The sequence below is a fragment of the Bidens hawaiensis genome, unplaced genomic scaffold (assembly GCF_021521415.1).
Source record: "Bidens hawaiensis isolate Kalapana, Puna unplaced genomic scaffold, B.hawaiensis_p1.1 tig00023622_1, whole genome shotgun sequence".
Taxonomy (NCBI): domain Eukaryota; kingdom Viridiplantae; phylum Streptophyta; class Magnoliopsida; order Asterales; family Asteraceae; genus Bidens; species Bidens hawaiensis.
This window is the reverse complement of record NW_027493705.1, coordinates 601-72,689: the sequence shown is the minus strand read 5'-3', so window position 1 is coordinate 72,689 and position 72,089 is coordinate 601. Positions and strand designations below refer to the sequence as shown.

Sequence of the window (72,089 nt, the reverse complement as noted above, 5' to 3'; positions counted from 1 at the left end):
CATATTCCTTCAACTCTTTTTTAAAGATTACAACTTTATATATAAAGATAAGAAGTATATATTTCCCTTGGTACCAAAAAATATAATACATAAGAGAGTGATCCAATTTAACTTTGAAATCAAGAAACCCTAAAAATTTCTGATAAAGTTTTTATACTTATTCACACACACATACACATCTTACAAAATTTAGCCACCTTACAAAAGTTTATACTTATTTAGCCACCTTACAAATAAAATATATTAATCAAGAACCCCAGAAAGTGTAGCCCACCTTACAAAATTTGAAAGAAGTTTTATGTGTAATGCACAAAAATGAAAGAAGAATTGTGATAAGTAGTTTAAGTACTATAGTAATTAGTTATTTAAGATGGCAAAAAATACATAATAAAAGTCTATATATTATATAGCTGCAAGTGTAATTACTTGATAATTTACAAACTAAGCCATTTTAAAAAGAAAATATTTGTAAGAAAATCAGAAGTTGAATAAATTAATACCGGATGAAGAGGAAGAAATGGATGATCATGAGTAGGATAAAGGTGATGTTGCTGATACAAAGCCATTAATTTCTTTCGAAGTTTTTGACGGTCACGAGCTTTATGATTTTGAAACCAATAGAAGACATTTTGCCTTGAATTTTGCCGTAAATTGATAACCTCGATGTGATTTGTTGATCTGAGTTGCAGTTGGTGTTTTAAGGCCACCTCTATACATTCCCTCTAACAACATCACTTGCTCCGGTGTCGGACACCACCTGCTTCCACCGCCACCCACCGCCGCTTGATGTCACTGGAACCGCGACCAATGGTGTCATGTTTTTGGTCTAATTTTTTTGTTGTTATTTTGGTTAGTGGTTTTTTGTTTGTGTGAGAGTTGAGCTATTTATAGAGGAGTTGAACTAGTGATGTGATATTTAAGTGAGTGGATGATGTTTTATTATTATGTACTTTTTGACAAATAAAGAAAAATTAAAAAATGGATGGATCTTTGATTAGATTGATGTAGCCATGCAACCATTGTTTTTAGTTTAGATTCCTGGATTTAACGGCAAGTCGTTAAAGTTGATTGTAAAGATGTTATTCTATCTTTTCTTATACCTTTAGAAAATCAACATAGATATTAATTTTGGTATGCTAACTATTTGTTTTATAAACAAGTTCAGTTTTAGAATGTATATTGTTAAAAGTAGATTAGTTAGATGATACTCGATCGATCGATGTGAGAGGCGCTAGTTATGTAATGTTGGTATATTGTGTTAGTTATGTAATTTATGATATGGAAAAAAAAAGCGTCTTATAAACACATCGGGGGGGGGGGGTCCAATTTTAACTCAAAACGGGTAAATTTACACAAAGTATAAAATTTTTGGGACGAAAACAGGTAAATTTACACTGCTGCGCAAAATAACATGGTTCGCCACTGTATGCAGTATATCATATTATGATACATAGTACTAATATTTTTTGTGTAATATGATGTATTGCATATACGTAATATATAATTATCTAATTCTTTAACGAAAAATGAGTTGTCTTATGTACGATTAGTTACTATTTATAGACGAACTATTAACGGTATCTATGTATTCTTGATTGAATTGTTTTTTCCTTAGTATTTAAATTTCTGAAAAATATTATAATATACAAAATAGTTTTAAAGTTTAGATATAATAGCAATTTAACTTATGATAATACTAACTGTTACTTAAATATAGGTATCCTATGTTGCTTCATGCAGTAAGTAAATATTATATATACATAGAAAAACTTCACATGCTAGCAGTAACTAAAGAAATTCAGAATTGAGATATGGCAAAATAATTAAAAAATGATATAACTGTATTATTTAAAAGTCAATGTCAGAATATTAAAAAAATTCAGAAAAGTTCAACACTTTGATTGATGGATCATAGTCCACTAGCAGGAGAGGTTACTGGAACCTTAATCTAGACCTTTAATTTCTTATTTCACAGTTTCAGCTGGTACATGCTAGTATGCTTACCCAGGTATACTTTTCCTAAAATAACTCTCTTTGTTCTACACATTTTCATTTGCATGTTCTGCTTCTGTACAGAATATAGCGTTTAATTAATATAATATATCGATAACATTTATTATATATACAAGTTTTTTACCCGCGCGCTACGGATATTTGGCGTTCATGTGTGTTTTGTTTAGTGGCAATTAGTACATGTTGTGACATATGAACAGTTGTGACATACTAAAGGTGATTCTCTATTTGGCTCGTCTAGTTTCTTGCTAGTCGTGGTTTTTTCTTTTTCCTTTTATATAATTATGCCTCCTTTCAAAAAAAAAAAAATAGACAGAAGCATAATGCATTTGGCGTTAAATAATATAATAAAGGTCCTAGGACAAATATTTTTACACATTTTTTTCTTAGCATGTAGCATGTTATAAGTTGCCTACTTACAAAAGATACACATATTGCAACTACTGATTAGTTTTTATAGTGGCATTAGAAAAAAAAAGAAAAAAGAGTTAAAGCACAACACAACACAACACAACACTTGTGCAACTAAAGAATAAATGCAAGTAAAGTGCTATTAGGACTTGTAAGAGAAGCATTATTAATTGTATTTTTGATGAATAGTAGAAAATGTGAGTGGTTGATATTTTAGTTTTTAATATATATATAATATTAAATTAGTTAACTCATAAAAAGTTCAATATATATTATAAACATCACACAACATGAAGCTTTGTGAAATACAAATCAATGCCAATCCATGTGTAGAGATAGGGTCCTAGATCGACCCATCCACATTTTCAAAGGGAATTGTGAAGTCATGAACAGAATCCGATGAATAGCCATAGCTATCCGCGAATCTCTTACTGCCACATATAGACCAACTCAATAGAACGTAAGAAGCTCACGGATGCGGCTCCACGAGCACAAGAATTGTCATCCGCGGAGGGGACAAAAAGTACATAACGGCCAGTCTAAGCCAATCATGGTACAAGATTCCTTTATGCGACAACTATTACAAAGAGGACCATAAATGCACGTTGAGCCTATCAGCGGACGCCAACACTGTACCTCCTAGTGACAGTCGTTCTTATCCACCACTTGTCACACCCAATCAGAAACCTTGTACGTGCTGGCCCACGAGAATAAAAGGTTCTATTGATATATAGTGACATCCTGGCCAAACCCTTCTCCACCTCTCCGGCTATAAATACCATACTTCTACCAACGATTGAAGGATCCACATTCTATCACTCTTACAACTATTGTCTCAATACTCATACTGATTGACACGTCGGATTGTGGTTACGAGAAGACTCCCTCTATATTCCCCTTCTCGTAACGAGCTCACGGTTTTCTGTTTTGCAGGTCCGATTGATATCAACTCATTGAGATCCGATTTCTACTAACCCCTCAGTTGAGATATTAGGTTAGCCTCCCAAAGATTGAACTAGTGTTTCTTTATTGGCATCATCCGTGGGACTCGAATCCACAACCACGTGGTTTGGAAAGGGGTGCTTACAATTCGATTTGATTTGGTTATTAAGCTCAACCAAATTAACTAATCAGTTTTCGATTTATTTGGTTAGTTTTTCGGTTTAGTTCGGTTAATTACAAAAATCAAATTTGGGCAAAATTGTACTTGAAGCACATGAAATTGATGCATAAATACATGAAATAAATGTATATTTACATTAAAAGTAGATATAGATGCACGAAATGGTGGTATGACACATTAAATGTAGGTATAAAAGCTAGACATATATGAAAATATGAATGGTTCGGTTTGGTTAATTTAAGCTAAAACGAGGATACAAAAATAACGATTTTTAGTTACTTTTGGTCTGGTTTTATCGGTCGTTGGTTCAGTTATTGCTCAATGCCCATCCCTAGTTTTAGACTAGAATGAATGGGTTGGTAGGAACCACATACACTCCACTCGGGTTAAATACTTCCACATCGCGTTAGTTTATTTGATGAGTGGTAAAAGTTGTTTGATGGAGATATCTAGGTGTAAACATTTGTCATAATAATTTTAAGTCAAAATCCCATCTTCTGGAAGCGAGCGTTATTGGGGAAAAAAAGAAAAGAAAAGCAACTCGTACTAAGACTATATGTTGTTGGCTAACTACAAATTACGTCTTGTCATGTAGACAAACAACTTTAACTAATCCACAATTTAACTATAACGTTGTATATATAATAAATAAATGTGTGTTTACATGTGATCATTGGTGGAAAGCAGTGTACCCCATCCACCCACTCTTGTCATTTAAGAGGCGAAATCTTGTTAAAATGGTTGTGAGGTGGCATGAGAACCACCCCACACGGATAGCCTAAAAGGTGGAACCAGCTAACGTATGTGTTCATTATTACTTGCCTCTACAAAATAGGTTTAGGGCCTTAGCATACCACATCTTTGTTATTTATGAAAATACTTACATTTGAATTAGTAAGTCTCAAGAAGGTTGTAAACAAATTTTCTTTTGTTTTTTTTTGATAAATCGAATTTTTGGTGGTTCATTTATTAACAAATCCTATCCATAGAATTTAACACTAATAAACAATTTTCAAACAGAAAATCAATTTAATTTTTTATAATATATTTTTCAAAATTTTTGGTGAGACCATTAAAAACAGTGAGACAAGAAAGAAAAATAACAAATATGTCTAGTCATAGGGCAGACAGAAATCTTGTTCCAACAACCGAATTAAGCTCTAGGTGATGTCGCTCTTGCATATACATATTAATTTATGATTTTTTTAATGAATTAACTATTTATAATATAATTTGTAATTACGGTTTATTATAAATTTATAATAGAATAACTAATTTATTATATTGCGATAATTTTGTTTGAATTAATTAATTAATGGTTTTGGGTGGAAGAATGATCTAGTGATTGTATTTCAATGATCCTGGGATATGATCAAATGAGATGGAAAAATATTTTGTAGCAATGATGTGAAATGTGAGTGAGATTTAGACACATGTATGTTACATTATTTAATTGATTATTTCAATTCAGTTTCCTCTTTCTAATAAGTTAATATCAAATGTTCACTAATATTAATTTTATAAATAATGTCGTTATATAAAGTAATATGTGATTATAAATGAACCGATGTTCACTTCTTCTTTAATAATTCATCAGAAGTTCGTTACATCAATGAGGGCAAATTTGTTTAGTTAAGTGATCAACGTCTGTTTCAATCATTTACGTTTGTAATTTGTTTGTTAATTAAGGTTTGCATCTATGTCATGTGTTGCTTTACTTTTAACTAAAGAACAAATCACCTAAGTTTCAAAGTTCAAACTATCCCACTAAACTCAATTCAAAAAATTTTGAACTCACTTTTATTATATTGCACACAAGCAAAATTTATTTTTTTAACAAACAAATTTATTATTTATATTTGTTGGGTTGTTTATAGCCTAGTGGGGACATACATTCGAATTTGGTTTGATCGCATGTTATATATGCTCCAACAACCCCAATAAACAAGGCCAGCATTTAACCGTCCAAAGTGGCCCACGTTGTCACCTCTTTCTAAGTCCATTTCACAATATTGAACCCAACTACCAACCTTAATATTCCTTTTCAAACCCCCCCCCCCCCCCCCCCCCCCACACACACACACAAATATTTATTTTTCTATCCTTTTTTTAAAGCGGCATTTCATTAAGTAAACCGGACTAGTAAGAAGCTAGAACAAACAAAACGAAAAGAAAGGAGGGAAACAAATACATAAAAAAGACGAAAAACATCCCGTAAACGAACCTTGCCAAAGTCAAACCTACTTCATTGAATCTCATCCAAAGCTTCACCCTTTGCTCTAGCTTTGGCCCTGCCTAGCCTAGCATCTTAAACCTCCTGAATAATGCAACTAGCTTCCACTTTCTTCTCATCGAAGATAATCTTGTTTCTAGCTTTCCAAATAACCTAACACGGCAAAAGCATAATTGACTGTACCATTCTCCTATAAACTTTTTGAAACCATTAACAAACACATGCAAACTCAAGACGTCCCGAGTCAAGAAAACAAAAGCAGGAGGCAAGTGGCACCACGACGCGACCTAGATTTATGCCGAGAACATACAGGTCGTGAAAATGTGATTGGCCGATTTCGCCTGTTCTTCACAAAATGGACATAACACCGAACTGGTTTGAACAAAGAGCTACCATAGTGGGAATTCGGGCCAAAGCAGCCCTTCACCCGAAGGTGTTCACTTTGTTTGGGAGCCAAGTATTCCAGGAAAAACATCCTAATCCATCGAAGCATCAAACTTTAACAACAGTTTCGTACCAACCGAACTGAATAACAATCCAAGGAATTGTGGCCCAAACCCACCCATGGAAGGCACAAATCAATTTTTAGTAATGCTAAAATCATATGGATACTTATAAATTTACTGCTTCACTTATAAAATGTTGGGTGGCTATAACACCTTTTACTTTCCCGCCATGTTTTCAAGTGGCGAACCCATGATTTCTTTTCGTTGAGGGTGGTCAGGGGACTTAACCAAAATTTTATAGAGGCAATCGAGATTTTCGGGTATAAATAACTTTATTTATTTTATGAGGGCAACTGCCCCCATTATTGTGTTTATAGGGCTGTAAACGAACCGAACGAACACGAACAAGGCCTTGTTCATGTTCGTTCGTTAAGAAAATAATGTGTTCACGAACACTTAACGAACGGGATTTTATGTTCGTGTTTGTTCATTAAGGAAATTAATTTGTTCACGAACGGTTCACGAACACAAATAAAATCGGCAGAGCCTAGAGACTGAGACCGATGTATTCATCAATGTGAATAATGAAATCCTGTAAACAAATTGAATGAACAGGAACAAGGGCATGTTCGTGTTCGTTAATTTAACTTTAAAAGAACACGGACAATCAATCAAACAAATATTTATGTTCATGTTCGTTTATTTAAAAAGGGACATTTGTGTTCGTTTTTTTAAAATCTAAATGAACATAACTGAACAAAGATAAACGAACATACATGAACAAATGTAAATAAACACAAAAAAACATAAATGAACTTAAATAAAAACACTTAAATGAACACAAATTAACAAATATAAAACCTTTAAGCAAATGACCTATGTAGATAATATTTAATTATTTTCTATTAACACGTAAACAAACATAAATAAACCGACATAAACGAACGTTCATGAACATAAATGAACGAACGGAACAAGTGTTCATGTTCGTTCGTTTTATTAAACGAACACAAACTTTTTGTTCATGTTCGTTCATTTATTAAATAAACGGACATAAACGAATTTCCCGCCGAACGGTTCACGATAGTTCACCGAACGTTTGGTTCATTTACAGGCCTATGTGTTTAGGTATGCCCCTGAATCCCTGATGTCTTTAAAATGTTGTATAAAAATGTTCATGCCTTAATTTGTAACGGTCATGTTCCTAAATTTGATTTTGTGATATAACATACAATGGGTTTTACTTGATGTTTCGCAAAATTAAAACGAGTCTTCTGAAGCAACTAAAATAAGATGTTGGAACAATGGAACTCGTGTTTATGGTACAAATGTAATTTCTTAGGGTGTGTGAGTTGTACCGACCATGCATATATGCTCTTCTAAAATAGGTCTCATTATCTCAAGGATTACTCTAAATATATAAAAATATTATTACAAAGATACCTAATAAAAGACAGTGTATAAAAGAACTTGATATTATGACAAAAATTTTAGATGCTTTGATTAACTAATATAGAATTCGTTGAAGATAGATTGCATCTTAAAAGTGTTTGATCAAACAAATGTTTTACTTAAAGACTAGGCTTAACAATATTAAGAGTGTGTAAATTAATGTTTTCCTTATTACCTATTTACGTTTTAGTAGTTGCATTCAATCAATTTGGATAACACAAGTCTCTAACGTGTACTGGAACCCAATGTCCAGATGACATGGAGGAGACCCGAGCAAGAGGAGAGGGACTTGCTTGCATGCGTTGTAGAGCTCAAGTCCGTGAATTTGGTGTTGTGGAAAAAATGAAGGTTTTTTAGGGAGTTTTGAAATCTGATTTGACATGCTAAAGTGAACGCTTTGCATGTTTTAGCGAGGAGATAAATGCTCCAAGTTTAAAGTCATGTTGTGCCCATTAACATATAGATATATAGATTTATATAATATTTCGATACACAAGTGTAAACGGTGAACTTATTATGACCCAAACCAAAGATAAATAATACTTGGTTCATGGCAAAGAGAAATTATTTTATTTTTTTATAAACATAAGTTTCTAGATTAACTGAAAGGAAAAAAACTAAATGTTTCTAAGAAAGAATGTTATGATAATTAAATGGGAAAATTTCCATAATATCCATTTTAAATAATGGTTTCCAAATTTGTCCACCATTTATAAAGAATTCCCAAAATGTCTATCACTAAAATAGCGAGACGACCTTTTAATCATTCAAGACGACTAGTTCGTAAAGCCAATAAAAAACAAACATGTGTCCATAAAGCTGACACGATGACTGGTTCGTGTAGATAATCTAAACACCAACAAAGCAGTCAGCCTGACGACTGCATTCATGTCTATGTCAGGCCGACTAGATCATGAACATGCCGACTAGATCGTGAAAATGCCGACTAGATCACAACCAATTAGATCTCGTTATTAAAAACCCGGTCCGATTAGTAAATTATGTGGGATGAGTAGATCGTGAACATGAAGATTTCAAAAAACGTTATAAAAAATAGGGCCAACTAGATCGTGAAAATGCCGAGTAGATAGTGAACAAATGCTGACTACATCACGTTATTAAAAAAACTGGTCCGACTAGATTATCATAAACGCCCGACTAGAATGTTAAATCACAACTGTCTCGACTAATTTGTAAATACTAACATTTTATACTATAAATAGGCAAGAATCCCGAATAGCTAATATGAACCATCAAGATATACCCAAACACTTGCCCAATACCCTTGCAAAACGCCTTCCAGATTTGTAAAAAAACAAAACTATGTCCAGATCCAAAATCAACATATATTAGTATGGCCTGTCTCCATTGCTAGAATAGGTGGCCACGGAATTAGGACGTGAGCAATAAGTGTGGAAGTGGGGGTGTACTCCATATCACACTACTCCTGCTACCATCGCCTTCGCTCCATCTGCCATATTTTGCTGGGAATGTTTTGTTAGGGGGTCATGTTGTATACTTAAAGAGACGACCCAACCGAAACCTTGAACACCCGACATTATGATGTGTATGCCGTCAAAGGCAAGGATGTAAAGAAAGCGATACATCTATTAAATATCATGTATTTTGTTTTTAAAAATAAATTCAATGATATTAATCATATAACTTTGTTTGTTACTTTTTTGTGAATTTAATATTAAAACATAAACATAGCTATAAAATTCGTTCAATATCTCCTTCAAACTGCAATTTGCTAACCAACCATCCGAACCTACATTTTGCATTTGCCAACATGTCTGTTGCAGATAGTTGACGTTATTGGGGAATACAAAACTCTTATAATTTAAATTGATCCAATTATGAATTGTGTATGTATCCACTTAAATAATACACAATAGTTGTTAAAACATTTTTTAAAACTTCACGATCTAGTCGGCGTTTTCACGATCTATTTAGTGTTTTTACGATCTAGTCATCATTTCACGATCTATTTGGACCGTTATTGTTTTTAACAATTAAGTTAGCATTTTCACGATCTGGTCGGCTTTTTCATGATCTAGTCGGCCCTATTTTTTGATAACGTTTTTGAAATCTTCATGTTCACAATCTACTCGTCCCACATAATTTACCAGTCGGCCCGAGTTTTTAATAACGTGATCTAGTCAGCATTTACACGATCTAGTCAGCCCGACATACACATGAATGCAGTCATCGGGCCGACTGCTTGTTGGCGTTTAGATTATCTACACGAACCAGTCGCCACGTCAGCTTTATGTACACATGTTGAATTTTTGTAATTCTAGGTGGTTTGAGAGACCCCTTTGTATTTATAGGTGGTTTATTTTATTTTTTGTAAAACTAGATAACTCGCAAGGGGGGCTGCGAGTTTAACCACAAATTATAAACTCGCAATGGGGGGGCAACAAGTTTAAAGAGAATATGACAAAACTTTTAAACTCGCAAGGGGGGGCAGCGATGTTTGAATACTTCAAATCACTTTCAGAATTACCCATATTTTTATCCATGTATATGTTTTAATACAGCATATGTTTGATATATTGGATCTTTCTCAACAACAATTCCTGTAACATCCGGCCCTCGTGTAACATTCGTTACTTTTCAAACCCGAAAATCCGAACCGTTTCGAATTTTTTGGATTTTTGTTTTCAAAAATTTATATTTATATATACGTAAAGATGTATTATTAAATTCCCAAGATTCGTTTATAACATCCCAAGATTATCGATAAACGAACTTCACGGGTTAAACGCGTAAATATTTCAAAATCAAAATTATTTAAATTATAACACCTCAAAGTTCAGGGTTAAAAATGAAATTATAAGTATTCAATTCCAATTTAAAGGTTCTTGATACTTCAGGGGATTTTTGTGTAAAATATTTAAAATATATTAATTTAATATAAACCCAGCCAACTCCCCCCTGACCCCCCGTTTTTCCGACGAACCACCGGCGGTGGCGGCAGCGACTTTCCGGCAAGGCTTAAAACAAGCCGTAATCCCCGTGTTGACTCGTTTAAATCACTTAACGATCTTAGACCCTTGTTTTACGGACGAATCAATATAGTAATTGCATATTACCAACAATTAATCCGCGATATTCGCCGGATTTTCAGTCAATCACATTAAACGATAATACGCTCCTATAACTAGTATAAATACACCACTAACCTATGACAAAACTCATTCAATCACATAATTAAGCTAACCATCACTCATTAAACCCAGATTGTCCTTCCTGAAGTCCGGCTCCGGAGAGGAAGTCTTTTTCGTCAAATAGGCTCGTCACTAGGTAATTAATTATATGTTTGTGATCATAGTTAGCCGATAAGCAAAATCCATATCACAATTAAATCAAACAGAACTTGATTTAATCAATTGATAATTTAGGGTTTATCTACGAAGAAGATGAATCTGGAAATTATATTTATATATCACTATTTTCGTACTCAACTGTCACACCCCGAATCTGGGCCTATGCGTGTGACCAATAGTTGGTACCTGTTTTGTAAATACATCAGAGTTGCGGGTTATTAGCGGAAGTCTTTAATTATAATAAAATAATAATTTAGTATGAAAATCTCTTGGATAATAAATATCCAAGTATTTGGTTTACAAACCTTGTTTATTCTTGTTTACAATATTTTATTTATTTAAAACCGAGCCATCTCCATCTGTGAGCATCTAACTCCATAAATGACTCTTATACCTTGCTATCTGTACTATGCTTGCTTTCCTGTAATGTGGGGAAAAATACGTCAGCGATATGCTGGTGAATCGTTGACTCTAAAAGCATTTTAAATAACAATCATAATACAAATACAGATTTCTTAACATATCTCAGCAATTATATTGCTATACCTGGTATTTGTAACACTGCCCTACACACATATAAGTCTCCGAGCCACGTAGCCCATTCCGGAGGACAAGATATGACCGTTAGCCCGCGGCCACGTAGCCTTTGATTGTTTAGGCTGAACAGTTATGTTTGGATCCAGACACATGTGTATTTGGTCTGAGTTGTTCTTACTATTTAATTTGTATTATAACGTTTTAGAGATCACGTAACCTCATGTAAACATTTGACTGACTCTATAAGACAAATAACCTGTCTATCTTATAGAGTATAGATATGTTTTGACTGATTTATAAAGGTTTAACGTATTCACCTGTGATAGTGATTGTGATTGCTTGTCTGAATGATGTGGTGACCTCGTTTGAAAACCTTTATGAATGAATGATGATTGACCTATCATAAAATAGGTTTATATAAATATCTGGACCGTCTCTTGATCCAGCTACATATCTTTAGTCTGGTTTTAATAGCCTTAAACCTTGACTGATCATTTGTTTGAATAAAATATTAGACCCGTAGTCTTTGCATTTGTTTACAAATCATGTGTTGAGTTTCTTTTTCAAGAAGAAACATTGAATGATTATAATCCTGGTATGTAAAATCTTACGTTTCTTAGTCACGAAGAAACATAAATTTTAACTATATCTTTTGCATATAATGTTTCTTAATTGTGAAGAAACTATTTCTGACTTATATCTTCTTGTATGTAAAAGCTTATGTTTCTTAATCATGAAGAAACATTATCTTAACTATAACCGGTGAATGTTATATTTCTTAATTATAAAATATTATTTTTGACTATATCCTTTGTATGTGAATGCTTACGTTTCTTAAGCATGAAGAAACATTTATTCGATCAAGGTTTTGGGCTATACCCCTGACTATGGTCTAAGCCATATAATATAATAATAAAATAATATTTAGGCAGAACCCCTACCTTACACGGGTATTTGGAGTTTATATGCCTAAGCTGGTATGGGCAGTACTTCTACTCTCTTTCGCGTATTGAGGCTTAAACCGTCAGAACCTTGAGGCTTGGCACGTACTAAGAGGTCGGCACGCAAAACGAGACTAAGTGTGTGAAAAAGTGTGTTTTGGAGGTGTGATTTGAATGTGCCATGAACCTCCCTTTTATAGTCGATATTGGGTCGCGTCGCGTAGCGCGACGGCCCTTAAACATAGGGCATCGCGTAGCGCGATGTCAGAAAAATGACGTGTAGCTGCTGACTCAGCCCTAGCGTCTGCCACGTGTCCCCTGGTCGCGACACGTGTTGCTGTGTCATCATAGGCCGTCATGTAGCGCGATGGCCTTGAGTTTGGGCTCATCGCGTAGCGCGATGGGTTCCAAAACTCAGATTTCCATTTTTAGTCCCTCGTCTTTGATAACTTGCCACTTCTTGATCATACTTTCATTTTCCAAAAATATTAAAGCGGCTCTTGGCGATGCGAGTGTGCGAAGTGCAAAGTGCGCCATCAAAACGCCACATTACGCCCATCGCCCGAGTCCGTGTCCGTGTCAGAGTCTGTGCGCGTCGGGTGCTTCGCACCCTCCGCTAGGACTTTGGAGATTGATTAGCCACTTTAAAACATCATTATGGAAACTTGCTTCCTTATAAAGAGCTTCCATTTCTTTCTTTGTTTCCATATGGGATGAAAATTATCTTCCTTATTTATACCATGTAAAATGCTTCCATTTTCTTCCATCTTTCCATGTGGGATGGAATGAGATATCTTTATTTTCCTTATCTCATTTTTCCCATTACTTGTCTTGTGATTATTTTTAATCCCTCAAATTTCAATGTTGACATTTTTAGTCTAAAATAATTATGGATTTTTCTAGGATGTTACATCAACTGAATGATTTTGATAGTCTGATTGGTTAGCGCATGGTTTGATAAACACGAGACACGGGTTCAAAACCCGGGTCAACCATATATCAGTTTTCTTATTTTGTTTTTATTGTTAATATGATTTAAATCAAATAATATATATAAGTACTCAAAATCAAACTATTAACGAATGTCTCCCTGGATCAACTGGTTTAAACGCTGAACTTAAAGCGCCTGGACCCGGGTTTCGTCAGAACCTCATTTTTTTAATATAAGTTTTATTAAATTAATTATTCTTTATTAATTATTATATTAAAATCAATTAAATCTTATAAAAATCATAATGAATCAAATAAAATTATTTTTTCAAACTAAATAAAGTTTTATAATATATATATATATATATATATATATAATCTTTTCTCATCTAAAAATCAACTTTTATTTTCGTTAAAGTTTCTTGAAAAACCCGATTAATATTATATTACTATTTAACTACTTGATACCTTTTAATATACTAAAAATAAGATTTTACCGTTAAATTCCGTGTTCAACAAGTAATATAATTCTCATGTTAGCTACTTAACAAATCATTAATTTAAATTCGGTCGTTAAACTAAAATTCGTTAGGTTCTTTCGTTAAACTTTAATTCACTAAACTTTAATTCGTTAACTTATAATTCGTCAAACCATTAAAGATAACTTTATAGTTCAATTTTGTAAACCATTGTAATTTGTTAACATAATATCTTTCGAGTTAAATTTATCATTAAGATCCGTAATTCGCAAACATTATATTTACTATAATTGTGTTAAACTATTAATCGAAAATTAGTTAAAATAATATTTAGTTCGTTAAAATCATTAAGACTTAGAATAATATTATAATAATCAAGATTGGTAAAACTTGTATTATAATCTCAACATAACTTATCAATATATAATCCCGTTAGATTCTCGATTAAAGTCTCGTATTATTTATCCTAGCTAGTGTGGATCATTCAAGTCGGATTTTGTGACGCGTTCGGTTCATACGCCGTTTACAACCTTACAACACTTTCGGTTGCTTCGTTTCGTTATCATGTTTTCGGCTTATATTACAAGTTTAGCTTCGATTTCAATGTGAGTTTCTCACAACCCCTTTTTAAACGTTTTCATGTTTTGGGGTAGCATATGTATCTTATTACAAATTCAAAGTATTACGATTTCGCTTACAAACTACAATTCACTATAAGGACTTGTGTGTTACTTGATTACTTGCTCAAATTTACTTGCACGTGGTAGCCTCAATAAGTATGATCATACGCCCCCCTTTGCACTCAGGTCCATTTGTATCGAGTGGAAAAGGGCCTCATTATCTGAGTACGTTGGTTGTTAACAGCTGGAAAGGACCTTACTTGCGCGATTACCCGAGTACGTTGGTTGATACCAACTGGAAAGGACTTTACTTGCTCGTTTATCACTTGTCCATGAATTGTATGATTTTTTACATACTATATCAAACTGTGGGAATCTCACCAGCTATGTTCATAGCTGACTTTATTTTATACATATGTTACAGGTATAAAGATACGAGAATGAAAGTTAGAAGACACATAGCATGCCTATAGGATATTCAAAGAACAACTTATCATTTGTTTATTTATTTTTTACAACTTGTATTATTTAATAAACTTGTGTTACATGAAGATTTAAATGAAATAATGTTATTATGGTCACCTAATAGTGTCACGTGTGTTTGAGCAATCTGTACGTCACACTCAGGCGTTTCCGCTTTAGCCGGGGTGTTACACCTCGCACCACCAATATTGTCCGCTTTGCCCACGAAGAGCTTACGGATTTGTTTTTGGTTGCTCATGTGGAGACTTCCCCGGAGGTCACCCATTCTGCTACTACTCCCACCTGAGCACGCTTAACTGTGGAGCTCTCCTCTCGTCCACTACCATTAAGCCCAAAACGTGTTGGTGATTTAAGAGGCAGGGCATTTACTTATGAACCAAGGATCTCTCCTGTCCACGGCTGATGTTGGATTTGCCTAGAGTGTTACAAACACCCCCCCCCCTTTTGGACTCATCGTCCTCGATGAGGTTTGCCCCACCATCCAATCCAGGATGTGGGATTTGCCTAAGGTGTACCTCGCGACACCCCCGGGGACTTACCTTCTCTGTTGAGGTTTGCCCCACCATCCCGAACGGCACAAGTGGCTCTGATACCACTTGTAACATCCGGCCCCTCGCACCACCAATATTGTCCGCTTTGCCCACGAAGAGCTCACGGATTTGTTTTTGGTTGCTCAAGTGGAGACTTCCCAGGAGGTCACCCATCCTGCTACTACTCCCACCTGAGCACGCTTAACTGTGGAGCTCTCCTCTCGTCCACTACCATTAAGGCCAAAACGCGTTGGTGATTTAAGAGTGGCAGTGCATTTACTTATGAACCAAGGATCTCTCCTGTCCACGGCCTATGTGGGATTTGCTTAGGGTGTTACAATTCCCATGATGAGATTATTGAAAAGAAAAACAAGATGTGGCCACGGGTTCTCCAAAAGCTTTTATGCGTAAATTTTACAAAAATAAAAATAAAAACATCTTTTGTTTCCTCCTTTATTATTTATAAGTACACAAGAATCCGTTATATGTTTTAAATAAGTTCACCAACATAACATATTGTCACACTACACCCATTGTCGGAGCTAGACATTTTTTTACCTATGGGTTCGGGATTTTTTGGTGCTCGATTTTTTCCGACGCCAAATCTTCGGACCTGGATGGGTCGGTCAGGTCGGCCAAATAGATTAAAAGTCCTCCTGCTTTTTTAGTGACGGACATTTTGGAAACTCTTTATAAATGATGGATAAATTTGGAAAACCATTATTTAAAATGGATATTATGGGAATTTTCCCTCATTATATTATATATAAATGAAAACCCTTAGCTACAGTAGATTTTAGGGGGTCCAATCAGTGGCTGCCACATGGCAGCGACTAAGTTAATTTTTTTTTTAATATTTCAACAAATGTTTTGTTATTTAATCATTTGAAACTAAGGCAACCAAATTAGAAGTTGGTGCGGTGGTTTTGTTGTGTTGTAGTTGCAAGTGGACACGTGGTATGTCTCGGGTTCGAATCTCTTTGAGCCCCATTTTTTTGTAATTGTTCATTTGAATTAAAAAAAAAAGGAAGTTGCTGTGGTGGTATTGTTTTTTACCGTTGCAACTTGTAAGTCTCGAGTTCGAGCCATCTTGAAGCCATTTTTTTAAAATAGAAATAGATTTTTGTATTTATTTATAAACTTCATGCTAAATCAAGAATGAAAAAGTAAGATGGTGTGGTGTTTGTTTTTTAATTTGTTTTAAATACGTTAGTTTGAGGAATTATTTTTTTGCTTCAGTTTTGATACCGTAAAAAACGTTGCCGATACCAACCGATTTCGCGTCAACTTACGGAAACGACGCCCGGGTATAACCAACACATAACTGCCCAGCACGCCCCGAAGCAACACGTCGGGTAATAACCTAGTTAGATTTAAGGTACGTGTTTGTCCGTGCATGGTAAATTCCTTCTACGGAAAAATTATTCTCACACGTTTAATATACAACTTCTGGTGCACTTCCCAAAGCTAATGACATGAGGTATGTGTTGAATTTGATGGTTGAAAACAATAATTCTTTTAGCATCCAAAAATAAATACAACTAATTTCAAATACACCCGTTGTTTTCGAGTTTCATTTATTGAGGAAAAAGAAAGAAGCCCGAAGGATTTTTGAAAACATTATATTTTTTTTTGGAACGACCAACTAAGTAACGCCGGGTACTTTGTATGCGGCCCCCAATGGCTAAAGGTAGCCTGAGCCGGCCACGAGTCCGGACGGACGGAGCCCCTAGCGGTCCACCTATTGACGGATTCCCCGGATAAAACCCGACCCCCTCGCCCGCCAAACGGCACGACAGTGAGAAGCCGGTAAAACCGGGTGAGATCAGGACTCGAACCCTGGCAAGCCAGGGTCATCCCTCATATTCTCCCATATAAATTAGTGATAGTGAGGTTTGAACCCCCTACCTCTCACTAGTAAAGTGAGTGCTCTACTATTAAGCCACATTCAACTTTTTTTATATGAAAGAAATAGAGAGAAAGCGAGAGAATTTGAAGGAAAATTTATGTTTATTTCCTTAAGTAGGAAGGATTTTAGAAAACATTATGTTTCACAAATTCTTTAAAAGAAAGAATAGAGAGAAACTAAGAGAAAATAAAGAAAATATATGCTTATTTCCTTTGTTCTGAATCCTTTCAAATTGAAAAAAAAAATGGATTGAAAAAAAAAATGGAATGAAGTGATTTTTAACACATAAAATTTCCATTTTTATTTTCATTTTTTTAACTTGAGAACGCGATAGATTATGGGGTGATAGTTATACACTTCTTATTTTGCATCTTGTACAACACTACACAACTATTTTAAAACGTCCATAGGTTCAAATTCTTGCAAGTGTAAGGTAAACGTGAAATTTATGAGTTTAAAAATTTATCATTTAAAGAAAAACTAAAATGAAAAACAATAATGCAGAAAAGTATAAACGACGAAGTGACAATTACAAGCAGTTTTTAGTTGCGTAGTAATAGATTTGCACAAATGAACCGATCGATTTCACAAAACTGAATAAAACTAATAAAACTCTAGCAAAACTGTTGATATGGTCTCCTCTCTTTATTGTTAAAGTGACTATTTAAACACAAATGACTAAGGACGCAAGTTAAAACTATAAATGATGACCTTTCTTTGTTTTGTTTAGTTGATTAAACTAAGTTAAAATCACTACAATAAATACATTAAAGTTAAAAGGATATTAAGTTGAAGTCTCACCGTCTATATGACAGTGTGACACTTTAACATGCTTTTCTATAATAAACCACTGCACATAGGTAACGTTTCATATGACTGGTGGAATGGACTATTATGAGGAAATGGACATAAAAAGGTGTTTGATTGGTCAATGTAATGCAATTAGGGGTGAGCAAGATAAGGGTCATACCCTTGAAACCCTTTTACCTGACTCGTAAAACCCTTAATTAGACCCGAACATATAATATGGGTCGGGTAAAGGGTATTTAAATTTCACCTTAAAGGGTAAAAGAGTTTCAAGGGTCCGACCCTTATTCAAACCCTTGACCCGTTTACTAGTTTCTAGATATATATACATCAAATTCGCGATTAATTTGAAATATAGGAGAGGTTTGTATTTTATATATGATTCATCATGAATTTCCCAACTACTAAGAAAAATAAAAATAAAAGACCATACTTTTGATTGAAAACATATATATATATATATACACACACACATGTATGAAAATCACTGAATTGTTCTCTATATGTAATTTGTGAATGTGGATATTATTTGCATCGGTTCAAATGGTTGATAAACTTTCGAAGTTAGAGTTTACTGTGTTATTAACTGAAAATATAATTGTTCTAGGATTCATATATTAAAGACAATATGAGGCATGCAACTAGTAAATACATAAACGGAGTTGCAATTACTGCTTTAAAGGGTAAAGAGTTAGACCCTTGAGACCCTTATTTATACCCAATCCTTTTATTGTTTAGAGGGTAGGGTATCGGGTCCACATTTCTTCCTAAAAGGGTAAAGGGTCTGGGTAGAGTATTAAGTAAAAGGGTAGGGCCATACCCTTTGAACAATCCTAAATGCAATCAATGATACCAAACGGAATCTCATTCCTTCTAAACACATCAAAACCACTAATATGCACTCCTTAGTTTTTTCAACTTCATTCCTTCTTTCACTCTAGTGTCTCGACAACACCACCTACCAACCACCACCTTTGTCCCCACCATCGTTGCCGCCGCCATCACGTACCATCACTGTCACTGCCGCCACCGCCGCCACCACTTGACGACTGGCACCATCGCCACCACCTTCGCCATCGCCACCGCCTGACTATCACAACTGTCGCCATTACCATTTTTAAATTTGGTAATTTTCTTTATTTTGAGGCAACGTTGTTTTTGTCATTTGTATTTTATTCATGTGTTTTTTCGTGCTTACCAAACTTAATATGGTAATGATTTGTCATTCTCAATGGTTAATTAAATAGTGATAACGATACATTTCATTATTTTATCAATTCCATTCTCTCATATAGAAATATTCTATTCCTTTGAATATTTCATTTACCTTTACCAAAAACTCATAATCTTATATCGAAACGATACTGAAAGAATCCATGAGGGGCATTATTGGATTTATTGGTGAACAATAAAAAGTTGCATACTTGTTAGCTATCCATATTTATTACCGGTTCTCTCACAGAAAAAACTATCCATTATTTTTAGAGATGGCAGGAGTTGCCTGACTTGCCTATGTTTCATGCCCTCCAGCCCCTGTACATTTCTAGACCCACATACTTTTAAACTTCACATTGTCCAATCTTTTTGATACTATGGACATCAGACAATAGAAATATATGAAGGGTTAATCCTAATGGGTCACACATGAAAGACTGAAAGGGCTAAGCGGTTAATTAAACCGAGAAAGAAGATGGTGTTATACCAAACTCTGTAGTTAAGAACTAATATACTTTCTGTTTTTCAACTACACTTTTCTAAATAGTAAAAGCTAAAATCCCTAAACTTGTATAAAAAAGAAAAATCCTAAACTTCTTTTAATATCTAGAGTTAATTTCATAGATTTTAAGTCCATATCGCAAATTCGGTTCCTAATTTTGAGACATTACAACTATGGTTAGCAATAGTTTGTAAGTGTAAAATGATGGTCCTCAAAACGGATGGACATTTGTTTTTCTAGTCAAGAGCCTTAGCTTGAATAACTTACTCATTGCCCGAGCTCGATATTTAGAAAAGGAGCTCAAAACAACATGAACTCGAGCTTGAGTTCTTGTTAGAAGAAACAAGCTGAGTTAACTCGAGCCTAGTCGAGCTCGGGTTTAGCTCGTTTACACCCCCTATTTGCCACTATGCAAATGCTTGATATGATTTTATGATCCTATACAAACATAAAATTGATGCTCAAGTATAACATTTTCTTAAGTCTGAAGAGCTAACTTAAATATGCCAACCAAATTATTGCTGTTCTTATCATCAACATATTGAATAACAAAATTAAAATCATATTGTTTAATTCAGGAAACGAGTGATATAAATAGGATGGTAAGCAATCAACATTAATGACACAAACACACGCATGTGTAAGAGGGGGAGGGGACCCACACAATCTATTAGGCTATGTATACATATTGATTTTAAAAAAACTTACGTACTTGCTTCTTAGAAGTGTAGAACCAACATATAAAAAAATTTAGTGAACCCATAAAAATTATAGATGCGAACCCATAGTAGCAAGTTTGATGTTCATGTCATACCATTTATATATTTAGTAAATGTTTATAATTTGGCATGCTGAGAACCAATCTATGCCTCTATGGTGTCAAAGGTTCACTGGAAATTTGCATAAGAGAATCAACATTTTAACTGGAAATTTTCATAAGAGAATCAAGATTTGAACGGGGTTCAAACAATTTGTCATGTAACATTATGATATATTGATGATGAATATTTATGATTAAGTGATTATGAATAGGAGTTAAGACAGACAATTATATGACATTATTGAAGGGTGACAGATAAAAATTTAATGAAAATAACAATGCACCTTAATTACGTCCATTATCTTGTCTTTTAATTAATTAGTTTCCATTATTCGAAATTTTGAATCGATTTTTTTTTAATTGGAAAAACAATTTAAAAAATGTTAGTTTTATATTATTTTAAAAATGTTAAGTCTTATACACTTTATTATTTATTAAAAATACTATAAAATAACATATTCTTATATTTATTTTGGGTTAAGTATTCTTATATGTAACAAAGACATTATGCCTTGATGTTAATACACCTATAATGGTATGTCTAATTTGTTACAATGGTATGTCTGAAGAGTCCAATTATAACAATTTTTAAACTAATTACAACGATACATATAACTTTACATACGACACATGAATTGTAATTAATGATACCAGTAAACCATTATAACAATGAAAAACACTTGTAATTTAATCGGCGCATCCTAAAAATTTTGTACAATTCACAATTAAAATGAAAACTGTTAAACTGATCCTGTTTATATATCGTATTTTAAACTAAGATATTTTTATATTGCAATTTTGAGTAGAGATGAGGTCAAACCTGGACCGGCCTGACTCAAACCAGGTTAGGATCGAGACTAGTTTTGTGGAGACTTGAGGGCCGGAGCATATGGTGATGGGTTGGTCCGGATGTTGTCGGGTTTTTAAGTCGTGTTAGCAGTAGGGGTCACTGGTCAGGTCAAACCGTCAAACCCAATTTTATGTTAGGTTGCTGGTTTTCTGTTGGGCTGATGGGCTGGGCTCAACAACTTTGTATTGATAAAATTCCAATATGCTAAGAAGTAAGAACCTACTGACTCCTGTAGTTATAGGTCATTTATAATTCCTAAGTACATTCAAATTCAATTCATAAATTTCATGACTGTAATGTAACACAAAAGGTGAGTTTGCACACAAACGTGTGAAATATATACTGATCAATTGAATGTTCTAGACACCCTTCGAACGCCGCAACTGTCATGACGGTTTTTGGTGCTAATCATAACTATCCTAAACTACATCTTTGAAGCATCTAGACCCGGGCATAATGACATAATAATAATGTGACATATTTACAGGCAAAGACGAGTGTTACATAATAAATAAACGGAACACGTAACAAAATAATAATCTGATACAAACCAGAAAAATAATAAATATTACAGTACATATAATGTTGATTTGATTCGACCATTAATTAAGCTAGAAATTATTTAAAATCCAAATTATCATGAAAATAAAACTCACAAACTTAAGCAAAAGGCACACACAAACACTTCCATAAATCTCAAAAGACATTATTCTCCAAATCTTTAAGTCCGGGGTCAACCTCTCTGACTTTTTCATCTTCATTCTCCCCAAACACAGGAGTATCTAGCTTAGGAGGGTTCTGAAAGAAATATACAAAATATAAAGTGTGTAAACTTTTTATAAATCCAACTTTTAGTAAGCTGCTGGAGTTCAAAATGGTTACCTCGCAACGAACTAATGCCCAATTAATGCCACGAAAAAATGGGTGTCGTTTCACTTCACTCGCGCCTTCGCGTGAGCCCAAACGATTCTTTGGATCCCTATGCAACAATCTGTAAATCAACTGTTTGGCAGAAAGGCTTACCTGCATCACATTCAAATTCTTTATGATCGGTTTCTTTTCATATGATATTTTTCTTATATTGGCACATGAATATATACTACATGTGCCGAACATATGAAGCTAACTATATGTGATAAGCTAGGAGCTGATTCAAAAGTTAGCCGACTTATATGGACCATCTAGATGGGACATAAAAGGCCGAACATAATAATGGTATAATTTAGGCTACAAATGAAGTTATGGGCCCAATAAGTAGGGAACACAAAGGTCTCGACAAGCCAGATTTACATTTAAAAGGGTCAAAACTGCCACTTCTAAAACTACGCTTGTGGAAAAAACATACCGCTATGCTACTAGGAAACTTTAGATCTTTATGAAGAATGTTAACGAATGTTCGTTGCCTCGTCTTTCCTCTAAATGGCGTGTACCCATAAAACATCTCATATAGAAGAATACCTAGAACACCACCACATATGGATCTTTCAACTTTTTAAATAATAGCAAATTTTCTTAAGTTAACCAAAATATGTATAGAAGTGAAGTTTTTACCAAAAGCCCACCAATCTACTGCACTAGAATGCCCATCTCCACTTATAATCTCCTGGAAAAAAAAATGCAAAAAGTTAAAATAAAAATCTGTATATTATATGAAACTTGACTTGCAAGTTAAATAAAAATTGTAATAACTACACAAACCGGAGCGATATACTCTTCTGTTCCAACAAACGAGTTTGATGCACGAACAGGTTCGGCCATGAAAATTGGAGTCTGTTGATTTTTCTGATGCCTCTTCTTCTTTACACTTATTTCAGAAGTCAAAAGCTGAATCAAGAAATTAAGGACTTCATTAATGATTAAACCACAAACTTAATTGAAACACATTTTAGATTGGTAGCAACGACTCTTTGGGTCGATTTCAAGTAGAAAAGTGTTCGTATATGCTTCTCGAGTTTATGTTTTATTATAGTTATTACTTTTAATTTACCATTTATCTTTTAAGTTTGTTTGCTAATTACTTTTTATTCTATGTCTAGTTTGAATACTAGAATAGTTATTAACGTTTTATCAATATCATTAATTGATTTGCTTTATTATTATTTGATTTTTATTTATTTAATACACAGAATATTTCAAATCTTTTGAATTCTTTCAAAGATATTTTACCACTCCATAAAAACTAACTTTCCCCAAATAGTTAAAACTATGAAACTAATACATCAATTTGATGTCACATGTCATGAAACCACATGTGTTGTTAATATATCTAAAACGCGCATAATCATGCCTTAAAAATATGTTTGCTAGAATGTAATTTATCATGTTTTAATCGCGTTACGAAATGAAATTAAAGAAGTATTGATTAGAGATACCTGAGGTTTGCAAGATGTCAAGCAAGAAAGATCAAAATCTGTTAAAGCTACATGTCCAGTGCTTTGTATCAATACATTTTCTGGCTTCAGATCTCTATATATAATACCTACACCACCAATGACAGTTTGGTCACTAAAAGGTTTGTCGGCATCATCCAATGCTTCATTAACTCATAGATGATCGTAAACAACATGTACCTTGACAATGAAGGTACTCCAATGCCACGAGCACCTCGGCAGCATAGAATCTGTACGGAAAACATAAGAGTTTTTGTTTGCTCAAATTTAGTCACTAAAAGCAACATATCTGTGGTTAAGACCGATTTAGCGACTACTTGTTTGTTGATACTATTAGCGGCTGAACAAACAATCTGGTCACTAATTAGGAATCTTTTTTATTCGTCTCGGTTAAAAAAGAATCAAGTTTGAATTAGGTTTTTTACCTTACGGCATCTTCCTTCAAGACCTTCATCGTCTGTCTGTCTAAAAGCATAAAAAGCTCTCCGCCCGGACAATAGTCAGTGATCAAACAGACATGAGTCGGTGTCTGCAAAGATAAACTAAACAAATTAGTATCACTGATTGAGTTATAAATCTAGGAGCTATGAAAACCAGATATGGTATTTGACCTGAAACGAAGCATATAATGCCGGAAGAAAAGGATGGTCTAAGACGTCTAAGATCTCCCGTTCAGCCCACGCTCTGTGCACCTATTTTGTGCAAAGAAAAGTTTTAGTTGCAAAAGTAACGACGAAAATGGAGTACTAGAACTGGTAGGAAACTTTCATGGTGGAGTACCATTATTATGTTATGGACATAAAAGAACAAGATATGCAATATGTGCTTACCTTGTTACGGTTAATCATGACGCCTTTATCCATAGCTTTCATAGGGAAAAATTCACCAGTTCCACATAACTCGACTAGATGAACACTTCCAGTGTCATTAGAACCTAGAGGCTTTATGGGCCTAAAATGCCTTAATCCTAACTTTTCCCCACTCTCAATAACCTAAAAACGCCATAAATGGTTAGATGTCTCGGTCACTCAAAGGATCAGAACGTGTATTACTAGCGACGGATCAAATCTGAGACATTTTTAAGGATAGACTACCTTTAAAATAGCCTTCCACGCTGATGTGTCCCTTCGATGAGGCTTCGGTTGAACTGTATTCGAGTGTTTTGCCCATAGATCATCCGGGGTTTGTGTATTATTAAGAAATTTCACTCAAAAATTGTTGTGACATTGATCCAAACATTTTTAAAAGAAAAAAAAAATCTATATTTTGACAAGTGCTTACAGGTTGGAAGATTTAATTTATAAATACATGTAACGACTTTTATACTCACTACTAGAAAACATGGTATCGCTAGAAATTTCGGTCTTAAATGAGTCTTGCAATAATCAAAGTTGCGACCGTTTCACGACTAGTGAATTTGCCATTGTTTTTAACAATATTTCGGTCCCAAATATGTGACCGTTCTGTCACCAATTTAAAACAACCAAAAAAGTTGCGACCAATACCCGTGTAGTATGTCACTAAACTGCAACTTTGTGATTTTTGTCACAAAACAGTCGCTAAATTTACATCTTTTTCCCGTAAAGTTCGGTCACAATTACTACAACAACCTCTTTGTATATTCTAACTGCTCATGGAAAATTATGTGCAAATCACATATCTACTTTTCTAGTTACTTGAGTTTTTACCATATTAGCATCCGGAAGTTCTCGCACTGCTACATCAATATTTTCCGCAGCCTCTTTCACCTGAAACAACCAAAACACGACACTTTAGTGACCATCCACATGCCGGATAATATTGGTTTTGTATAGGCTTGTGATTACCAGAACTGAACCATCTTTAACAGTGGTTTCAGGGATACAATTATGAAGTGGCTCAACATTCTGACTTCCATCTAGTTGTACTCCAATGAAGTATTGTACTTCTCCCTACACAACAAAAAGTGCATACAATCTTTATATACATTTATTTAAACATAAAGTTATTTTTCGTGAAATGCTTCAAATAACTAGAAACCAAACGGTTCATTTTGTCACTACTAGAAAACTACTACTAGAAAACTGACTGTCACTGACAAACATATCAGTCGGTATACACAATGGATGGTTCACCAAGGGACCGCCGACCGACTGATTTATATTGTGTAAATGAATTTGGTTATTTCCTAGAGTAGTACCTTTTGATCACGCATAGGTTGAAGATGAAACAAATTCCAAAACTTTTTGCCTGATTAATTGTCACAAAAGATATTTAGCACAAACAATTCAAATTAATTACTGGATACATATTTGCCAAAAAAGATATGTGTATGTGTGTATTAATATACCGCTTTTCGTATAATTGATGAGCTGTACGGTAACCTCCGTTTGGTTATCAATTGCCTCTCTAATTTTTTTCACAGTCGATGGATCAGTTTCGGGCCCTTGAAGAAACCTTCAGAAAACAAATATAGATAAATCTAAAGTGTGAACTATATTAGGCATATTTAGGTCATTTTTACTGAAAATTTGAAAAATCAACTGTTTTATATATATAGACAGATCCCTCGATATTCTGTCAGTGAATGTGGTTTATGTCGATAATTCGTCGATAAGCATGGCGTGGGTAATGCATTTAACGACAGATAATTGACAAGATGTATTTGCGACGGATACCAACACCGCATCATGTATCACAAAGAGGCATTTTTCTGACAGAATACCGACGATGTATAATTCCTTACAACTTTTTATTCTGTTTTCGTATACCTGCAATTTCTTCCCAGGATCTCTTCGCGGCTATACTCCGTCAACTCTAAGAAACTATCGGATGCAAAAATCTGGAGATACAGATCATGTAAGCGTAAGAAATTTTGAATATTCTTACCAATTGTAAGAATAAATTGTATAGCAAAATCATATAAAAAATCTTTTGCATGGTTCATTTTGTTGCAACTCATGAACAATGGAAATTTGGCTATTGGCAACGACTTAATATTGTTGTCCCTAAAAAAGTTTTTGAATAGCGACCGTTAAAGACTTACGATGGGGTTGTCGGGAAGCCGTGGGTCAGTAATGACGAAATTTTTCTCGATTCGTTCAAGAGTTGTCGCTAAATCGATACCCTTACTCATTTCTTTCTTTCGTACTTTGTCATCTAAACTCTCCGGCCTCGAATCATCCTTAAACTCATAATCGTCTTCATCGTCAGCCTCACCATCTGTATCCTGAATGTTAACGTCTCCCTCGAATCCATCATCGAATGCTTCGCTACTTTTTCGGTTTTTCTTCTTAATCCTACATCATAATGATATACATTATTCTTAAAACTATATCAAAATCATGTACAATAATAGCATATAGCATTACTACTCCTAATTATATTGTATAGTAAAAACATGAACAATATTATAAATAGGGTGTGAATTAAACCGAGTTAAATAAAAGCAACCAATCGGTCGGTAATTTGGTTTTATGTTATAAAAAATCAATTTTTTTTGTTTCGATTTTATCAGCCAAAAATTAAATAAACAAAACTAAATAGAACCGAATAAACTGAAATGGACAAACCGATAGGACGGAAAAACACATTATAAGTAATTTTTTTAAAAAATTAATAAATTTTGTAGCCCAAATAATTAATTAAGCATTTACTAATAAGAATAGACCCAAAATTTAATGTTCAAATTCATTATTTTTGTCATGTTTCATCGCAAAGTTTTCAAGCCCAGACGATAAAAAAAAACCCAAACCACTGCGAAAACCGATAACATGAAAAACACAAAAACCGAAACTAAACGTTTTCAAAAATCTAAAATCGAACTTCCAAAGTACCCCATAAAAGAAATTCGTTTTGATTTTTTCTGCTTCTTTTCCGGGAGTTCATCAATCGGCTGCATGGTTGTTAATGTTCGGACACCGGGATGTGAGTTCCGTCTTGGGCGTCGTGGTGGTGGCGGAGGAGTCGCAGTTTCTGCAGATCTTCGACGCCCTAAATTAAACACGCCGGGTTTGTCTTTGTCGCTTTTATTTCGTGAGTCCGTCGCAAATGGGTGACGGTTGGTGGATTCACTTAGTGATCTTGGTCGTTTCACTGCCTCCACCAACTCGGTCACTGAGCTAGTTGCCATGTCTTTTTGCCGGGCTGCAACATTTTTATTAAACACACAAGTAAACATATTACAAAATAAAAAATTGTCAATTTTCATCTATTTATAAGAAAACTAGCTAGTTAAACTTGTATTTGTTTGATTAAAAGTGGTTAAAAATGATTATATGGAATGGGTAGATTTTGTAGAACAAGTTAATATTGTTTAAGTAATTTTTTTTTTCTTTTGTATGTTTAAACTTAACAAATATTAGAGTTAATAATAAGGATAAAATGTTACATCGTGATTTTGTTCTCAGTCTAGAAATTACATCCTTATTCTGGGGCATTACTCCAAGTTTTATCCCGGATTGCAAGGAAAAAGTAATTTGAAGAAAAATGAGGAAGTCACAAGTCATCCGTGGGTTTTGATACGGAAAAAGGTGACCCCCCCCCCCCCCCCTCATTTTAGGGGTAAATGGGATAAAAGTGGAGTATGGAAGACTCTCTATACTCTAATGGTTCTTTTAAAAATTACCACATCCATATAATTTAACTATTTAACTCTAAAAATTATATTCTTTGATAGTTACTCTAAAGAATATTTTGCATATCTAATTTGTATTTCAAAATTAACCTTTTTCATGACTACAGTCTTAAAATAATTAAATAGAAATACCATCATATCGAATTAAAGATTCAGGCAACCCATTTGGCCGAAGTGTCTTCTCTTTCTTGCCTTCGGTGTGCTTACTTACCTCCACTTGCATTCTGTTATAATCCACACGAAAAACAAATATAAATGAACTAAATTATTCATTAACAAAAGTAAAACGCTCAAGTTCATAACCTAGTGTAAAAAAAACTAGAAACATGTATAATTTCATACGTTCTTCGAGAACATGAAGTTATTCTCCAGTTTGGATACTTCGTTCAAGTGCACTCACTGGGATAATTAAGTGTCAAACTTCGACTAATTTTAACAAATTTTCATCTAATCTTCTTGTAGTAACTCCACGTGTCCAGTATCAATTGACTTACTTTGATTAGAAGAGTTTGTATTGGTCAAATTGATGAAGCAAAACATTTATCAGTGTTTGTCTTTCTAAATGGAGAGCGATTAAATCAAATGTGTTACGAAAATAAATAAAAAAAGGTTGTGGAAAAAATGTTTTGTAGCGCATGTCAACAAACATGTGACAGTCGTGTGCTAAATTTTGGACATTTTATGTTGGATGCAAAAGTAAAACGAACATGATTATTGACAATTGAATTGGAGATAAAGTGCACCCTATAGGGTCATACGGATAATAAAGACTAGACCCTGTCACTCACCCTCTCCTAGTAACATCAGTCACAAATATGCTCTCAATTAAATGGTCCTTATATTAAAGGACCACCATCCCTCCTTATTGATCTTATCTATAATGAACTAAAAAAACAAATTGAATAATTAAATTACAAATAGGCTTGTTAAAATGTTTGCTATATGTGAATTTGGTAGGGCATATACACGAGTCATCTCTATCACCTAACTCGTGTGTAGCTGTTGATAACCCGATAAGGGCACATTAGTCTTTTCACGAAAAGTGAAAACCATTTAATATCATGACAATATAATACAAGACACATTAGGATAGCTTTGCTAACTATAATTGCACTATGCTAAAGAAGAATTTGTTCGTATTCGTTGTACGTTAAACATGAGATACTAGGCATGTACGCTAAACATGAGATACTAGGCATGTGACACAGTCCTATACATCGATGATAAATTTGGTATATAATATCACGGTCTAAAATAATCAAACTAAAGGACCTATATTAATTAGATGAGGGCATGATACAACTCACATTGTGATCGATGGCCTTGTTAGGACGACACTAGAGTTGTCACCATGCTAAAGAGGAATTTGTTTTTATTCATGGTACGTTAAACATGACTACATGAGGCACACAGAACATGTGACGTAGTCATGTACTTAAGAAATCTGGCATATAACGTCGACTTCTAAAATAATCAAACCTATAGACCTATATTAATTAGATAAGGGTATGCTAGTCTTTTCATCTACGAAAAATGGAAACTAGTTAATAACACAACAAAATGATACAACTCACATTGCAATAGCTTTGTTAAGGCGACACTAGAGTTGCCGCCATGCTAAAGAAGAGTGAGTTTGTATCCATTGTATGTTAAACAAAAGATACCAGACATGTGACACGGTCATATATATATACTCAATAAATTTGGCATATAACATTACGGTTTGAAATAAACATACCCGATGAATTTGAGGATGTTGCCGGATTCATCTTTGATGGGGGAGACAGTGAGAAGGTTCCAAAAGGGTGAACCATCTTTCTTGTAGTTAAGGAGCCTGCCACAATATGTTGAACCCTTTTGCAATGCTTCCCTGATTTTAGCCACATCTTCAGGGTTCGTGTCTGCACCCTGTAGGAACCGGCTGCAACCCAACCCAACCAAGTCAACCAACTTATTTAATATGTTCATATGCATGTTAAAAAGGTTAACAGTTTAAAAGTTCAGTGTCACGTTTTTAGGCTAAAATATAACTTTAAAGTTCAATCCATACCCGAGGTGCTTATTTTTCACCTTTTGGAGACCACCACAACAATGTCAAAAAGGTCCAATTTTGCGACTGACAAAAATGTCATAAAATTAGTGACGAGAACCAAACGGTGAAGAAAAAAACATTTTGGTTTTAACATTCGCAAATGCTTGTTTTCTAATGTATGTGAAGTTGTAGTTGGCGATTATAACTCGACAAAAATAAAATCACTAGAGAAGCGATTGATACCAGTTTCTACCGATAACTTCTTTAGAAGTATAACCGGTCATCTTAAAGAAACCCGCACTAGCATACAAAATCGGGTAGTCGGGTTTCGTGGCATCAGAAACCACAAACGTCTGTTGAAATGTCGATAACGCATCTTTCAAGTCCTCGGATACTTTTAATCCTCCTTCGGTACCTTAGAGTATCATATAAGATAAAATATATTAGTTAGAGTTAATTTATTGTAATTAATTTTACCGTAAGGTTAACGTATAAATGAAATTAATGTATTAAACATGAGAATCAAATGATGTAATTATATATACCAGTAGAGTAATTATGTAATAACATCATAGAGTTGATGTTATTACATAATTACTCTACTTGATTCTCATGTTTAACACGTTAATTTTATTTGTATTTGATTCAAACTTATTAAAACATAACATATGGTACAAGTGTAGTAATAATATTACCTGATCCATCATCTGATATATCACTAGAACTCTGAACCGAGGTACCCGAATCCCTCCGGTTTGTACCCGGTTTAGCATTCGGGTCCTCACCCGAGGTCCTAACTTTAACCCCTTGCGGTTTCCCGGTCTCGGCGTCGGTTTTCAAAACCAACCCCCACTCGGCCGCTCATTGTTCAGCCGCACCCACTATACCGCCAGGCGACGGTGGTGGCACCGCTGAGGCTGGACTCGGAACAAATGGTGGAACCTCAAACGGTTTAGGATCTTTAAGGGCCATCCATGACTTGATCTCAGTATCGGGCAATCTGCCCGACTGAGAGGTGGAGATCCCAGTGTTAACATTGTTAACATTGGCATCTACTGACAATGGTGGAGCCGGGTGGTTCTGTGATGGCTCCACCCAGCTCATCCAAGTGGGTTGTGACCGGAATGGTGCGGTCGTGTCGTGGGTTGATGGGTTGAATACTTCAAGTGACCCACGGACGTCCCTTTGAGCAGGTTGGAATAATGGTTTTGGGTTGGTTTCTGCATGTTGTTTTGGCTCCATTTTCTGTATAAGATAAGCATACAAACTTGTGATATATATATGATGGTGTATGAAGTCAGAGTATCAAAGATTCAGGGCAGTTTTGTCATTTTTAGTAGCAAATATATAAAAAATAAAGAGGATAAACTATTGAAGTGTTAGGTCCGAAGCAAGTCGACTTGTTTGAAATATATATAGAACATGGTTTATGATTTATGGTTTAGTTTAAGTTTTTTTAACAGTTTAATGAATAATGATACAAGTTCGGTTTTTGTTTAGAATTACTTGACTTGAGAGTGAGACCAACCATGCAAACTGAATTAACTGGCTGTTTGAGAATTGTATTTTATGCATCGTAAGAACATGGATTAAATGCGGAAAACATTAAATTAATTATTAAATAGTTAGATTTAATAAATAAAAACGAAAGTAAAAGCAAATTTATTTATTAGATGAAAAAAGAGAATTGCGAAAAAGTAATGATAATAAAAATTTATAAGAAAGACAACAAAGGAACAAGAAATGATGGGTTGCAAAATTGTGATAAATAACGCTCTCATTTAATATATAGGTTTTGAATTTTGATTTTAAATTTATATATCTTTGTTTCGTAATAAAATGGAAAGATAGAAAAAGAGTAACATAATCAAGTCACGGAGATTTTTGAACATGCCTGAGTAGGGTCAAAATAACTAGGGTTGATTTGACTAATTATGATTTTGATCTATATTTTTTTATTAATGTATATATTTTTTAAAAATATTAATACGTTTAAAATTATACTCGTATTAGTAAACGGCCCGGGAGTTGCAACGTGAGCGTTGATACATGTTAAATTTTGTGTCTTGATGAGACGTTGATAAAACATAAAGTTACTAAAATTTGTCCTCACGTTATGACATATCTTATTTATTGAAATTTATATTGAAATGTAGATAAAAATAAGGATATATATATATACACAAAATTAAGGTTTTGTGACGAAAACATGCAAATATAGTATATTTGAGCCATGTGTTTTGGCCGCGCATTGTGTGAGCATGATACTAAATAAAATTTATATCGGAGCGTACGTAGAAACATTTTTGTATTCGAAATTTAAAGTAACCTTACGTTATGATAAAAAGGTAAAATATATATTAAATTTAACTAGTACCAGTTTTGAACGAAACGTATACCAAAATTTCGAATGAAATATATACCGAAGTGTAGATATAGATAGGCAGGTAGTGACGGTATATTTGGAACTTAAGAGATTCATAACATTTTCAAAAGTAAGTATGTGAATTATTAATTATAAAAATAATATAGTAAAAAATTTAACATGTAAATGTAACTAAGAATTTACTAGATATTGAAATGGAACTTGAAAATAATTAAACAATAACTACCTAAGTTGAAAATAGAAATGCTTTGGACACATAGTGTAAAACTAATTGGTTTATTTCACAAATAGTGAATATTGTGAGATAATTACAATATAGTTTTTAATTATATAAATATGGATTTTAATATATATATATATATATATATATATATATATATATATAAAATGTATTTTAAAAACTATATCAACAAAACAATAATCTAACTTTTCAAGAAAATGGCTTTATCTTGATTAGCTAAATTATATCATTTTAGCTTGTTTAATTATAAGTAATATTTCATTTAACCTATATAAAATAACATGATATAGACAAAACGTTCTTTTCATAAGAATAAATATAATTATCCTCAATCCTCATTAATAGAACACACCATACCTTTTTCCTACATGCTTTTAGAAAATCTGATGTTTAATTGTTTATTCTCTGGCTAGTCCGTGTGGAGCTAAGTACGTAATAAACAAAATGCTTACAAATATAAGCATATATAGTTATTAAAGGAGACAACAATTCTCATAAAGTACAGAAAATACTAGCATGTATATGAATATAAAAACATAAACTAATCCAATGTTCACCGTTAAGACATGCAGAGTGTGAATAATTTGATTGTTGGTATAGAGAAATTTCTGTTTCTACACACTTGTAATTTTTTAAATGTACACAAATAAAATATAGAGGAAATCAAAATTATAACTTAATGACTGATAATAATCTAACTGATCTGTGCTACTTCTAACTTCTGATCTGTGCCACTTCTAACTTTTATTTGCATTGTCGAAAGAAACACGACTTACACAATCATCATAGATTTACGTCTGATATCACTCGATTCATTTATAACTAAGATTTGTTTAATTCCCCACTGCTCATACTCATGTATATGCGCGAAATAAGGTGAAAAGTAAGTGTAAATCTATGATGGGTATGTGAATGTGAATGTGAATGTGAATGTGAATGTGAATGTGAATGTGAATGTGAATGCCTTTAATAATGAAAGTGAAAGTCCTAACTGTTATCAGTAAAATCGTTAATGCAGATATTATCGGTTAGTAAGTTTGATTTGAGTTATTAAAATCTAGTATTCTAGTGTGTGATGTATATGCGTCGCCTTACTGAAAAACTAAGAGAAAAATCCAATGAAGCGCAATTGGCAATACCAATAAAATGATGATATTTGTAATCTAAAACAATTAAAAAGATATTAAAATATTTTCAAAAATCAGAAAGCTAATGCCATTATTATTTGTGTCGGACAAAGTAGCTATAAGCCATGTGTGTGCAAGCCAATGAGAATGAGATGTGAATATATGTCTTACATCAACATTTATTTTTTGGAAATTTTTATTTAAACACACATGCATCCAAATTTTCGTCAAAAATCGTTGAATTTTAATTTTATGTTGCTCTGGAAATGTGAAACCACAATCGAATGTGAGTGAGTAACTTTATCATAATTTGTACATATATATTTGTTAGTGTAAGCTTATCATTATTAATTATTATTAATATTATAGTTTATAAACATATTGCTCATTAGATAATTTCAACAAAAGTTAATAAAATTATTCCATTAAAATAGGAATATAAGGAGATGTTGCTCAAATGAATTATGAATATAACCGGTCAATCAAGTGGTTGTCCACTGAAAAAAACAAAATCTTTCCACGTATAGCAAGGATTAAAAAAAAAGTTATCATTAAGAAAATGAATTATGAATGTAAATCTTGAAAATAGGGAAGTTTTCCTTGTTCGGAGCAAACGCAAACCCAAGAGATAATTGTGGAGAAAGAGGTATAGTGACACATAAGTTGACAAAAATCTAACTTTAGATAATCATAACTTTTTATCATTAAAATTATAACTATTTACATAATGAGCTATCAATGCAAGAGGAGGTCACATTCACTAAACATGACCAAAAGTTAGTCCAAATAAAAAGATTTGTAACACATGCTAATAGTGTTGGCTATGTAATATAATGCCCCGATAGGCCGATCATATGTAGTTATTAAGAAATGAGGACATGGTTGATTTCATTATCAACCATTAATTGACCACCATTGCCTATGATCAAAGCATACAATATATTATAAACCCGGCTTAATAGCATTTCTATAAATGTATTGGGTAATGTCACACCACCAACCCTTTAATCGTTATTTTTATAATATATACCTTCACCATTCATAAATTACAGTAAATGATATTAATGTGTCTAATCTCATAGCCATGTGATCACATAAGCAGGAAACAAAAAAATGGAATTTATGTCTACTTATATTTCATAGCATGTGTAATAGATTGTTAAGTAATACAATATCTGAATATGTATATATGTGTATATTCAAACAAATGAAGATAAACCCTAATGTAATAGTAGTATAGAAAGTGATTTACCTTTCTGTGCAAATGAGTTGAATAGCTTCAAATGATCTTTGAGTAGTTCACTTGTTCTTTGAGTAGTCAATTTCTTCAGGTGGTATATATGATCACTAGAGAGATGACAGAAAATGGTGGCATAGCCCAATGGCATACTCATGCCCATGAAATACAAATTCACATGTTTCCTACACCATTTCCAACATCCCCATCATCAATCACACTTATCTTCTACCATAATATAATTAACAATTATTTCATTGATCAATGCCATGGTATGTAGATATCTAAACATGTACACTTTGGTTCCTCATTCATCCTATAAAACTATGTGGTCAAGATCATGAGTGTTCATTACTAGATTCAGTAACTTTATTTTTTTGATGTTATCATGTTTCAATATTCAGATGTTTATCAAGTTGAAGAAAAAACTATACTAGGCGTGCCAGAACTAATCGAAATTTTGCAATAATATTGTGTATTGTATGACAAAAATGCATACACTGATAATCATATAGGCAATATATTCTAATCGACTTATGTTAAGTGTTTGTCAAGTGATCATCTTTTGAAAGTATTCAATATGATTGTTCGAAATATACGGTCTCATTGATACAACTGCAAAACATGGCAGGTGATAAAAAAAGGGTTAGATTGAAAAATAAAAATCAATAGAATTTTGGACTTGTCTGCTTGTCGTATATTGTTGTGTAAATGTAGTTTAGTGTTATGAATGTTGAAAATTTTCATTGTATCTCGGTTTCTGATGATAATTTTTAAAGATGGATAAAGCTTTTAACTTTCATATACACGTTCAAAGTATTGGTAAATATATTAGTTTCTAGTTTTACCCGATATTAACAAATAACACAATAATCATCATCTCATACTTATTAACATGTATGAATGATGCCATAACGGTATTAACATGTATTATAGATATCTTACATTTCCCAAGGAAAGATCTAATCTAACTAACCACTTATGACAAATCAAGTTTGCAACACAACCATTGTAACCGTTGTTCATGAAAAGGTCTATTAGACTATGAGGTATACATTTATGACATTTACCTTCATGTAGACACCACATCACTCACTTTACCGTTTTTTACTTTGTCTCACACAGAGGAAATGGTTTAACCCGGCTTAACACCCCTTAATTTAAATTAAAAACAAATCTTAAATTAATATGTGTCTGTGTAGATGATTTTAAAACCCATTAAAACCTTAACCCATCTTACATTTAACGTTGTTTAACTCATGAATTGAATGGTATTCCACTCATTAGCATTTGCCAAATCATCTTTAGCGTTTGTGCATTAAGGTATACCTCAGGGCCTTAGCACATATGCTTATGCAACTTATCCTTTCGTGTAATGTTTCAACCTTGAAACATTCATCCTAACCCGGGGGGAAGTGTTAACCTTTTTCGGCACCATTTAAACGCTTTGGTCACTGAACACTATGCCTCACCTCCTCTGGTCCAAGTCTATTACTTTTGCATAGCTAGCATTAGCATACTCTAGACATATTGTTGGCTTCAATGAATTGGTCTACCTCACAAAATCATTGATCAACGAGTCAACTAGTTCAATTCACAACAAGAATATATACGAATGAGTTTGTAGTATAATCATATTGTTCGAGGCAAAGAACTTTTAAATATTAAATAGATGTCTTAATAGTTTATAAAAGAAAAAGAAGTTTTGAAAAAATCATGTTCAAAATATATTTACCAAAATTCGTGAACCTGGTTACTCATTCCAATCAACGATGATTTAAATAATGCAAACCGAATCACATGATTCACAGCCAAGCCGGTCTAATTTTAACCACATTGATAAAAACTTTGCAAGGTCATTGAAGAGGTAGAATCCACACTTACCTAAAGACAAAAGAAACTTCCGTCGTCATCACGTACTTTTGTACTTGACGAGTATTAATGTTCCGCGGAGTAAGTGGATCCGCCATTGAAAGCTTCTATGGTCTTTAGGTGGGTGTGGTACCCTAACTCTTCAATCACCAACCCTATACATGTGCTCCCGCAAGTGTAGAAAAATGCAACATTTTATTTAACACTAATGTAATAAAAAAAATTGTTAAGTGTGTGTATAAATAAAATTCACTATAACTAACAGATTGATACTCTATGATAAAGATAAAAGTCTTTTAAACACTTAAAGTTCTTAAATTCGAGTCTTGGCTGGGTTAAATAAAATTTGCCAAGTATATTGCAGTTGAACATATTTAGCAAAAGTGATTTGTATAAATAAAGAGTGTTTGTAAACAATATTAAGTGGCAAATTCAAGACATCAAAAGAAACATATATTATTTATGTTTACTTCGTATATATGTAAGTTGGATGAAGGAAAACAATTCAAACGCGAGCCGTATTTTTGAATTTGAATCGATATTTAAGATTCTGATTAATATTTTTTCAAATTCAGCTTTAAAACATTTTTTTAATTAAAATAACCTAAATAACCAAGTAACATAGTTACAAGGGCATGTGTTATACCCAGGGGCGGACCCACATAGTGTGGATCGGGGTCCCGGGACACCAATGTTTTTTAAAAATTTATTAGAAGCGGTATATTAAATTTTTTGAGGACCCCATAAGATTTAATACTTGGAACCCATACTATTAATGTTGATGTGCTCTGGTGGAAAGTCCCTTGTTTTATCTTTGAAAGGTCATGGGTTCAAGGCTCAGTTTTTGGTTTTTTGTGTTAATTTTTAGTGTTAATCAATCATTTGATTGCTAATGTTGCAATGATAACTTTGGAAACATTCAAACACCTCTAAAATACATATCATTGTTTTCAACTTTATGCATGGTTTTCTTTAGAAACATTCAAACACTTTAAAATATCAGTTTTATTTTTCACTAGTTTAAGTTAATTGTTTTCAACACATGCTTATGAAAGGGTGGATCTAGGTTCTATCTCAAAAATGTTTAAGAAAGGGAAAACAAAGTGTTTATGTGTCAACCCGACTCATTTTGACCCGTTCAGGTAGTGATGATTGAAAAGAAAGTTTTATTATGATATTGTTTTTTATTATGTTCTTCTCCTCGACCCGACCTGAACAACGACCGACCCGAAAAATTTGAACACCGAAAATATGGGACCCCATTGGCAAAAAATCCTGGGTCCGCCACTGGTTATACCTAGTATGGTAAGAGAGAGCATTGCCTCTCAAGTGTCACAAATAAAATCACTCACCTATTTGTATCATTCCTTGTACCTAGTGAATGATAACAACTCTAATTTAAAAAAAAAATAAAAAATTAAGGTTATGCATGGTTTTTGGAAGCTCACGAACATGAGTGAGCTCACCGAATACTCACGCAAAAATGACGCAGTGTTCGAACGAGCTCACCTGACGCTTCCGTCTCCCGCTTAGCTAGCTAGTGATATATCTTTAACATAATGATGGCAAGTAATGAGTATAACATGTCCCAATTTAGTCTGACACGTACAATAGTTGATTGGATAAGTTATAATATAGAAAGGAAATATGATGGTAGTAGATATCTATCTGGATTTCATATCATCCTGGATATACATATATTTATGTTATACATGCACAAAAAAGGTGATGAAAACATGTGGAATGGGGCCATATCACGTGAACGGCACGTAGCTTGGCTCTTTTGCAGTTTTGAATGTGTTTCAATTATTAGTTTCGGATTAAATGTATAGATAAATAAGAGCATTCTCATTCCATCCGGTATCTTCAAACCAAAAATTACACTAAAACTCATTTTATTTTCTCTATTCATTTCAATTAAATAATATTTTTTATACCTTTTATCATTACATTTTTTCTTTCCTTCACTCATAACCACTTTCAAAATATATTAAAAAATTATAGAGGATGAACAGTAACTTTTCAAATATACAGAAAAATCACTACTTTTTCTAAAATATAAAAACTCTTCACTCACAACACCTTAAATCACTCTCTAAATTATAAAAACACCACTCGCATATTATAATGGGTTGGATGAGAATGCTCTAGAGCATTTTACAGGGTTGAATGGTAAGTGGGTAACCAACTAACCATGAAACTAGCTACTTTGTTATCATATATTTTTAGGAAAATTATAAATTAAAAAAACATTATATATGTAGTTGTAAGATATACGTACAGCTGATGTTATATTTTAATCTCATAGATATTATAGGTTTTGGTTCATATATAGTCTAGATATATGTTGAGTCATATACCAATCTCTTTCGTATTGAAATATATTGTTGGAACACATGAAAGTTAAATCGGGGAATTCGTTAAGAATTATAATAAAAACGAATATGTGGAATTTATTATGAAAACATGCCAAAATCAGGCTGACTTTCCTTATGTGAGGAACGCACCATCACAACGTTTCAGTTAATGGTTAACTATCGATACTTAGATCAGTGTTAATTAATCCTTTGCAGATTCCAATTGACAGCCATGTTATAGCTAATGTTTAGTTACGTACCACTGATCATCATTCATCAAACACAACTGATAAGTGATGACTAGTTAAATAACACCACTGACAATCGCTTGCCATTGATAGATCAAGTTTTTGTTGGCCATGTTTAATTACCACAAATGGTCAGTACTCAGTAAGAACTTTTCATCATAGCGACGTACTTGCATCAGAGACATTGCCTTTTGGACCCTACCGGCCAAACAATCGCTTCTTGGAACTCATGGTTGCTAGGCTTCGCCCCCTTGAACATCCGCATTCGAATGTACCCCACATTTCCAAAATTTCAAGAATGTATATTCTCATTTCTTCTTTGGTCTTACATAAATCTACGTTGATTATACAAAAATTATCATGATGACACTAACATCGCCTACATAGAGATGCTAAATAGTAAATATCATGCCTAAGGCAATATGTTACCATTTCACTCGTGTACTATACATCAGCAAATGCGAGAGTACAACTACTATGACATGAAAGTTGTATCATTTCATATTACGACATTCATAACTTAAAAACTACGAGTTATTAATGACAATAGTTTCATGGTTTGTTTTCATCTAGCTCTTGTTAAGCGTTGACAAGTGCAACGTACATATACGGAGAGAACAAAAGATGATGGGGGTAGCGGCCAAAGCGTACGTGTCCTCAAATTGCAGCGCCGCCATGATGACAACACGTACTCTGATCAATCCATCACATTTTCAATAGTGTGTGAAATATGCTGATATTCACATGTTCGTTCTACCACTCGTTTTCAAGAATTTTACTGGACTAGCTTGTCTCCTCATCACGCAAGACGTACCCGTCCCTCTTCCCAGTCTCTTCCAAACCGGCCACGATCGAATTTCTTCCTGTCAGCAGTGATGAAGATGACCCAACGTACACATTGAGTTACACCTCATTCTATCCCGAATCACATTGAGTTAAACCGAACTTGTCATTTGCAACCAAACCACACCAAACTAGTTTGAATAGTTATTGGATTGATGAACTATATACTTTTCTTTAACTGATAATACACAACAAATGATAAATAAATTAATAAATTAACAAATGGTTAAACCCAAAAAATTCAAACAAAAATGTAATAAATAAATTAATGAGCTGCTAACAACAAATTTAGGCACAAAGTTGTGTTTAAATTCATTATTTTATTTCGTATTTTTATACACAAACATTTCAATGCTAAAAAGTAAACAAAAAACGGACTCATAATTAAATCAAACCCATGCATAATACTGAAACTGAAAAAGCAAAACCGCTACCAGCAGGCATATATAAACTCCAACATGCTTGACAAGTGCGGGCCGGGTCAACCTGAAATTCATTTTGTCCAACAATTTTCAAAAAACATTTCGTTTCAAAAATCATTTGTTTCAATTTTTTTAAAAATTGATTACAATGTAAAAAGTTATTCACCAGTCTCAGCTATCAGATCATACAGGGTGATAAATTGAACAGCTCTTGAACAAATTTTATGAAACTTCATTTTTTAACAAAAAGGTATAGAAACTATATCATATATGTTGTCATAATTCTCCAAAACTTTTTTTACCCTTAACCAAAATATCAATGTCAAATGTTTTAGTTACCGACTTTGTCACGGTGTCAAAAACAGCACCGAACACCCTTTTCGTATCAAGTATTAACAACACAAAACTACTTGTCAACATTCACACCTCAGGTTTCTTTTCATTTCCATCGACAGACCCTTGACCACGAGAAGAACCGGAACCTTGACCAGGGTTAGTTGAGGGATCATATGGTTGTGAAGCCAAGTAATTAAGAGTAGTAACCACATGAAGAAACACTAAGTGACCCGGGGCAGATTATAGATAATCTGGGGGTTAAGTAATGTTTCCCACGAGGATGAGGTCTGGCAGAGAAGGTTGTTCTTCAGGGGACCTGCAAAACAGACACCGTAAGCTCGTCACTGAGAAGGGGTGGGGTTCCTCCTTGTGACCACCCTCCGGCGTGAGAATCAGACTAGATTGCTCTGAATATAAGTGTATATTAAGAGATTGCTAGATAAGATTGAGATATCAGATGATGTCCTTACCATTCCAAGGTGTTGGAGTATTTATAGCCGAAGGTAGGTTTCCTAGAAGGTACAGCCGGCTGAATAGTATTCCTGTTCCACCAACAGTGGACTACGCACAGGCCATGCTGGTTGGTGGATAGGCTACGGCCAACAGTAAAGGTCGGCTGTACACTGTTCCTTTACTGCCGGCTACGCACTGTTCCACCAACTGTAGGCTGCGCACGTCCCATCGTAAGGGTTGGTGAGTAGGCAGCGGCTAATAGTGACAAACAGTACTAGAGGGTGCTCCTCCTCGTATTGTTGTCGGTGAGCTGTCACCCTGTGATTGGTTCATGGGCTGCTCTGGTCAAATTGTCTGTTCCGCCCATACCTTAGTAGGTATAGTACAAAAGACCTTCCAGAAGCATACGGACTGGCTCATTTAGGCGGGAGTATTCCCGCCTTGCTCATTCCTTCATGTGACTACTAAAGTAGCTAATGCCTTGTGCGTGTAGCCTTGCTGTTAGTGCGGGTAGCCTTCCCTGATGGCTTGTATCCGCAGCTGCGGGAACAGGCGGGGTACTTCACCATTTGGAGGCTTTCCCCGCGGGTACAGCTGGCGTACTGCGCGTAAGGTTCTCTGAGCATGGTGGGTCCTGCTGGAGCAGTTGGTCATTGCGCAGACGTCCCTATTCAAGGTGAGTCTTGCGGGTCCAACTGGGCTCTGCTGGGACCTACCTCTTCAAGTCCCCCCAGTCCAATGTTCTTCTCATGAATTATTAATAAGTGAGGTGAACTTTTGGACTTAGCAAGGGGTTTTGAAAAGGGTTTAGTTTTTAGGTTTTCCGTGGTGATTCTTCCCGCGGTTTTCCTGATGTCACGCAGAAATTCCCGACTTTTCTGCTTGATCTTTGGGTGTGAAGCGGGTAGGTTTGTAACCTCCTCGCACGTCAGGAGCGTTGAGTCCCACTTGTGTGGATTCTCCATGGAGTTTTGGTAGTTTTCAACATATTGATCAATTATGCTAAAACCACCAATCCCATCATGGAGTTTCAAACAATATAGTTCTCGACGTTCCCGTCATGCGGGGATGATATTCCCGTTTCCGCAAGCATGGCCCAGAAGATCCTTCTTGGTTTGAATTCCCTGCAGAGTGCTAAGTATGTGAAGGGTTTTGCCTTGACACTGTACCCGCACTCGTCTTACGGTTACTTTACTTTCAAGGTATTCCTGGCGTCAATTCCCTGCGGGTGCTAAGTATGTGAAGGGTTTTGCCTTGACACTATACCCGCACCCGTCTTATGGTTACTTGGTTACCAAGGTAAGGGGTATTTTCCCGCCTACTTTTGAATCTTTTTTGAATTTTTTTGAAATTCGAAGAGTTGGTGAAATGATAAGAACAGTCCAAACCTCTGAAACGTCGTGCGACGGTTTCTTCTGACTGTGTCAGGACGTGCAGGAAGTTATGGTGACGTGACAGTACATGGTCATTCCAGACGCTTTTTCAGGCGCGTGGGCGCGATTTTTCGGGCGCGTGGCCGCGAAATTAATGGTACGCGTCCTTTCAACAGCTGTTGCCAGCTTGCTTTTTGCCACGTGTCATAGTTTCATTGCACATTCGATTTCTCCCTCCTCCGCATTAAATTCATCGCATTAATTGCGATTAGTATATAAAGGGGGAGAGGGTTCTTTGTAATTCACACTTTCACTTTCCTCTTCATCTTCAGAACGATTTCTGGTGAATACTCAACTTTTCAGTCGAGCCTTTTCTCGAAATCGTTTTCTTTTATCTGCAAGATGTCTCGTGATCTCGAATCTACAGCCGACGACAAGAGTACTGCTGGTGAGTGCCAGTGTGCTTTGCCTGTCGATCTGTACCAGTATGTGGTCAGGAAGTTCATGCTCGAGTCTCTCGAGCCTGAGTTTCCTGAACCCCATCAGACAGTGTACGATGCCCCCAGAGGCAAGATCGGGGTATATGCTGCATTCTTTGTTTATGGGAATCTTAGGTTCCCATTGACAAAGTTTGTTTACCGTGTCCTGGAGAGGCACGGTGTGCACCTGACCGAGGTGCACCCGATGGCAATTGCCAAGATTCTGCACTTCGAGTGGGTGTGCCGGATTCTGGGCATTGAGCCCTATGTTGACCGCCTGATGACCTTCTACACTTGGAGGTGCATCCAGGGGTGGTATATATTGATAACCCGGATTAAGGGTTTGAAGATCTGCGCAACCGAGCGCAGTCTTCGCTCGTGGAAGCGGGAGTTCTTCTACATATCCGCTCGCGCCATCCCCCTTGCCATGAAATTCAAGAACGGGCAAGCACTTCCCAGCCTTCACGCCTCCAACTACGAGGAGGCGGAATGGTTTTCGAAGATATCCCGAGTCCAATCTCCGGTTTACCGGTTTGCGGAGTCCGGGATGGTGATGCTGGGGATGAGCCGGGTGTGGAAGGAGGCGGATGCGCGAAAGATTCCGATCGTCCTCGAATACGGTTCGAACTCTGTTCCTTACGGTATGCTTTGTTTCTTTTTGTTGATTCTGAATTTCTTCTAACTTTTTTCCTGTTTATTTCAGAGGGGAACGACTTGCAGTCGCTCCTGAACCCGCGGGAGGCTGACGGTCCCGCTCGGATGGGTACTCGCGCTCTAGACGAGAACGAGTTGCCCATCCTAGAACAAACGGCGGATCGGTTCGTGGAGGTCTACCCGCTAGGCCATGAGATCCTGAGCGCCAGGCGGCCAGGTAAGGCGCTATTCAACCCTCGACCCCTCAATGTTGAAACCTCTGCTGGAATTCCTCTAATCGTATGTTCTGACGAGGAATCCGCAGATGGTCCTCCGTTGGTGCGGAAGAAGAAGGTTGCCGGCGGGAAGGGGAAGGAGAAGGTGGCCTCCACTGCCGATCCGGTGCCTCGGTCTGATTCGGAGACCGAGAGCGAAGAGGTGGCGGGGAATCCCGGTGGTGATAAGACCACCGCTCCGGAGGCTGCGATTGTCACCTCCGGAGAACCCAAGAAGACGACGGTGAGCGGCGCAAAGAGGCCGGCTCCATCGGGTTCGTCCCCGCCTCTCCGTACCTTTAGGCTCAAGAAAACCCGTAAGTACAAACTTCCTTTATCTTTTAACTTCATAGCTTAATATCATTAACACTTATCTTCTTTACGCAGGCGTGGATGTTGACGCATTCCAGGGTGGAGCGCAGAGGAGTACCTCTCCGCCAATGACGGTAGGCTTGGTCAGCCTACCTGAGGCGACGACCCAGGCGCCTGCGCCTGCTTCCGCTGGTTCAGTTGCTCACTCCTTTGAGCCGACTGTTCCAGCTGTGATGACGTCACCGCCGGCTGTGAGTGCTATTTTTACAGCATCTTTCACCTAGCCGGCAGTTACTATTGCTGCGGATACCGCAGCCGCGACCTCGGCGGCCGCGGCGGCCTTTACCATGCCTCCTCCGTCATCGGCTACGACGGCCGATCCTTCAGGTATGCATGGGGCGTATCACCAACCTCTGCCACCTTCCCATCTGCCTGACCTCTTGGATGGATTTCCCTTGGGTTCAGGTGATGGGTTCGGCGGCTATCGGCCTGTTATTGACCCTACAGGTGCGTAGGGTTCTTTTGGCCTATTTTATATTTTTCAATCATCTTTTCCTAACTGCTCTTTGTTTTTTGCAGTGTCGGATTCCAATGAAGTGTATGTTCCACGATGGAACATTCGCCGAGGAACAACCCTTCGCACCCCTGTGGATTGCGTGGAGTGGGCTCGTCACGCTGCTCCTAGTGGTGCGTTGGGGGAAGCCATGGCTAGCTACCAGGAGGGTAGGCTAAGCAATGAGCTTCGGGTTCTCCTGGCCCGGATGCAGCCGCGCGTCGAGCTGCTTTGTCGTGAAAACGACAAGTTAAAAGCAGCTCACCTTCAGGAAGTAGCTCAGGCGCGGGCTGTCCGGGAGGAGAATAGAAGGCTCTCCGCCGCGGCGGCGGAGAAGGAGAAGGCGTTCAAGGCCCTTGAAGTTGAGGTTCAGGCCCGTCTCGAGGCTCGCTCCAAGGCTGCCCAAGCTGTTAATGAACAGCTTCGGCTGGCTAAGGAGACTGCTAGGAACGCAACTGAAAGGGCCACCAAGGCTGAAGCTGTTGCTGAGCCTCTACGCCTGGAGAATGAAGACCTTAAAGCCAAATTAGAGGCTCTCCAGCAGGCTCATGATGCCTTGGCGATGGAGGACGCGAAGAAGCTCCAAGAAATCCTGGACCAGAGGGGGGTGCTTGACCATACCGAGCGTAAGCTAAAGGGCGTCGAAGAGGCTGCGGCTAAAGATGTGTTGCTTGCCAACCTCAACAAGAATGAAGCCGAACGCGCCCGTAACGAAGCTCAAGCTGCCCTCCAAGAAGCTCTGGTTGCCAAGGAATGGCTTCTTCGAGAAGCGTTGTCTCAGGTATGTTTAGCTTCATGTCTTCACGCTTTTCTTTGTAAATAGAAAAGGTTTTGACACTTGTATTTTTTCTTTGTAGGTTGTGCATCGGGTCTTCTCAGAGACGTCTTATGACGATGCTATGAGCGCAGCCCTCAACGCTTCTCATGAGGATGGGGAAAAGGCCGGCTTCCTGCTTGGTCTAGGGTTCGTTGAGAAAGGCATCCCGCCTTCCAACTTCCCTTTGTATGATGTGGATACTGAAGCTATTTACGACCAAGCAGTGAACCAGTATGCCGCCTTCCCGCATCCGGTGGTGGTGAAGGTGAACGAAGTCGCTGCTGCTGATGATGGGCTAGCTATTATTAAAGCTTACGTTGAACCACCACGCTCTACTGATGGAGCGGGTCCAAGTGGAAGTGGTCCTGAAGCTTGATTCTGAAGATCCCTTTCCACCATTAGCGTAGATTTTTGCTTTTGTATAGCTATCTTTGTAATATTTGAATTTTGATGAAATAAAGATTGTGTTAGTTCTTTGCCTTGTTTATTTTACGCATGTTTTGATCTAACTTAGCAATTTCTTTAGTACTTAGATAAGTTAACTTTTTAACGTGGTAAATTATAAGTTTGTTTCGCTTCCTCTTTCATGATTGTGCGGGTATGACCGTCACTTACACTTAGTAGGATGGCTTAACTTTACTTATATCTGACCTGCGTGGAAGTTTTCCTCATCTTTTCCTTTGAAATTTTCTAAGTGTTTCGAATAAGTTAACCTTTGAACGTGGTAGATCATAGGTTGAAGTTTTGCTTCCTTGTTCGTGATTGTGCGGGTAAGACCGTCACTTGCACTTACAAGGATGGCTAAACTTTACTTACATCTGACCTGCGTGTAGGTTTTCCTTATTTTTAGCGTTGTGTTTATGCGGGTTTTGCCGCCTTCCACACGTAACGACTTACTTCTTCCCCCATTTATGCGGTGAATACCGGCACATCAGTGTGGGAAGTTCATAAGTATAAAGGTAAGGCTATCAACACATTGTGAAAGGAGAATCATTTCCATTAGAAGTGGCTCTAGGCCTTTTCTTTACAAGTTTGGTATTGATCTACATATAACATTTGCGTAATTGAGCTCCATTCCATGTTCTTGGGATGGGAGTGCCATCGAGCCTTTCGAGCTGGTATGCGCCCTTTCCCAGGACTTCTTTGATAATGTATGTCCCTTCCCAGACCGGGGCCAGCTTTCCTGGGCGTTCTTGGTTCGAAGCCTCGTTGTTACGCAGTATGTAGTCTCCTACATTGAAGTTGCAGAGTTTTACCCGCGTGTTGTAGTACTTTTGCATTTGTCGCTTGTAGTTCTCTTCACGCACTGCGGCTAAGTCTCTGCGTTCCTCGGTTAGCATAAGGTCCAACCGTCTTTCCGCATCATTGTCTTCTGGCTGAATCAAGACCCTTGGTGAGGGTAAACCAATTTCGACCGGGACCATAGCTTCAGTGCCATAAGTGAGACTGAACGGGGTTTCTCCCGTACTGGCCTTCTTCAGCGTTCTGTTTGCCCAAAGGACGTGCGGAAGCTCGTCCACCCAGCCGGATCTGTGTTCCAAGAGTCTTTTCTTTATGCCTTCGACGATGCTCTTATTTGCTCTTTCCACCTCACCATTACCTTGCGGGTGTGCCACTGAGGTAAAGGTGTGGGTGATTTGAAGTTCTTTCAGCCACTGTTGTAGCTTCTTGTCAGCAAAGTTGGTGCCGTTATCGCTCACCAAATTCTGTGGAAGTCCAAAACGACAGATAATAAATTCCCAAATAAATTTTTTGATATGTTTCGCGGTTGTTTGGGCTAAGGGTTTTGCTTCTATCCACTTGGTGAAGTAGTCGATGGCTACCACTAGGAACTGAACATTTCCTGCTGCTGTAGGAAATGGGCCTGTCACATCGATGGCCCACTTCTGAAATGGCCATGAAGAGGTGACTGGAACAAGTTCATTCTTCGGGCGGTGCGTGTTGGGTGCGTAGAGCTAGCAAGACCTGCATTTTCTGATGTATGCCAACGCATCCGTATGCATCCCCGGCCAAAAGTATCCCGCGTTGTTTAGCTTAGCTACAACAGCGCGGGGACCTGCGTGTACTCCACAGATGCCTTCGTGTACTTCCCTTAGGAGGTAGTCAGCATCTTGGTTGTCCACGCATCTCAAGAGTGGGCCAAGAAAGTTACGTCTGTAAAGGATGTCATCAATGAGTTGATAATTCAGTGCTTTACAGCATAGTTTTCTTGCCTGTGCTTTTGACTCTGGTAGTGTGCCTGCCGCAAGGTATTTTATTATTGGTGTCATCCACGTTTCTGTGCCGGTTTGGATGACACAAATTTCCTTGTGCGGGACCGAAGGTGCCTCGAGGAGTTCAATGCGGATATCTTTTCCTAAGTGGGTGAAGGCTAATGATGCAAGCTTGCTTAACGCATCCGCAGATTTGTTTTCACTTCGCTTGACGTGTATGACTTTGCAGTCGTTGAAATCGCGCATAAGGGATTTTGCTTGTGCGAGGTACAGGGCCATTGTGTCGTTTACGGTCGTGTACGTCCCGTTGATTTGATTGGCTACTAACATGGAATCCACGTGGGCTTCCAAGTTTTTCACTCCCATCTTACGCGCAATTCTCAGCCCCGCCAAGAATGCCTCATACTCGGCTTCGTTATTCGTACTTGGAAAGTCCAGTCGAATAGCGTAAGTGTATTCTTGGCCTGCTGGGTTGGTTAGTTTCAGCCCTGCGCCTGAACCCTCGCTACTGGCTGCTCCATCAGTGTAGAGTCGCCAGACATCATTGATGTCTTGTGCTGGAGAGGGTTGAGCCTCTTCCTGGCACTCTTTTTCCCGCGATGCAGGTACTTCTGCAATAAAGTCGGCCAGAACCTGGCCTTTTATGGCTGGTCTTGGCTTATACTTTATCGCGTATTCCCCCAACTCAATTGCCCATTTGGCTAGGCGTCCCGATAACTCGGGTTTGCCTAGAACGTTTGCAAGTTTGAAGTTGGAGAGAATGGTGATTGGGTGACCCTGGAAATATCGTCTTAACCTGCGTGAAGCGTGTATAAGTGCTAAGACTAATTTTTCGAGGGTAGAGTACCGGGTTTCTACGTCTGTTAGGATACGGCTGACATAATAGATTGGCATCTGGATGCCTTTCGCTCTACTAGCAGGACTGCCCCGGTTGCTCTATCTGTTGCGGAAAGGTATAGGATTAACTCCTCTCCCGCTTTTGGTGCTGTCAGCGTTGGGAGTTCGATCAAGCGTGACCGAATCTCCTGAAAAGCTGCTTCCGCTTCTGGTGTCCAACGGAAGTGCGTTTTCTTTAAACAGTTTCTCAACGTTGACACGAAGGGAAACGACTTATCTGCGTGGTTTGCCAAAAAGCGATTAAGTGCCACTAGTTGTCCATTCAGTGTCTGAGCCTGTTTGATGGTAGTAGGTGATTTCATTTTGATAATGGCTTCGACCTTTTCAGGGTTCGCTCTGAAGCCATCTTTAGTGACGATGACCCCCAAGAACTTCCCTTCTTCCATTCCAAAGGCACACTTGCTCGGGTTGAGCTTCATGTTTATCTTCCTGAGCGTGTTGAAAGTCTCTTCGATGTTTTTCAACATCGCTTCTGGGTCAGGGCTTTTGATGACCAAGTCATCCATGTAGACTTCCAAGTTCCTCCCAATTTGGGCATGAAACGGGTTGTCCATCAGGCGTTGGTATGTGGACCCGGCACTCTTAAGTCCGAATGGCATCATTTGGTAACAAAATGTGCCATCGGGCGTCCGAAAAGCGGTTTTGTCCTGATCATCAATGGCCATGTGTATTTGATGGTACCCCTTATACGCGTCCAGGAAGCATTTAAGGCGGAACGGTGCTAACGAATCCACCTTAAGATCAATTTCGGGTAACGGATAACAATCTTTGGGGCTTGCTTTGTTCAAGTCCTTGAAATCTATGCACATGCGCCATTGTTTGTTATTCTTCGGTACCATAACGGGATTTGCAACTCAAGTTTGATATCTACTAACGCGTACGATGCCTGCGTCAAGGAGTTCCTTGACTTGGGTTCTACACGCGTTAGTTTGTTCTGGCCCCATTACTCTGCGCTTTTGTACGATCGGCGTAACAGCCGGATCGCATTTGAGCTTATGCTCTGCCTTACTTCGGGGTACAACAGTCATGTCAGCTGGTGTCCACGCGAAGATGTCAGCGTTTTTTTGTAATAAGCGCTTGAGTAAGGTGCGTGTGGGATCAACAATTGTCGGGCCAATGGTGACGGCCTGGTCAGGGTACTTGCCGTTGAAGGCCCATCTTTCTGGTTCGGTGATGGTTGGTTTAGCCATCTTTGGTTTGGGTTTAGATGAGACAGATGCGATGCATACCTGGGGAATGCCGGTGATCATCGCTACACCCTCAGCTGTTGGCCATCCCATCATGCTGTGGACTGAGGATACCACGGCGTTGAATCTTGCCATCCCGTCTCTCCCGAAGAGAATGTCGTATGTGTGGTGTGGCTTCCTCATCACGACAAAGTCCACATCTTCTGTGCGGGAGTGTTTCCCATCCGTAAGAGTGACGGGGAAAGATAGGATACCCAGGGGGGTGTTTGTGCTGCCATCAAACCCTTCCATTGAGGCGCAGATCGTTTCCAGGCGTTCCCTATCCTCGTCATCTAGCTTGTCGAAGAACTGCCTGTACATCACCGTTGACTAGGCGCCGTTGTCAGCAAGAGTGCGAGAAGTGATGTAGTGCCCCAGCTGGCTTTTGATGACGATAGGGCCTTCTTTGCTGGGTCCTCCTGGCACTCGCGGGAAGCGCACCTCAGCTTCCTTCCACGCACATGGTTCTGTCATTCGTCGTTTTCTTCCTCTGATCTTACCATGAACCATGTTGATGCTGATGTCAACGGGCTTTCGTCCGTTGCCTCGGTACCGGTTGTCGTTCCTTCCTCCCTTCTTGATTGATGCCATCAGGTGTGCCAGTCTTCCATCCTTGACGAATGCTTCAACAATATCCTTCAAGGATGTACACTCTTCCGTACTATGACATTTTGTCCCGTGGAAGTCACAGGATTTACTCTGATCCGCATTAGGTCGCTGCCGGATCATTGGAGCTTTTGGCCATGGTAGCTTTTCAGTGGCAAATATCTCCGTGACGCTTTTGGTGAGTGGCGTCCACCGGTGCTTTTGGCTTGAAGGGTGTGTGTGATTTCTTCCGCCAACAAGAGGGTGAGAGCTGGATGAGGTGTCAAAGTTTACCCTTGACTGCCAGATACCTAGCTTCCTCTTTTTGTTCTGCCGGGCGATCCGAACATTGTTCTCTCTTGTCCTCTGCGTGTAGAGGTGTGTACTCTGGGGAAGATCCCTTCCCAGTTGCTTTTCCGTCTCGGCAAAGCGCTTTGCCGCCGTCATGATGGCATCCCATGTTGATGGCATGCCATCCTTACCCGTCAATGTGCGGATAAGCTCTGGGTATTCGGCGCCTTGGATGAAAGCGGCGCGAACAAGATCTTCACTTATGTTGCCGAGACTTAGCTTTTTGGAGTTGAAGCGGGTGATGAAGTCTAGTAAAGATTCATCCTCCTCTCTAACGCAGTTGAGGATCGTCCACTGTTCTTCAGTATATTTCCTCTGCTGGCTGAAGTGCTGGCTGAACTTATTCTGAAAGTCCGCCCAATCATAAATGTGGTGGACCGGCAAACGATCGAACCATGCCCTGGCCGCTCCAACCAGAGTCATCTGGAACATATAACACCACGTGGGTTCCGTCCAGTTACTGACGGTTGCCCCCGCAATGAATCTGTTCAAGTGGTCGTCTGGGTCGGATAGACCATCATAAGTGCCAATGTTGGACATTTGTTTGGCACTTCTCGGGGCGATTGCTTCCGCAATGTCCCTAGCGAACTTTGACTTTCCTGCATTTGTAGCAGTTGGTATAAAGGTTTTGGAGAAGTCACGCGGGTTTCTCTCCGCATTTGTTGGTTTAAAAGCTTCCCCAAAATTCCTTTTCAGTTGGAAGTCCGTTTCCTTACGCTTCCCTTTCGCCTTATGGCGAGGGTTTGCGTCAGTATCGGATTCTTCCCTCTCGTCGTCTGAGTACTCGCACTCACTGTTCATATTGAGATGTTGGCGAGTACTGCCGAATTCGTCAGCCTGTTGAACTGAACGCAAGCGTTCGTCCAATTCAGCTTGGAACTCTCTCTGAAGTGCTTCGGCCCACGCCTTCACTTGATCTAGTGTTTGGCGAGGGACCCTCGTTCGTTTTTCCAACTGGGCATCAGTGAACCCCAGTGGAATATTTACTGCACTTGCCCCGGCTTGGGTAGTCGGGGTAGTGTTCGTAAGATTTGTATAACCGCCGGTGTTCCCCCCAGTTGCTGGGGTTGTGGTTACCGGGGTTTCTTGGTCGATTACTGGCCTTGGGACCGGAGTAACTTTAACCATTTCTTCAGAAATTTTGAAAAAACTAATAATTAGTTCCAGTTTTGGTCCCACGGATGGCGCCAATGAAGAAACACTAAGTGACCCGGGGCAGATTATAGATAATCTGGGGGTTAAGTAATGTTTCCCACGAGGATGAGGTCTGGCAGAGAAGGTTGTTCTTCAGGGGACCTGCAAAACAGACACCGTAAGCTCGTCACTGAGAAGGGGGGGTTCCTCCTTGTGACCACCCTCCGGCGTGAGAATCAGACTAGATTGCTCTGAATATAAGTGTATATTAAGAGATTGCTAGATAAGATTTAGATATCAGATGATGTCCTTACCATTCCAAGGTGTTGGAGTATTTATAGCCGAAGGTAGGTTTCCTAGAAGGTACAGCCGGCTGAATAGTATTCCTGTTCCACCAACAGTGGACTACGCACAGGCCATGCTGGTTGGTGGATAGGCTACGGCCAACAGTAAAGGTCGGCTGTACACTGTTCCTTTACTGCCGGCTACGCACTGTTCACCAACTGTAGGCTGCGCACGTCCCATCGTAAGGGTTGGTGAGTAGGCAGCGGCTAATAGTGACAAACAGTACTAGAGGGTGCTCCTCCTCGTATTGTTGTCGGTGAGCTGTCACCCTGTGATTGGTTCATGGGCTGCTCTGGTCAAATTGTCTGTTCCGCCCATACCTTAGTAGGTATAGTACGAAAGACCTTCCAGAAGCATACGGACTGGCTCATTTAGGCGGGAGTATTCCCGCCTTGCTCATTCCTTCATGTGACTACTGAAGTAGCTAATGCCTTGTGCGTGTAGCCTTGCTGTTAGTGCGGGTAGCCTTCCCTGATGGCTTGTATCCGCAGCTGCGGGAACAGGCGGGGTACTTCACCATTTGGAGGCTTTCCCCGCGGGTACAGCTGGCGTACTGCGCGTAAGGTTCTCTGAGCATGGTGGGTCCTGCTGGAGCAGTTGGTCATTGCGCAGACGTCCCTATTCAAGGTGAGTCTTGCGGGTCCAACTGGGCTCTGCTGGGACCTACCTCTTCACCACATCAGTAATTGGAGGTCTCATGCTTGCTTGCTCCAGAACACACATTGCAGCTACAACTATTCTTGATATAATCCTTGTTTCGGATATTCGCCTTTTAGAGCCGGGTCCACCATTTCCCCGAACTTCTTATCTTTAAATAACGATCGCGCCTATTAAAATAAGGTTAAATATTAGCTTCAGTAAACATTTTTTTAAAACGTTGTTAAAAAGTATACATAAAAATAAAAGCAACATATGAAAACAGTAAATGATGAAATTTGGTTGTTGTTATAAGACAAGAATTAATAGTTGATAAAAAACCACGCTCTTGACCTGTTTAACTACGCGGGTCAAATGGGTCAAACACCATGTTTTATGATTATGACCAAAAACATGATAAATATTGGAAATTATCTATATTATATTTTGACCGTGTTCGATATTCCTCCATTTAAATAAAAATGTTTTCTATCAATTTTCAAATTATTAAAAAAAACACGTTTTTTTATTCTAAAGAGTCAAACGTTGACTCTTATGTTAGTATTTCCTTCAAAATAACATCTTATAACGAAAAACATAACAAAATTATATATAAAAAACATACCCACGCAACAATAGTTCGATCTGACTGAGGTCTTGTCGCATCAAATGGTTTTCGGCCCGTAATCAGCTCCAATAACAAGACCCCAAAGCTATATACTGTATATCCGACTTATACGTGAGGTTACCCGTCATTGCATACTCAGGAGCACAATACCCGTAAGTCCCCATAACTCGAGTCGAAACATGTGTTTTGCCTCCAAGTGGGCCCATCCTTGCCAACCCGAAATCTGATAACTTTGTATGATAATCCTTGCCTAACAAAATATTTGAAGCTTTCAAATCTCGATATATAACAGTTGGCTTCATTTTGTCGTGGAGATACTCCAACCCACCCTCTTGCTGCACCAGCTGCAATATTAATCCTGGTGTTCCAGTCAAGCCATTTTTTGATGGCCCGAAAACCTGGCAAAAGGGTAAAATCTTCATTTTAAAAACTAAACAAAACTTTTAACAAGCACCCGTTTTAGAGACCACAAACGTTATCATGTTTCAAAATTAGTAAACATTTTTAAATTTGGATCCTAGAATAAACCATTTGTGTGTTTTACTCAATAAGAAAATAAGAACTAATATTAAAGAAGTATATATATTTTATTACTGTTCCAATCGAGCCGTTTTCTGTGGGCCCGATGAGTAGGCAAAAGGGTAAAATTGTCATTTTAAATTAATTGACAAAACTGTAACAGACATTCATTAGTGTTGCAATCGAGCCGTTTTCTGTGGGCCTGATGACCTAAGAAAAGGATAAAATTGTCATTTTAAATAAACTAACAAAACTGTTAACAGACATTCATTTTCTGTGACCCTGGTTAGCTGGCAAAAGGGTAAAGTTCTCAATTTAAAAAATTTATGAAATCATTCAACAATCGAGCCGTTTTCTGTGGGCCGATGACCTAGTAAAAAGGTAAAATTGTCATTTTAAAAAACTCAACAAAACTTATATCAGGGCATCCATTAGTGTTCCAACCGAGCCCGTTTTCAGGGGCCCGATGACCTAGCAAAAGGGTAAAATCATCCTTCTAAAAATTTAACAAAACAGAACTTTTAACAAGCTCACATTTAGAGACCATGATCCTTTACATGTTTCAAAATTAGTGACAAACATTTCTAATTCTGGATGCTAAAATAAACCATTTGTGTATTTTATTCGATAAGAATTAATATTAAACAAATAAATATATTTTAGAGGATTAATAAATACCGTGTAGATGATCCTCTAACGAGCCTAAAGCCATATACTCATACACCAGCAATCTATGTTATTTCTCAGCACAATAACCGATTAGTTTCACGAGATTTGGGTGATCCACCATGTTTAACGTCCTAACCTCCACGACGAATTCCCTAGTTCCTTGTGCTCCTTTAGGATCAAGCTGCTTAATAGCCACAATCTGTAATTAACAAAAATATAACACGTTAACATAACGTTACAAAAAAATTCAAAAATGTAACAAAGATTGATTTTCACTAGCCTGATCAGTATCTTCAAATCTTCCTCTATAAACTTTGCCGAATCCGCCTTCACCCAAAAGATATCTAGATCTGAAATTTCCAGTTGCGTTCACTAACTGTTCATATGTGAACGTTCGTGCTTGGTCGCACGCCTTTGTTCCTCTTGGAGTATATTCTTCTCATCAGACTCGTTTGAAGCCGATGCTTTATCGACAATTTGTTCATCAGACTGCTTTGAAACTGATGCTTGCTCATCGACTGGTGCTTTTCCTTTCTTCACTTCATTACCTTGTTCAACTTTTGTTGAATCTAAATCTTAAAAAAACAACAATAAATTTCTATCAAAATTACTTAAAAAAACACACCACTAAAGGTTAAAACTTTAATGATCTTATTAAAAAAAAGAGCATGCCAATTATTAAATGTTGTTCAAATAATCACTAAATTTAGTGAACTTACACATCAAAGCATCCCTTGTTATCCAAATTCGAATCATCCTACTCTTAACAATAAAAAATCAAGAACTTTATATTTTTAATAGTATAAGTAATTTTCAAGTGCAAACTGATCCTATTATAAAAAAAGAAAGACAGGATATTTATTCTTTTAATATTACAAGTAATTTTCAGGTGCAAACTGATTATAATTTTCTAAATTTTTTGAAGCATGAGTTCTTGATTCAGTTAGATATAATAACTGTTTTAAAGTTGTAATTGATGACAAAAGATTAGTCATTAATTGATTTAAGATCAAAAGGTACTAATACTAAACCTGTAATCATTTGATGAGGTCACTGGTGAATGGTGATGACAAATATGAACCACAAAAACCGATCCAAAACCGGAAAAACCGAACCCAAACCTACATTTTGATTTTATGTTTATGTGAAAATCTAACTTACAGTTTGGTTTTAGTTTTTCATGCAATAAAAACTGTAGAAAAAAAGAACACGGACTGACTTTATTTTCATTTTATTTTGAGTTATTTATAATAAATTATTAAAATATGTAAGTCAAATATTTTAACCCAAATGTATATATAATAAACAATTAGTTTTTAACTAACAAAAATAATTTAGGCCCAAATTCATTACATTCTGGGCCAATTTTTTAGGCCAAAATTTTCAAACTCAAATTGCAAAACCCAAACCTAAAACCCCAAACCGGGAAAACCGAACAGTTTTCAAAAAAAATCTTATACCAAAGTTTTATTTTCCGACTCTTTACTTTTTGCCCTAAATTTTCAATATCAAATTGACAAAACCGATAAAACTAAAACCGAACCCAAATAGAAAACTCGAAACCGAACGGTTATCAAAAATTCAAATAACCCAAAGTCGACCCAAACCGAAAACGCGGAATGATTTTCAAAATTCAAAGACGCGGAAGTTTCCGTTTTTGATTCAATTTCAGTCCAAAACCGACCCAAACCGAAAACCTGGAACCAAACAGTTTTAAAAATTCAAATACCGAATGTTGGGTTTTTTATTCCGTTTTAGCCCAAAACCAACCCAAACCGAAAGCCCGGAACCAAACGGTTTTCAAAAGTAAAAAACAGAATTTTCGGTTTTTCATTCGTTTTAACCCAAAAACGACCCAAACCGAACCACACAGTGCACACCCAAAACCCATAATCATCTAATGACATCACTGATGACTGATCACAACAAATACGAACTACAAACTTTCAACAAGAACCGATTCAAAATCAACAAGAACACTAACAGCATGCATGTTTCACATTATCAAAACAAACCCCAATCAAGAAACTAGAATGATCACAGAGCAATAATAATAATAATATGGAAATGAAGAAATGAAAGCCATTACACATACCAGCAGTTTCAGTGTCCGATTGATCATTTTGCTTGTTCTTGGATGTTTTTGAACCACCACCAATGCAACTGAAACAACCCACCATGTTTACTATTACTATTATTATTATTCTTGCACTTGTTGATTCAAATTGTTGCAGGTTTTAGAGCGAGAGAGAAAGTAGTTAATTGCAGGTTTTAGAGAGAGAAAGAAGGAGGGGAAATCAAAAAGGCGTTTATATATTTAGTTGGTTAGGTTTATGACCGAGAGTATCTAATGGGTCCTTTAAGTTTAGAATGTGTGGTGTGTTTGTTGCTTAGGTTTATGACCGAGAGTATGGTCCGGACGGCAAAGAAAACCGAACCTGATACGAATATTTAAAAACTGAAACACTTGGGACGGGTATAGGGTCGGCTAATCGGGTATGCGATTCGTTTTAAATTATCACGGTATTAGACGGGTATGAGATTTGGTGATATACGCATTTACCCGATCCGGATACTTGATAAACGTATATTCATTTACCCAGTTATATATATACCCGACAAGATTTTCTTTCTTTTGTATTTATTTTAACTTTCTAAGTAATATGGTATATAGTATAGATGATTGTATTCATAGTTCTTACAAACCGATTTATTTTAAGGGTGTATGATATATAATATATCCGATATATTTTAAGCAATCACGAGTTATTTGAACATACATGTATAATATAACCGATACCTAACATGTTTCGGGTTAGTATGGGACAAGTTTTTATAATTAAAAAGTAGGGTTTGGTTAACTGTTTGATATTGTGTAATGTCATTGTGAACTAACAAAGTTTATTTTACTTTACCTTTTAATGAACTTCATGAGGGTGGAGGATATGGAGTGGGAGATCAGTAGGTGAATCCACATCGACATATTTCATCGGAGCGAAAAATGTTATGAAGAGTAGGATAGCAATCGGGATGAAAGGGATCGGGAGAGTGGGAACACTATCCCCCTCTATCGGGACCATGGAGCAAAAGGTAGGGGTGCAAACGAGCCGAGCCACTAACGAGCTACTCGAGCTCAGATCGAGAAAGAGCTCTAAATGAGCATAGGCCGAGCCTTAAATAAAACTCGTTAAGTTGTCGAGCCTAAGCTCTAGCTTTGTATGGGAAGCCGTCGAGCCTTAACGAGTCTTGTATGTTTTTATGTTTTGCCTATTTGAACTTCTACGTATTAATTTCACACAACACAGCTGAGCTTTGGCTCGTTTGAGGTACTACACGAGCTTGAGCCACGCTTAGGCTCACTTAAAGGTTTTTCATAATATATAAAAGTAATTAAAGATGAATACAAATTAATTAATAAATATTAAACGAGTCAATATCGAGCAGAGCCCGAGCTTGTAAAAATGACTCACGAGTTAAGCTCGAGCACTAGCTTTCATAAGTCAAAACAAGCAGAGCTCGAGCCTAGTCGAGCTCGTGCTTGGCTCGGCTCGGCTCGGCTCGTTTACACCCATACGGATAGGTGTCGAGACGGAAAGGATCGGGAGAGCAGGAACGTTGCCTTCCTCAATTTTAACCAAGGAGCGGAAGGCCAGAACTATGAACCGTCTCCCAGATGGAACTACCTTGATCGGTGCGATAGCAATTGATCGGGATATTGTCATTGTATATTATTCATTAATAAAAAAAGTACACGACTTGGTGCCCTTGTATTTTCACGCAACATTACTTCTTCAAGCTAGTCGTATCTTACCATCTTCGTAAGAATTATAAAGGGAATGGAAGATCGACTTTACTAAAACAAGTTTATACTATGAAAATGTATATTACTTTTATATTTAATATTAATCATTTTATGCTGAGTGTGTTTTATAAACTATTTTGGCTTACATACATGTTCCTTATTAGTGTAAATTCGTAGTTTTAGGTTATTATCATATAAAATTTGAAATAAACTCTTCTGGATTAACGATCGTGTTTGTGTCAACCCCATAAGAACTATTGTCACATAACAATTTGACTCTTCGGGGCCAAATGAACATCATTCCGTATTAGAACGTGGGAATTAGATTTCTAATTCATTCATAGCTATATGCCTTGTACCGTATGCTAGGGGTGTTCACGGTTCGGTTCGAAACCACGAAACCGTCCAAACCAATCATCGGTTCGGTTTCACGGTTGGTTTTTTTTTCTTAACTTTTTGTTGGTCGGTTTTAAAATTTTCAAACCGTATCGAACGGTTTGGGTTACGGTTTGTACCGAAAACCAACCGTATAAAACTGGACTGGACCGTATGATTTAATTATGTTAAATTTTTAAATATTTTATGCTATATATGTATATATAAGTATATATCTAGACATAATCTAATTAAAATTTGTAGTGTACACAATATATAGTTATATATTACTAAATGCTAACAATCTTTTAACACTAACTACATAGAATGGGCTAAGCCCAAACCCCAAACGTAGAGGTTGTGTTCAAGAATCAAGACTTGTGTGATTTAGGCAGGTTGTGTTTAAAGTTTAAACACATGTATAAAGTTTTGCTGATTATTGAAAGTTTTGCTATAAACATATCATATTGTACGGTCCGTACTATGGACATCATTTATAAAACCCAAAAAGCCTAAACCGTGAAACCAACCCGGCACCAAACCGTTACTAACGGTTTGGTTCGGTTCGGTTTAAAAGATCTACGGTTTGGTTTTGGTTTACAAAAACCAAAAACCGTTACTAACAGTTTGGTTCACAGTTGACCTAAAAACCACGAAAACCGGACCGTGAACACCCCTATCGTATGTAAAACTTGTTGAACCCTATCTGAAAATCCATGTGGTCACTTTTCTCTAAGCTAAAAATGACTATTATACCCCCTATTTTAATGATACCTTCCTAGTCACTGCGTTTCCAAACAATTATAAAGCCGCCAGGAATATAGCATACTAAGCCGCGATGGACCATGTAATCTTACTTGCCGTCTCCCTAGATGAAAGCATACATGTAGAGCGGATATATATTGAAATCTTAAAACTTAATATGAATTTATTAAATCACTCGTCTGCTTCTTTCATTGTTGTAGCTAGAGTTAGGTGTCCTTGTCTACACCATGTGCACATGCTATGTAACCTCCTAATAAATTCAATACATTGAAATGTGAGTTGAAATCATATTATCATGTGGGGATTGTGAAATCGTTTGGGAGAAGTGCATTATCGTGTGGGGTTGTATAAATAAACAGTGTATTAAATCGGCTAGAAAAACAAGATTTATCTTTCCTTTTATTTTGTAGAAGCATAAGTAGGACGCTATAAAAGAACCGAATGAACACGAACAAGGTCTTGTTCTGGTTCGTTTTTTAGGAAATTGTGTGTTCATGAACACTTATGTCCGTGTTCGTTCATTAAGGAAATTAGCATGTTCATAAACGGTTCACAAACATAAACCAATACAAATAAAATCGGCGGAACCCAGAGATTGACATTGATATTCATCAATGTGAATAATGAGAAAGGAATGAGAACAAGGCATTTGCAATGTGAGAATATTATTTCCTATTTTATGTTAGAGGTAAAAATTAAAGAATATAAAATGTTTATATAATATAAATAAATGTACAAAACTTTCATGAACAACATATACAAACGTATATGAAAGAACTCTCATGAACATATTATTGGACATTCAAAATCACAATTGAACGAATGGGGCCTATTCGTGTTCGTTTGTTTAACTAATCCAACAAAATTTATTGTTCATGTTCGTTCGTTTATAACCCTAAGTATAAGACATGTTTATTGTTGGGTTTTTTAAATAAAAAAGATGGATTTAATAATCGGACGTGATGTCTTCTTATCAATATCTTGAATAACTTGATATGTATAACTTAAAGACCTCACACTCAACATTCACGCACGTTTTAAATTAACTGTCATATTAGGGGTTTTTTTTTCATAAAAACAAATTAATTATGCAGATATGTTTCCATTGTAACGCAAAACAAAATCATGAACATACTACTCTTCATGTAAAAAATATACCTTTAAATTTAAGCAAAGACTATAAGCTCTAGATATGCAATCATTATTCGACATCACTCTCAAAACGGGAGCACAAATCTTGAGCGATCTTAATTAAAATATTAGAATCTAGGAAGAATCTGAGGGACCGCACACGTGGTTTTGTTCATGGTTGTTGCTAGAGTAAAGTGTTTCTATTAGCACACGCTATATAACCGAAAAAAATCAAATAATGTTATGAGTTGTAAACACATATTAAAGAAGTACGTTGTCCTACTTATGCAATCCGATCTTTATGTATGTGGATGTGTGTTTAAATTGGATTCAGAGAAATAATACTTAGAGATACATGTGATACGAACACTAACATATATGATCACTACTCTTGTATTAATAAATATAAGAAATAGGTGATTGATCAATAGGTTTAAAATGAAGGGTTGTTTTGACTCATGAAATTTTACATTTAAATGGGCTAAAAAGCAGAGAATTAATATGATGCTGATACATCATCAATAAAAAAGGTGAGGAGCAACGTGAGAACGTCTCAACTCTCATCCCAGTTGTTTTATTCTTTGATCTAAATAGAGTATAGATAACAAAAATAAATTATTAAATCCCCAAATAATATTATTTTTTTTCTTAGGATGAAATAATATTATCATAGCTGTTCTATTATGCTTTTTTAATGTGAAACTAAATAGGTGGTTTTCAAAAACCATGTACCAGCCACAAGATTCACCAACCAACTAGATAAGAACAACTGATTGACACTTTAGAGAGTTATAAAATGAGGGGTGTTTTAGATGAAAAATAACCCAACCCATCTTCTTATAAATAAAAACCCTAATTCTACCTTGGTTCGTACAATATAATCATCAATGCATCTTCTTCTTCTTCTTCTACTCTAGCGCCGCATCTATCTGTAACCCTAGGAGGTCGTTTGCCAATGTTAGACGTAGGGTCATATTTGTTTTGTCTCATCTCTACCGCCGCATCAGATGACATGTCGATTGTTCATAGCAACAATAACAAACGGCTGTTTGATATAAATCAAAAGCCAGAAGAGGATGAATCCAACGATCAACGTACCAAAGGTATATATATATGTTAAAAAGTTGTGATTTTAATTAAATAACGTATGTTCAACGCCTGTATATATATTATATATTCTGATCGAGAATTGCATTATATATCTTGTACATTGCAGGGTTCGTCTTCTGGGTCTTCTTCATGATCCAAATCAGTTATGGATCTGGATCTCTGGAAGCTCCACACGCACCTTCCAGTGACCTCCACTGTAAGGACCGATGATCGAGCAAAGGTATACATGGTTGCATGCTAATTAAAAGGATGTGATTTTAAATACTATATATGTTAATTCAGGTTTTAACGTTTTAATATTTGATCGGTTTGAGCTATCTACGTACAGTTCGATTATAGCCCCATACCATGGTACTGAGGAACTAACTGAAGACCAAGCTGAATCAACAAGAAGCATTTAGCAACTAGCTAGGTTGGTTGCTAGTCGCGCTTTGAAGAAGTTGAAGAAGCTGAAGGAGGTATGGGCAGGGACTGAGGGAGGCAACTGGCGGCCCCGGCAGGCATAAGTTGCCGAGAATCATTCTTGCATGTTGCATACTTCATAATATCCAAATAGAGATGGAAGGGGAGAGAGTATCCAATGAGACAATGGCGTTAGCTGACCTCGACCACAACCCCGGACATTAATCTCTCACATGCTAAAGTGTAGGGTTAGATACGACAAAGCGTCAAAGTAAATGTTTAGTTAGTAGATGTTATTTTTGTAGAAAGGTGAACTTGTAAATAGCAATGGGTTGTAAACAAAAGAGTACAACGTCTCCGATGAGGAACCGCTGCACCACCACCGCTTCATCCACTCTCTCCACCACTCTTCTCGATTCCTAATTCGTCACCAAAGACAACGAACCAGCACACACACACAGGTCACCATCACCACCATCTCATTTTACCGGTTTGCTAGATCCGATTTTCCGGCGAACACCACAACACTCAAGTTTTTCATATTTGAAGCGAAACCTGCCCAAACAACTAGCAAGCTCAAGATTCAAGCAACCGTTTGATTTTACAATCGTTTGATTTTACAATCGTTTGAGTGTAGCGTGGTGGAGAAACCGGAGTCACCGGTAGGGTTAGGTAGAGGGAAATGGTGGAAGAGGAGAGGATGTGGAGGAGGTAGGATGCAAAATTAAAGTAAAGAAAGAGGAAAAGAGTAGGTTGGAGAAGATGACGGTGGTTTCCGGTAGTTTGAAGTGGCCGGAAACTCGCCGAAAAATTAAGCCACATAGTCTAGGTTGGAGAAGAAGACGTATTCTTATAATTATTAATTTCTTTATTTTTTTTTTTTTTGTTTTATTTTTTAGTTGTAAAGGATATTTAAGTATTTTAATAAGAGTAAAGAGGTAATTTAATATGAAAAGAGGAATTATGTAATTAGTTTTTTAGGGTTGAGGAAACATGTAACTAAAGAGCTAAGTAAAGGAATATGTGTAAAAATTCCTAATTTTTGTAGTGTAGCCCATTTGTACTTAATGGCCTTTCAGGGCTTTTAATTGAACTTTGTCTTTTTCAACATTTACATATAGTTGTTCGTAAATCCCAACATGAAACTAATGAAAATATATGTTTCAAATCTAAATTTTAAGGTCAAAGCATTCATGAGATTTATATCCCAAATTGTGAAGCTCATATCCTTCAAGTTCATGTGAAGGGTTCAATTATCCCATTATGATATGTGTGGGGTTCATTGACCCCTGTTATGAAGCTCAAAACTTTCTAATAAACATGTGTGGTTCGATGATCCAAACTGTAAAAGCTTTTAGCATTCAAATATGCATATAAGGTTCATTAGCGTAATTATGAAGCTCATATCCTACAAACATATGTGTAAGGTTCATTTACTCATTAGTAAAATTGTTATCCTTTAAATACGTTTATAACTCATCAATGAAGGTGACATGACATGTTACATGTGTTAGGTTCATTGATCCCATTAGTAAGGCTCGTAGCATTCAAGTACATGCGTTAGGTTTATTGATCCAAGAAGTGAAAGCTCAAGTACCCTTACTCATATGTTGGTTTTTTATATGTAGCTTCAATTGCTTCACATTAAATTTCATCTATTATATCCGTTTTAATTATTTTATATTTGTTTTACGTGTTTGATGTTAAAGATGTGTTAGAAGATGTCTTGCTACATTGTTTATTACTTCATATTGATCAATATAATTATTTATTTAGTTATTTATTTGAGAAAAGGTTAGAATTTTAAAATGAATCATGGATAGAATGGGCATAAAAGGTTTATAGGTACATATTTCATATATCCAATGTTTAAGAAGACATTCTCGTCCCATTACCACAAGGGTACATACTTACATAACTATATAACTTAAAGGTGTAGGCATGTGTTTTCTAAGAACTAACAACATACCGAGTGGGATTTTGGGGTTTTTTAATGGCAGGAAAACATGTTTACAAAGTACCAATAATTGATTGCCACGTCACTTAAATGACAAATGTCGGTTAATTCGTTGACTCTTCTACAAGAAATACTCCACGTAAGCTTATTTGTTGAGAATGACTTCACCTATACTACGTATAACTTATAATATAAAACAAATTTCCAACTTTTAGTTATTAAATAGTTCTTTTACCCGGCGCGTTGTGCAGGGCAGGTCAGATACGGGCTGGGTAGGTCGAATATGTTTATGTCACGCTGCAGTTGTGTATTACTGTGAGTTCAACATATAAAATATTAAAATATAAAAAACGACATTTGTTCGGTCGGTAAAACCCGAGTGTTGTCGGTATCAGGCGCTGCAACAATGAGCGGTAAACTCGGGAGTTGGTAAAATCTAAGTGTTCTCGGGCGTTGCGACGGTGAGTCGACGCGAATTCGGTCGATTTCGATTACGTTCGTTACGATACCAAAAGTAAACAAAAAGGCTAGTAAATCCGGGTGTCGATAAAAACCTTAAATTGTCCATCCTAAACATTTCATCGGTGAATTCAGACGATTAACCGTTTAATTATCAAATTTGAAAAAAAAAACATAAAAACAAAATAATGGACCACTTTGGTGCCGCCACTTGGCCCAATAAAGGCATAGCGACACCAAAGTTATAAATTATATATATGTATAATTATTATAATAAATTATTTAGTTTTTACTTTTTAATATGAGTTTATATACAAAAAAGTTAGTAGAAAGTTATGTTTTTTTAGACGTTGAAGAACTATATTATATAAACTTTTTGTTGTTTTAGATATAACTAAAAGAAATTATTGCCAAAAAGAATTGATTCACTTAAATTCTACACGGCATAATTTATGTTGAGTTATTCTACAAATACTAACAAAAATAAGAAACGTAAGAAGTTAAAACCAATGTTTTCATAACCGGATCGGACACTGAACCGATCGGGTTACCGGTTCACCGGTTCAACCGGTCGGACCGGCCATACTCAAAAATTATGAAAAAAAATGTTAAATGAAAAAATATATAAAAATTCCATAATAAACCGGTTGAACCGGTCTGGTTTTGCGGTCGGACCGGTGAACCGGTTTGGGCCGGCCGGTTTTTTTATTAGCGAGTGAACTATATTAAACCGGACCGGTCGGGTGACCAAATACAGAAGGGCGCTTCATCTATTAAAAGTTATAACAAAATCTCTATTAAAAAACAAAAATATACCCAAAATAATATTTCTTTGTGTTTTAAGAAAGACAGCATTCCAAAATTAGAAACAATTACTTACAATCCAAGGTCTTTTTGTTTCTTCATCTTCAAACTAGGTTATTGACCCGTATGCTACGAGGGTGGGAAAAAAATCATCAACTAAAAACATGCATAATTTAAAACGATAAAATCATTTTTCTTTTTAAATTTGTTTGTTGATTCAGGAACATGATATAATTGCAAGTTTTATTCTAAATGAAACATGATATTCAAATACATATACTTTAAATAATAACATTACATAGTAGAATATTTGCAAACATAATTCATAAACTACTAAGTATTGCCTTATAAACCATGTTGTTTTGCTTGTAAGTTTACCTTGATTATCTAAAATAAGCATTTTATGATCACCTCTGCTCTTCATTCTTAATAAAACTAGCTACATATAACCACGTGAAAAAGCAGGGTCTTTGAAGCAAGTACCAAGAAAGAACAAAGTGATAATGTCTTCAAACACAATGTAAGGGCACACCTCTTTATCATTAAACACCTTTTTGGCCCGAGACTTCAGCATACACCTAACAAATATCAAGAAGATTTATGTAGAAGTTTCCTCTTCTTGTCTGTTTATTAAGATTCAAACGGATAGTCCAGAAGTCGTAAAACTACATTTGAAATCACATGTCTATCTAATTATATTGAAAGTGTTGGTTCATCTACTTCGAGCTAACTATAGTAACTGCAAGTACATCGAGTGACTACGTAGCCATTAGTCTCTTTGTGATGTAGGTTAATGACTTTATCAAATCTTCGTTTAGTAACAAAGTTTGTTGGGAGTACATATTACCATAATCTGAATCGAGCTTCCTTTGCCAGCCTTGCACCTCCAAAATCATCAACCATTTTCACCCAACTTTAAAATTATGAAATTGCATAAAAATGGGGTGGGGCTGGGGGGATAGTAAAAAACCTAGACAACCAAAGTGGTGACCAAGACAGTGAATCCATTTCCATCTATAATGACCCGGTGATGTCTCTATTGCACTAACAATTGATGCGAATACCATAATCTGAATCGAGCTTCCTTTGCCAGCCCTGCACCACCAAAATTATCAACAATGTTCACCCAGCTTTGAAATTTTGAATTATTGCATAAAAATAAAAATGGGGGGGGGGGGGGGGTTAATAAAAATACCTAGAAAATGAAAGTGGTGACCATGACAGTGCATATATTTCCATCCACAATGACCCGATGTCGTCTCGCTTGCTCTAACAATTGATGCAAACTTCATAGCATCTGCAAGGTGAACAATCTGTCCTTCTGGTGTAGCCCCCAAATGTTAAATGATTCAATCACTTCCAATCACCAAAAAACTCCAAAATTAATAGCATTCACGATCTACTAAAACAAACAAAAAAGTGTGAAATTAATAACATACGTACCTTTTAGAAAGTATACCATGTTTAGTCTCACTAAAGACAACATTGCGACAATAAAATGTAAATAGTCTAGTAAAAGATTAAGAGCCTGTATGCACTTTTTGCTAGTGATTCCAGCCAAATGACCCGTTTCGTTAAGTCATAATAAAAGAAGATCGGTTTTTAGGTAAAGCACCGAGAACCAAAAGTATCGACATGTTTGGCCATTTTCTTCTTAGCTATACTTGTTTGAGGCCATTTCCTTCTTAGCTCTGTACTTGTTTGACCCACTGGGATTTGGAGATAAACGCAACCCAAAATATTTAGTTAATCTGGTCAAAATTGAGACCTTAAAAAAAAGATATAACCTAATACGAATATGAGACATGGTTTATCTGTTTTATTGATATAAATTGAAATTAGAAAGTTTAAAGTTCTAACATTTAAAGCACGGTATTTTAAGGGCATCTGGGTCCTTTAACAGAGCTATCTTTGGTTGCTACATAGACCTGCTTGTAAGACAATATGAATGTTTAATTATAACCTTTTCTTTTTGAATAAATTTTTAACATAGTAAAATGATCTTAAAAAATGAAGAACTTACAAATGTTAGGTGACCACAGATGATACATAGACGATAGTTAACAACATGATGGATGATAACAAAGTAGAGAGAGTGAATGATTTTAGTAACAATCATTATATACATGAACTGTAGATGGGTTAATATTGAAATTTTATAATCTTACAATTAATAAGGACTTTTATTTTAATTAAAAATTTGGAATATTAAACTTTCTAAACGTAAATTTTCATAAATGTAGTAGTAATGATGGAATGTTTGAACATAGTAAATAATTCACATATAACTCAATTTTGGAAGTTTTCAAATCTAATATTGTAAAGTTTAAATTTAAAATGTAAAGAATTTACATGAAAGTTTGACCATTAATCTAATCTAACTATACTATTAAAACAAGATGATTCCACATGTCACCATTATAGTGTGTTCATATTGGATTCCACATATTCAATTCCCTTAAATACATTTTCCACCTAATTAACATTCATTAAAGTGCTGTATAAAATCCTTTATCTATTATTTTTCTTTTAGTTATCATTAAAATTATATTAACTTATTCATATAATTGAAAAACTAATCTTTAACCTTTTACAATTCAATATAAAATTCTTTATTAATTTTATTTTATAATCATTCAAATCAATAACAAAATTGCGACTATCTAAATCAATACAATGGTTAAATCTTAGTCAATTATTAAATGAAGAAAATCATGGAAAAATCTTTTAATTTTTTGTATGTACATGCATTTCAATTTTAATACTTTTAAGTTGTAATTTGATTTAAATGAATATAACATAAATCTCACAAATAAAACTTATTATATGAAATAACTAAATTTATGTATTACAAATTATAATTTTATTTTTATTATAATTTCCACCCGTGTAAAACACGGGATCTAACATAGTTACTAATAAAGACGAGTTTAAATTAATTTAGAAAGTTGTAACACTTTAAATTAAAAAAACGTAAATCGATGTTATTATAATTGTAAGTTGTCATAATGTTATTAGTTATGGAATGCTTGACTAAATTGTTATTAACTTTTAATAATTAAATTTGGAAATGTGTATACTGTGAAGAGAAATAATATTTTTTGTTTATAATCATGGTAAATGAAATATATATACAGTAAAAACGGCATTAGTAATTTTACGTACTGAAATCTGATATGCGTGTTATCAAATATTTTGTGCCGCGCGTTTTGACTTCTGACTGTTTGCTATCAAATATTTGTTGCATAAGTAAAAGGCAGTTACCTAGATCATTTTTCTCGATATAAAATAAGCAATGTTAGAAAAAACATGAATTTTAAATGTATAAATTTAACCGGTTTTACTAAGCTATAGTAGTTTCAATATAAAATAAGCAATGTTAGAAAAAATATGAATTCTAAATGCATATCATAAATACTTTTTTGTAAAGAAAAAACTTAGCCAAATTTATTAGGAGCTTAAAGGTCATCCAATCTTAATATTAAATTTTGTTTTTCATTTATTAAATTAGAAGAAAATTCTAAGAATGCATTTTTATTTATGAAAATTACTAAGATAATCCAATAGGAATGTAGTAAAATGAATAGTTTTAACAGATATATAGATAAGTTTTTGATGGGTGAAGAAGCTCTCATGGCTTCCACACACGCGGTTTCAATGAATATCTTTGGAAAGTTGTTGCTTGAGTTGGAAGGAGAATTGGGGACTGATTGGGAGTAAATTGAAGTGTTTACTTCCGCCTTGGCAATGACAGATTAGGCTTCGGAAACAACGGCATTCGATTTCGACATTCTGGGTATTTGAATATTAGAAAATGGGAAGTTGGGGCGGGAGGAAGAATGGAAGGTTTATGGAAGGAAATGAGTGGAACCGGGAGGTGAAGGACGAGAATTTATAAGTAAAATTGAATGGAGGAATTAAGCATCTGTTTCTAGATTTTTGGATAGAATGAAAAAAGGCATTTGGTGGGGCCGAGTTCATTGTTTGGAGGATGTTGGATGGACGGAATTGAAAACGCATTTTATTCTGAATGAGCGTACTGGCTATATACAGGGAGGAATGGATTGGCTTTAGGGGAAATGCAATTAAATAATTTTAGTCTTGTAGATGATAAGATCTAACGTAAGCCTTTTATCCTTGTTTTATGGTTAATGGTTATGGTGTTTTTAATTACTTAATACTCCTTTTGATATTGTTTTGTATTGATATTGTACGTCTTTTATCCTTGAAGCCCCCGTCATAAATGAAAGTGGCACGCTTTAATGACACTCATTTATGACGCGTTTATGACATACATGTATGACATGCTTTCGTTACTCACATTTATGACAAGCATTTATGCATGTCATCGTATACTTTTTATAAAAAAATATTATATACACACACACACAAATATAGCATCAAAATTATATATATATATATTAGACATCGTAAGTCAAAATGTTACAAATATTCCGAAGTTAATTAACAAAAGTATTTGTTAATATTCAAAAGCATACACATATATCACTACCGGAAAATAATCTATGAGGTATAACTTGACCATCCCTCTTGAACAGCACCAATATCCGCATCCGTGTACTCGGTTTTGCCTTCCCCAACCTAAGAAAATTAAACAAACAAAACGCTTCAAAATTTGGTTGAGTTAAAACGATTTGGGTCAATATAAACATAATTAAACATCTAAAATATACTTAAATTGTTATTGACGAGTGTTTGAAGTCCTTAATGAAAGATCTCTATCATGAAGGTTAAGTTATAATAACCACACTCGGTACTAGGGGTGTGCAGATTTAGGGTCGGCCCGAAATTAACCGAAGAACCGACCCGATTTTACCCGAACCCGGACCGACCCTATAGTGCGCATGCTAGTTTCAGTCCTCAGCCCCAGCTCGAGAGTAATGTAGTCTCGGGTCGGGGTCGGGTATTAACCAGTGAAATCATGGAAAATACCCGAAGACTGATTTGCATCGACAAAAGACTTTTCCCTTTTTCTAGTATTTGAGATGAAAATAGATGAATGATATGAGGTTAACTACACTTTTTCGGCCGGCAACAAATACGGTGAGGGAGCGGCTCTGCTAAAACTATGCAAGGCAGTTAATAGTAGAAGATAACCTAATCTAGCATTGATACTTGGTGGGCCTTTAATTTAACCAAAGCCTAATAAGTCCAAGTCACAAATATTTTTTTTGAAGGCTGATATACATAATTAAACAACTCAAGTTAAAACAGTTTTAACAATTTATTTACTTTTTCTTTATTTATCTAACCAAATAGTTGATACAAAATGTTTACAGCAACCTTTATTTTTTTATTAAATAAGACAGAATTACAAATTTTGTCCTTTAAAAAAAGCCAAAATACGGTTCGTGTTCTTTTCTAAGTTTCCTTGCAGGCGGTGTACTTTAAACTTTTTTTTCCTACAAGTTTTGTCCTTTACGCTA

General features: G+C 36.2%; 3 pseudogenes across 1 annotated transcript; all 3 read right to left on the bottom strand.

Annotated features, from left to right (window-relative positions):
• LOC143567752 (uncharacterized) overlaps positions 1 to 19,361 on the bottom strand; it is a 19,860-nt pseudogene extending 499 nt beyond the window's left edge.
• Positions 19,362 to 22,174: 2,813 nt separating this feature from the next.
• Positions 22,175 to 31,957, bottom strand: LOC143567749 (phototropin-1-like; annotated as a pseudogene). Its single transcript, XR_013141464.1, has 22 exons — positions 31,366 to 31,957; positions 30,914 to 31,085; positions 30,377 to 30,559; positions 28,771 to 28,862; positions 27,839 to 28,148; positions 27,049 to 27,301; positions 26,774 to 26,844; positions 26,353 to 26,459; positions 26,203 to 26,252; positions 25,850 to 25,954; positions 25,712 to 25,771; positions 25,118 to 25,207; positions 24,854 to 25,015; positions 24,635 to 24,715; positions 24,449 to 24,552; positions 24,204 to 24,253; positions 24,006 to 24,112; positions 23,332 to 23,457; positions 23,185 to 23,236; positions 22,979 to 23,091; positions 22,516 to 22,656; positions 22,175 to 22,431 (listed from the first exon to the last, which is right to left on the bottom strand). The product of XR_013141464.1 is annotated as a phototropin-1-like (transcript).
• Positions 31,958 to 41,823: 9,866 nt separating this feature from the next.
• Positions 41,824 to 62,924, bottom strand: LOC143567751 (putative serine/threonine-protein kinase PBL7; annotated as a pseudogene).
• Positions 62,925 to 72,089: the final 9,165 nt, after the last annotated feature.